At 34.1% G+C, this 72089-nt stretch overlaps 1 protein-coding gene and 2 long non-coding RNA genes across 8 annotated transcripts; 1 reads left to right on the forward strand and 2 right to left on the reverse strand.

The window, feature by feature from the left end:
• Positions 1-14395: 14395 nt before the first annotated feature.
• On the reverse strand, positions 14396-16718 carry LOC139845438 (uncharacterized). 6 transcript variants are annotated; one of them, XR_011758313.1, is made up of 4 exons: positions 16287-16718; positions 16152-16185; positions 15851-16028; positions 14396-15368 (listed from the first exon to the last, which is right to left on the reverse strand). It is a non-coding gene; the product is annotated as an uncharacterized lncRNA (long non-coding RNA). The 6 variants fall into 6 exon arrangements; XR_011758310.1 differs by having other exon boundaries at positions 15851-16404; positions 16500-16718; XR_011758314.1 differs by lacking the exon at positions 16152-16185.
• Positions 16719-16722: 4 nt separating this feature from the next.
• On the reverse strand, positions 16723-18315 carry LOC139845439 (uncharacterized). Its single transcript, XR_011758315.1, has 3 exons — positions 17979-18315; positions 17578-17717; positions 16723-17296 (listed from the first exon to the last, which is right to left on the reverse strand). It is a non-coding gene; the product is annotated as an uncharacterized lncRNA (long non-coding RNA).
• A 372-nt stretch (positions 18316-18687) lies between these two features.
• Positions 18688-36073, forward strand: LOC139842805 (3-ketoacyl-CoA synthase 9-like). Its single transcript, XM_071832910.1, has 8 exons — positions 18688-18798; positions 19261-19354; positions 19468-19688; positions 19757-20020; positions 20355-20417; positions 20472-20487; positions 32089-32146; positions 34594-36073. Exons 1-8 carry the CDS (start codon positions 18688-18690, stop codon positions 36071-36073), a joined length of 2307 nt encoding a protein of 768 aa, XP_071689011.1.
• Positions 36074-72089: the final 36016 nt, after the last annotated feature.

Below are 72089 nucleotides of genomic sequence, written 5' to 3' on the forward strand. Positions count from 1 at the left end.
TGACCCACTTCTCCCCAACAAACGGGAGTTCGAAACCTACGCCCATAAAGCATTTCGTAAGGTGGCATCCCGATACTAGTATGATAACTATTATTGTACGAGAATTCCACCAAAGGCAAATGCTCATCCCAACTACCACCAAAGTCAATGATGCACGCCCGTAACATATCTTCCAAAGTTTGATTCGTACGTTCGGTTTGACCGTCCTTTTGAGGATGATACGCCGTGCTCAACTTCAATTGCGTACCCATATCTTCATGAAACTTTTCCCAAAACCGAGATGTAAAACGGGTATCTCGATCCGAAATAATAGATATAGGAACCCCATATCGCGAGACCACTTCCTTGTTAAACAACTTAGCCAAGGCCTTCGACGATATCGCTTCTTTAATGGGAAGAAACAAAGCGCTTTTTGTCAATCGGTCAACTATAACCCAAATCGAATCGAATTGGGTTCTCACCGTTTTAGGTAACTTTGTAATGAAATCCATGGTAATGTGTTCCCATTTCCACTTCGGGATTTCTAACGGTTGCAACTTACCATACGGCTTTTGGTGTTCGGCTTTTACTTGTAAACACGTGACACATTGCTCAACATACTTCACAACATCACGTTTCATGCCCGGCCACCAATAATCTTTCTTCAAGTCATGATACATTTTTGTCGCGCCCGGATGAATGGAATATTTTGACTTATGTGCTTCATCAAGTAGCACCCGTCGGTAATCACCCATCTTAGGCACCCACACCCTTCCTTGAAAAGACAACAAACCACGCGGGCCCAGAGTAATGAACTCCGATTGGCCCACGATTCGTTCCACATGCTTATTGTGAACGTAAGCCTCTATTTGAATCTCGCCAAGCTTCTCAAGAAAATCGTTGGAAATAATCAAACGTAATGACCCCACTTTTATCGCCGGATGTTGACTCTTTTGACTCAACGCATCCGCGACAACATTCGCCTTACCCGGATGATAAAGTATTTCACAATCGTAGTCTTTCACCACATCCATCCACCTACGTTGGCGATAATTCAAATCTCGTTGATTAAAGAGATGTTTCAAACTCTTATGATCCGAATAAATCGTACACTTGACACCATACAAGTAATGGCGCCAAATTTTCAACGCATGCTCAACCGCCGCCAACTCAAGATCACGAGTCGGATACCTCGTTTCATGTTCCTTTAATTGTCGAGAGGCATAAGCGATGACTTTACCTCTTTGCATTAGAACACACCCGAGACCATTTAAGGAAGCATCACAATAAACCACCATATCTTCTACCCCTTCCGGCAACACTAACACCGGAGCTTGACACAACTTCTCTTTTAACAATTGAAAAGCAATCTCTTGCTCGTTCTCCCAATTAAATCTTGCATTCTTTCTTGTCAATTTCGTCAATGGAGAAGCGATCTTAGAAAAATCTTGGATAAACCGACGATAATAACCGGCCAATCCGAGAAAACTTCGGATTTTCGTAGGTGTAGTCGTCCCCAACTCTTCACCGTCTCGATCTTCCCCGGATCTACTTGGATACCGTTTTCGTTCATAATATGACCAAGGAATTGAACTTCCCTTAGCCAAAATTCACATTTGGAGAACTTTGCATACAACTTCTCCTTTCGTAGCGTCTTTAATACTTCACGCAAATGACGTTCATGTTCGTTCATGCTTTTCGAGTAGACTAGTATGTCGTCAATGAACACTATTACCGACTTGTCCAACATACGTTGGCACACTCGGTTCATAAGATCCATGAATGCCGCCGGTGCATTCGTAAGACCAAAAGGCATAACCACAAACTCAAAATGCCCATAACGCGTTCGAAAAGCCGTTTTCTCAATGTCTTCCTCGCGGACCCGCATTTGGTGATAGCCGGACCGTAGGTCGATTTTTGAGAAATACGTTGCACCTTGAAGTTGATCAAACAAATCGTCAATCCTAGGTAACGGATAACGATTCTTGATCGTCACTTTATTTAACTCGCGGTAATCAATGCACATACGCATACTACCATCTTTCTTCTTCACAAATAACACCGGAGCACCCCATGGCGAAGCACTCGGTCGGATAAAACCCTTCTCAAGCAACTCTTTGGTTTGATTTAACAACTCTTGCATTTCCGTTGGTGCTAAACGGTAAGGAGTTTTAGCAATGGGGGTAGCCCCAGGAACCAACTCAATGCGAAATTCAACTTGTCTTTCCTCCAGAACACCCGGTAATTCATCCGGAAAAACGTCTTTAAATTCACTAACCACCGGAATTTCATGAATGGGTGGTGGCTCATTACGAGTATCAACAACATGAGCAAGGAAAGCCATGCCACCGGTAACAACGAGACGACGTGCCCGTGCAAAAGTGCATATCGGCACCGGTCTCCTTCGCTTATCACCATGAATAACCAACTCTCCCCCACTTGGGGTCTTCACACGAATAAACTTATCATGGCATGCAATATTGGCTCTATAACGATCGAGCCAATCCATACCAACGACAATATCAAAGTCGCCCAAGGTCATTGGAATAAGATCGATTTTAAAGGTTTCGGCACCAAAAACAACATCACAATTTTCACACACATCGACCACTAGCACCGTCTTGCCGTTCGCTATTTCAACTTCTACCGGACGACTTAACTTAGCTAACAGTCTATCAAGTTTAGGCACAAATCTAGGAGACACAAACGACAAATTTGCACCGCTATCAAAAAGAATCCTCGCCGGATTAGAATTAACCATGAAAGTACCTGAGACAACTTCGTTCGATTGTTTGGCTTCATCATTAGTCATCAAGTAGTTGCGACCCCTAGCCGTACCCGCCACCTTCTCTAACCGCTTCACATTATCATTTCGCAAATCGGGACACTCCGGCTTCTTATGCCCCTCTTTGCCGCAATTAAAACAAGTGACTTTGTTTCCGGAAGATGGTTTCGGACACTCACGAGCCATATGACCCGGTTGCCCACAATTGTAGCACGTATAAGAAAACCCACCGGTAGTGCCCTTCTTTGCACTATTGACACTTTCGGCCCCCCTCTTGCTCTTGCTCTTCTTGCTTGAGGCGTTAGAGTAACTAAAACCTTCAAATTTTCTTTTGGAAAACATGAAATCACTCTTTCTTGGAACCTCCGGCTCAAAACCCCGAGCCAACTCGAACAATTCATCAAAAGACTTAGCCATACCCCGACTAATCTTCCCCTTGTACTCATCATTCAAAGTACGGTAGAAATCCTTCATGAGCTTATGATCATCACCAACATATTCCGGGCAAAAACGAGTCTTTGCCAAGAATGTAGACTTAAGAGTAACTAAGTCCATTGAGCCTTGTTGCAAATGGTGCAACTCGTCCCGGATTCTATCGAGATCGGAAGAAGTTCGGTATTCCTTGAAAAACTCCTTCTTAAACTCTTCCCACGTCAAGCCCATACATTGTTCCTCACCATACAAGTTGATTTTATCATCCCACCCTAACTTAGCCTCTTCTAATAGCATGCTAGAGCCATACCTCGCCTTCTTCTCGGGAGGACATTCCGAGGTACGGAAAGCTCCCTCGATGTCGGAGATCCAACATGTACTTTTTAAAGGATCTCGTACCCCATTAAACATCGGGGGTTGAGCGTCCTTGAAATTCTTGTAGTGGAAGTCCCGCCTTCCTTCACCTCCTTCACCACGAGGATAAATGTTTCTAGCATCAAGGGCCCCTTCGATAGTGGCCTTCATTTGTTCATTTATCAAATCGGTCACCTGCCCATCGACCGAATCTTGAAAGACCTTTCGGACGTCCGTAAGAAAATCCGCTTTTAACTTTTTAAAGACGGCCTCAACCTTGGCCGAAAACTTGGCGTCCTCGCTTGTACTTCCGTTATCATGATCGGGACCGTTTCTCGTCTTCATTCTATAAAACGAAATAGGTTAAACCACAAAAACGAAAGGACAAATTACATATGTATATACATATATGCCACACTACTCCATCTCGCTCAACAATCGTCGTACATTGCTTGTTTAACACGATTTGCACCCGTAACAACGGTAGCTACTCATTGTTACGCGAGCACGTCGCATTCACTTGCTAGTACAACGTCCGTCTTGCTTGATGATTGCTAAACACAACACAAAACAATTAGCACAAGGTTAATTCTCATAAACCAAAGCACTAACAATTCCCGATTAGACCCAAAGTCCTACAAGTCCCGCATAAGGCGCTCACACAATAAAGTCTAAGTCTAGGCACCTATCTCAAGTGGCCTAAATCCCTTAGACCATGCTCTGATACCACTTGTAACAACCCGACTTCATAAACCTAAAAACGCGTACCAAAAAAAAAAATTATGGCAGTGCATCTGGACGGCGTCCAGAATCCTGGACGGCGTCCAGCTCAGAAATATGGGACGGCGTCCAAAGTTTGGGACGGTGTCCAGCTCAACACAACTGGGACGGCATCCAATCAATTGGGACGGCGTCCCAATGGCCTTCCAGCTACTGATCACGGGTCCAACTCACACGAGCGGAAAACCCGCTTCCCAGCATTTTCAAACGAAACCCTTTTTACCACAAGTCAATATAAGTGGAACTATGAGATTTTCATCATCAAATCAAGTTTTACATCAACGGGCCCACATCTCCCATTTTACGAGTTTCGTTCAAAAATAAAAGTTTCGACCAAATATAAGTTTAAGTTCCAAACGACACTAGAGCATGGTGTTTGGGGTTAAACTACCCAATCTCGGTCGAACTCCAAAAGCTAACACTCAAAAGCATCCCCTAACAAGACAAGCGGGAGATCACTAATCCAATTGAACGCTCTTACCCTTGTCAACGCCCGTGCCTATAAAAAAAAGGTAAACAACGAGAGGGTAAGCAAAGCTTAGTGAATGCAATAATTATACGAATACATATATAATTATACCTACTTGCATACACTTACACAACCGCAAACATGCTAGCATACATCATTAGCTTATCGTCGCCACAACAAGCTATAATTCACCAATACCCCCAAGCTAGCATAACAACCGCATATAAATATAACTCGAATAATATAATATGCTTACAACACAAATAACCATGGTTAACCAATAGTACAAGGGAACGGCGCTCGCGAAATCGCCATCGGTGTTCATAACATCCGTTAGGGCACTTAACACCTCACACCACTAACCCCTAGGGTGGCACCTTAACACCTCGGCACATCACCCCGAGTGGCATCTTAACACCTCGATGCAACACTCATTATTTTACGGAGTGGTGTCTTAACACCTCGACACTACACTCCTAGGTGGCATCTTAACACCTCGATGCTACACCCGAGTGGCATCTTAACACCTCGATGCTACACTCCACGTGAAACGTGGCGTCTTAGCACCTCGACACTACACATTTCACGCTACAACAAATAGATACATTATATACCTACACATATAATTATTCCACTCACCTCAAAGTCTTCGTGTAAGATAACCGAACTTGCAACGTCAATGTAACGTACCTATTACATTTTAGCACATAATCAATTCACAACTCAAGTCGGTCAAGCAACTCACTTAACAATCTAGAGTCTTTTGACCCTAAGTGCAATCCCGACCCATTTTGCACCTTTAACCCTAATAATGGGTTAACTACACCAAAAACCCTAGTTCTAGCCATTTAAGGTCTTAACACGCATTTAAACACCAAGTTGACTCATTTTCACGCATGCAAGACAACCTAGGTCATCAAAGACCCATTTGACCCATTTTAAGGTCAACATACCCATTTAGGTCACCCACAACCCAAATGACTCCCACTAACACTAACTATAGGTGTACTAGTGATCTATTAGGCCTTTAAGACCCATTTACACATTTCAACATTTCAAAACCCTAAGTTAGTCACCATTTGGGTCTTCATGACCCAAACTTACCCAAAACCCCCAAATCACTCATACATGGGTTTTATGTACAACATTAACCCAAACCCTAACCCTTAAACATATTTACTAGAGAAATCAATTTTAGGGCTTACCACCACAATCAAAACGCAGCTAACGAGGAGATGAACAACTTCAATGCTCGAGCTAGAACCCGAAACAAGCTTCTTCCTCTCCTATTTGAGCTTTCTCACACTTAAGAGCACTCTCTCTCTAGAATTAAAGTAGATGATGTTTGGTGGTTGTGAATGGAGTAATGAGACTCCCAAAACTGATCTAGGGCTTTAAAATTCGTCCAAGAAGTGAAATTACCAAAATACCCATCTAAAATAATTAATAGCAAAAAGACATGCCTGCCAGCCATTCTGGACGGCGTCCAAAATGTTGGACGGCGTCCAGGTCTTCAAACTGGGACGGCGTCCCAAATGTTTGGACGGCGTCCAAACCCATAAAAGAAAACAGGATCTTACAGTTTGAGGCACTTTATGGTAGAAAGTGCAGGTCTCTGATTTGTTGGAATGAAGTTGGGGATAGACAGATTACGGGTCCGGAGATAATACAAGAAACTACCGAGAAAATCATCCAAATTCAACAACGATTGAAAACCTCCCAGAGTCGACAAAAGAGCTACGCGGACAGTAAAAGAAAAGATATAGAGTTTGAAATTGGAGAAATGGTCATGCTTAAGGTTTCACCTTGGAAAGGCGTTGTTCGATTTGGTAAACGGGGGAAACTAAATCCAAGGTACATTGGACCATTCAAGATTATAGATCGTGTCGGACCAGTAGCTTACCAACTGGAGCTACCTCAACAACTCGTGGCTGTACATAACACTTTCCACATCTCGAATTTGAAGAAATGTTTTGCTAAAGAAGATCTCACTATTCCGTTGGACAAAATCCAAATCAATGAAAAATTCAATTCATTGAAGAACCCGTCAAAATAATGGATCGTGAGGTTAAGAGACTTAAGCAAAACAAGATACCGATTGTTAAGGTTCGATGGAATGCTCGTAGAGGACCCGAGTTCACCTGGGAGCATGAAGATCAGATGAAGAAGAAATACCCGCATCTATTTCCAGAAGAAACTGCTCCCCCTGCGAAAGTCATCAAATATCCAAAAGTGGATTTCATGTTATCTTTGTTTCCTGCCATATCTGAGTCTGTATAACCAACAAGCATCGGCTCTCCATTTCCAAATGTGATACCCAATTTTGAAGTACCTCGTAAGTATCTCATAATCCATTTAACTGCTTCCCAATGCTTCTTACCCGGATTTGACATAAACCGACTAACAACACCTACCACATGAGCTATATCAGGCCTAGTACACACCATAGCATACATCAAGCTACCAACCGCTGAAGCATATGGAACTTTATCCATCTCCTCAACATCCTCCTTTGAAGTAGGGCAATCTCTATCTGTTAGCTTAAAGTTGTTAGAAAGAGGGGAACTAACCACTTTAGCATTCTTCATGTTGAATCTACTAAGCACCTTTTCAATGTATTGCTCTTGTGATATATGTAACGTCTTAGCACCTCTATCTCTAGAAATTCGAATGCCAAGAATCTGTTTTGCTGGTCCCAAGTCTTTCATAGCAATAGACTTGCTCAATTCTCGCTTCAACTGCACAATTCTTTTAATATTTTTACCAATAATTAACATATCATCAACGTATAACAACAATATGATGAAATCATCATCACCAAACCTCTGAAAGAAAACACAATGATCTGAAATTGTCTTTCGGTAGCCTTGCTTTCCTATAATCGACTCAAACTTCTTATACCACTGTCTCGGTGCTTGCTTCAACCCATATAGACTTTTCTGAAGTCTATAAACATAATTTTCTTTACCCTTAACCCGAAAACCTTCAGGTTGCATCATGTAGATTTCCTTATCCAAATCACCGTGAAGAAAAGCAGTCTTGACATCCATCTGTTCAACCTCAAGATCAAGACTAGCAGCTAACCCAAGAACCACTCGAATAGATCCCATCTTCACGACCGGAGAGAAAATCTCATCAAAATCAATACCCTTTTTCTGGCTGAATCCTTTAACGACTAACCTAGCTTTGTACCTTGGTTGTGAAGTAAGCTCATCTGTCTTCACTTTGAATACCCATTTGTTTCTTAAAGCTCTCTTGCCTTTAGGTAACTTCACCAGCTCATAAGTATTGTTCTCATGTAAGGAATTCATCTCATCTTGCATGGCTTCACCCCACTCTTTCTTATGCTCATCTTTCATAGCTTCTGCATAACACTCTGGCTCTCCCCCATCAGTGAGTAGTACATATTCATCAGCAGAATATCTAATAGAATGATAACGGTCTCGGGTAGACCGCCTAAGTGGGACAAATGGGGGCACATCTGGTACTGGAATCTCTACCTGCTCCGGAGCATAATCATCATCAGTACCATGTTCATCATTATGAACATCATCTCCAACATGTTGTGAAGTAACTGGATCCAAATCAACAAGATCAGCACTAGGTTGAGGAACTGAATCTGTCTTATCAACATCTTTTAACATCTGATCTTCTGTAAACACAAAATCTCGACTTCGTACGAGTTTCTTCTGAACTGGATCATATAACCTGTACCCAAAATCATCTTCACCATAACCTATGAATACACATGGCTTAGTCTTCATATCAAGCTTTGACCTTTCATCTTTGGGAACATGAACAAATGCTTTACATCCAAAGACTCGTAAATGACAGTAAGAAACATCTTTGTCTCTCCAAACCCTGTTAGGAACATCAAAACGCAAAGGTACATAAGGGATTAGATTAATAATATGAACTGCCGTATTTAAAGTCTCACCTCAAAAGGAATCGGTCACCCCTGCATGTGAAAGCAAACATCTAACTCTCTCAACCAAAGTTCTGTTCATCCTCTCTGCTAAGCCATTCAACTGAGGTGTCTTTGGTGGAGTCTTTTGATGCCAAATACCATTCTCCTTACAATAAGCATCAAAGCTCCCAATGTATTCACCGCCATTATCAGTCCGAATACACTTGAGCTTCTTCCCCGTTTGCCTTTCAACTAGTGCATGAAATTCCTTAAACTTTTTTCAAATACTTGATCCTTTGACTTTAAGGTATAAACCCACACCTTCCTGGAATGATCATTGATGAATGTAACAAAGTAGGAACATCCACCAAGTGTCCTAGTCTTCATAGGCCCACACATATTCGAATGTACTAGATCAAGTACGTTCTCCATTCGAAAAGGAGAATGACTCTTAAACGCAACTCTAGTCTGTTTCCCTGCCAAACAGTAAGAACACTTACTCAAATCAATACCACTAACACCCGACAACACATTCTTCTTGAACAAGATAGACATCCCCTTTTCACTCATGTGGCCAAGTCTTTTATGCCACAACTCAGTAGAATCAACATTGTCCACTGCGTTAACAATGTTCTGGATGATCTTCGGACGCGTGATGTATAATCTTGAGTCTTTCTTGCCTCTTCCCACTATCATAGAACCAAGAGTTAGTTTCCAAATACCATTACCAAAACCGTTATAATAACCATCATCATCAAGAATGCCTGTTGAAATAACATTAAGTCTCATATCCGAAACATGTTTTACATTATGCAAAACTAACTCCATTCCCGTGCCAAATTTCAAACAAACATCTCCAATACTAACGATCTTTGATAACTCGGCATTACCCATCCTAGCAAATCCATAGTCACCTGGAGTGTAAGATGAGAAGTGATCTCTACAAATTGCAACATGACATGTAGCACCACTATCAACAATCCAACTCGTTTCATCATGAGTAAGATTGATCATATCATAATCAATACAAACAAAGAACTCATCTGTGATAGCGTTAACTTCAACCTTATCATCATCACCACCATCACTTTTCTTTTGTTTATTCTTGTCATATGCCTTTTTCTTCTCATTCTTCAACTTTGGACAATACCACTTTGTGTGTCCCTTTTCATGACAATTATAACACTCAATATTAGCAAATTTGTCTTTGCGTGAGCTGCTACGATGATTGCCTCTTTTACCCTGACCTCTACTATGACTTCTCCCCCGCGTTTCTTTAACCAAGATATCTGACTGTGAAGAGGAACCTTGTGACTTTCTTCTCATCTCTTCATTCAAAATACTACCCTTAGCTAATTCCATGGTGATAGTACCAATCGGTGCAGAGTTGGACAAAGATGTCCTAAAAGTCTCCCAAGAGTCCGGTAATGTACCAAGTAACCAGAGACCCTGAATCTCATCCTCAAACTTGATACCCATACCTGCAAGCTGATTTATAATACCCTGATATGCATTTAGGTGATCTGTAATAGGAGTCCCATCATGATACTTCAAAGCCATCATCTGCTTAATTAAGAACAACTTGTTATTCCCAGTCTTTCGTTCATATAACTGCTCAAGCTTTTTTCATAAGGCTTTAGCATCATTCTCCCCGCTAATATGGTTCACAACATTATCATCAACCCACTGCCGAATATACCCACATACCTGTCTATGCAAAATTTTCCATTGAGCTTCAGACTTACCATCAGGCATACCCTCAGTAAAAACAGGTAAATAATAATCTTTCACATAAAGAAGATCCTCCATTTTACCTTTCCAAACATGATAATTTGAACCATTTAAACTAATCATTTTACTTGTATTAGCTTCCATCTTTCACACAAGTCGAATCAAATAACCTAGCTCTTGATACCAATTTGATGGGAAAATGGTCACAACGGGCAATCTACAAAACGGAAACAAACATCCGTTTAACAAACATTTCCCGACCCGTATGAAACTGTGAGGATGCTAACAAATAAGCTATATCAAATCCAACCCAAATCTGTCCCAATTCAGTAGCAAATCAACTAATAACGAATAATCAAGCACACACAATACACACGAGACTTTTTACGTGGAAAACCTCTCAAAATCGAGAGTAAAAACCACGGGACTCGTAAGCCACTTAAATTCCACTATCATCAACAAGTGAGCAATACAATAATCCTTCTCTAGATAAACTAGAGGTATACAACATCATCATACTCTTGAACTACAACAATCAACAAGTATATGAAACAATTAAAGACAAAAGAGGAATGATTTCACCCAAAAAAATTGCAGTCTGATCCAGAAGCTATAACTCGAGCTACAGACCTCTTTAGACGAATTCAACGGTTGAAAACCTTGGCACTGATGGCACTGATGTCAGGAAGACACAGCCCAAATTTGATGAAGATCCAACGGTTAGATCTCCGGGGATCGTCTCTGTTCTGACCTGCTATTTTCAAAAACGGGAATGGAATATCTCACTCTTTTTCTTGATCTCTCTGATCTCTCATATGACCAAAATAGCTGCACACTTGAAGTTTAAAATGCCCTAGAATGATTGACTAAGTCAACTAGCATCTTGGGCCTATTTTGTTGGGCTTTGGGCTTGGACTAACACTTGCTCATAAATGGAAACCAATTAAAACCCAACACTTTAAACTTATTATTCATCTGATGAATATTCATCGAGATGTTATCATTTTCTTTTTCTTTTCTAGACCACAATGTAAAAATCCATCATAATAAACATTAATCATCTCAATTTTGTCAAATAAATGACTCAGCACGTTAACATTCATATGTTAGCATTCATTATATGAATGATAACATTCATTAGATGAATGTAGAATTGGTGATTTCAGCAACTAACAGTTATTCATGGCATGCTTTCTCAGCTCAGATAACATGTGCATATGATGAAAATGGGAACTGGATCCTCAGGTAAGGCACAAGATTTTTTTGAAACTCGGTAACATCCACTTTTAAGGCTCCATCAAACCTCGGAGAGGTGGTCAACAAAGATGCTTTATATTTGGATACTATAACAGTTGAATGTGCGGGTTCAGTGGTTGTGACAGATGATTGGCTTGTTCCTTTAGTATCTCGATTGCAATGCTAATTTTGGGCATGTTTCCTGAATATATTTTGTAATTCATGAGTCGCCTAGTGGGTGATGTTTCTGGCTAGAAATGTTTGTTTTTTTTTTGTTACCTTTCTTGGCTTGTGTTGCAAGTGGTGATGAAGGTGTTAGTTGTAATGACACTGCTTATTCTGTCACTGCTTTGTGAGTAATGTTTAGTGGTCCTGATGGTTGATATGTTTTTTGTTTCTTTCAAAATGTAATGAATTTAGTATCTTACATAATCTGAATTAGTATTAAAAAGCCGTAGTTTCATGTAATATGTTCTCCAGGTGATTCTAGTGTCAAATGGGGATTGACGACTTTCAAAACACCAAAGGAGAAGCGGTGCAAAGTTTCAGAGTTCGTCTCCTTGATAGCTGGAAATTCTCCAAAAGTATGAAAAGCTGGAGGACTTTGTACCATCCATTCCGGTATGGTTGGATTCTGTTCAACAGCCCAAGGACTTGGAGCGCATCTTTTGTTGTTTCCACTCTACCGCTGGTAAAGCTAGCAGTCTAATAAAATTTCTGCATGTTAAGACAGCACACTAGTACATTTTCATTGACCACTGAGACCAACCCCCAAGCCCGGTCTTTGAATTAATAAAGATGGCATAGTAGAAAACTTCAGACTGACTATCATCGCGCTTGAAGTCCACCCAAGAGAGTTCCCCGGCTTCTCGTGATGAGCGCAGCGCAGCAAACGGTCGAAAAAAATTAACTCACGGCGAGCGGAAAGATACGAGCTGTCGTTTTGTTTAAGGCCTACAACCGTCGGTCTAGAAAGCTAGTAACTCGGATCTAGGACTAGGAAGGGAAGCTCTTCTTGTCCTACCGGTCGGGTTGTGATTATTGTGTTGTAGCTTTTTTCTAACTTGAAAACTATGTTTATTGTGTGATCTTTGTAATAATTTTTATAGATTTTCACAATTATTCTGGCACATAAGTTGCACCTTTAGTGTAAACTGTTTATTAAGCTATGAAGGTCAGTACGTATATTCGATATGTTTTGTTGAATTGGTACATAGATCATGTATTCGATATGTTTTGTTGCATCATAAGCTTTTGTATTCTAAGTGTGCTTGCCCAGATTTATGTAGCCAGCTGCAGCAAAAGTAAAAAAAAAAAAAACTACAGGTCTCTGTCAAGAAACTTTATTTAACCAGATTCAATAAACACTGAATATATTAGATGTAGAAAACCCTGTGCAATAGAATGCATTACTAAACACTATTTAGATTGTCTAATATTTCCAGATATCCTTTAACATTTTAACATTCATAACATATTAGAAAATAAATGCAACAAAAATCACGAAAAATCAATGTTAATATTCATAAGATGTATAGTAACAATCTCTATAATATGTTAACATTCAACAAAAGTATGATAACATTTAGCACGTTAATAATCTCTTAGCATGTTAGCATTCATTAGATGCATGATAACATTCAACACGTTAACATTCATCAGATGTATTATAATATTTATCAAATGTATGATAACATTTAGCACATTAATATTCATTATGTTTATAATAATAATATCTTAGCACGTTAACATTCATCAGATGTATGATAACATTCAACACATTAACATTAATAATAAATAATATCTCAGTACGTTAACATTCAGAACATTCAGCACATTAACATTCATTAGATGTATGATAACATTTAGCACATTAGCATTCATTATGTGTAATAATAATCTCTCAACGCGTTAACATTCATCAGATGTATGATAACATTCAACACGTTAACATTCATCAGATGATGTATGATAAAATTCAGCAGATGTATGATAACTTCAACAGATTAACATTCATTAGATGTATGATAACATTCAGCACGTTAACATTCATAAGATGTATGATAACATTCATCAAATGTATGATAACATTTAGCACGTTAACATTCATTATGTGTATAATAATAATAATATCTCAGCACGTTAACATTCATCAGATGTATGATAACATTCAGCACATTATCATTAATAATAAATAATCTCTCGGTACATTAACATTCATAACATTCAGCACATTAACATTCATCGTATGTATGAAATCATTTAGCACGTTAAATTCATTATGTGTATAATAATATCCTCTCAATACGTTAACATTCATCAGATGATGTACGATAACATTCAGCAGATGTACGATAACATTTAGCACGTTAACATTCATTATGTGTATAATAATAATCTTTCAGAACATTAACATTCAGCAGATGTATGATAACATTCAGCACGTTAACATTCATCAGATGTATGATAACTTTTAACACATTAACATTCATTATGTGTGTAATAATAATCTCTCGGCACATTAACATTCATCAGATGCATGATAATATTCATCAAGTGTATGATAACATTCATCATATGTATGATAACATTTAGCACGTTAACATTCATTATTTCATTTTATGTGTATAATAATAATATCTCAAAATGTTAACATTTATCATATGTATGGTAACATTAAGCACATTAACATTAATAATAATAATCTCTCAGTACGTTAACATTCATCTAATGGAATATATCATTTAAGTTATAATAATGACAATATCATGAATCATGGGTACAAGAAATTGGCACAAAACAATACATAGAACAGTATCAGTATCATTAGCTTTTGTTACTACCATCAAGTTATAGCTTTTGTAGTAACAAACCCTGCGTCAACTTCCATACATGAAGAATTACTTGTTTGCCCCTGACGAACAAATTGTCCTTTCATCCTAGGTCATTGCTCAGCTAGTTTTTCTTTGCTTTCATATCGTACCCGTAGATCAGAAGTTACTAAGACACTCGCCACAATTTTGTTTTCTTTAAAAGCACAGTTGATCACAAGTTACACATCATACGCACAAGTATTCTATAACACGAAAAACGTACCTTTTTATCAAAGCATATGTCTTTCCTCTTCATTCAAAATTTATTTTGGTAGCCTCTCTTTGTATAGATCGATGACTAGTTCCAGCACCTACACTATGGAGACGGGTTAATATCCCACTGTTACCGAAACTACTATTTCCATTGTGATCTTCAGGGGCTTCGGTTGTATTATGTAGCTCTAAAGATTCGTTTTGTGCGTCTGAAATGTAAATGTAAAACGGGTTTACATGAAACATAGTAAGTTCTTGATGACTTGAGGAACACGAGCTCTGCATCTACGGCTGTACAAAAGAATAGATGAGGTAATACAGAACCATACGTGGCACACATGTTCTCGATTCTTGTGCCTTGTACTTGAATTAGCACTGGAAACATTTTTTTTTCTTTGGTGGATGAAATTGTCTTTGATTTTGACTTCTAGCTTGCTCGTGTTGATTTACCCATGTTATGTTGAGCTTTCTGGTGCACTATGTGTATCATAAATATACTCGATACGATTCTCGGATAATGGTTTTTCCCAATTTGTTTCACAATCTTCTTGTTGATTGCAAATGGTAGCATATCCTGAAGTTAGTGGTGGTGGTTTCCTAGTAATGTACCTGCATACACCACACCAGAGCAAACTCAATCAATTTGTTTTTTATAAAAAAAAAGTCTGACCCGACCCGTTTTGATCCGGAAACCATTTTGACCAACAAAATAGTGGATTACTGATGCACTCAATATTATCCAGTTTTATTTGTTAGAAAGATAACAAGTTGACACCAACATTAGGCAATCTGAACCTGCAGGAAGCCTATGAACCTCTATCCAAACCTTTTTCTTTAGATTATATATATATAATATATAATACATAGTAAAGCATATTTGCAAAAGCGGTATATAAAAGACGTATTTACAAGAATGACACTTACTTAGGATTCTTTCTGATGATATGGTCCAAATACATACATATATACATATCACATAATTCAAGACACAAAACTCAAAAGCCGCCATAATAGGATTAAGTTTTGGTGCTTGCAAATATGACCCAGCAACCATACAAGGCTTAAGATTCAAATTCAAGATCTACTCTTACCTCCTCGTAAACCACCATAAATAAATATTAGATTGCTCGATGCAACAGCGGCAAGTCTACGTCTGGCCATTTCAACTGCAGCATTTCCACCAGCAGCATCAATGCTATATCGAAGCCGTACTTGGATTTGTGACAAGCGATTTTGTATTGCACCAGACACCTTCGGCACTCTCCAGAACTATATACAAAAGCAATAAACAAATGAGGACATATTGTTTGGCAACAGGTGTTCTAATCCTGCAAATTAAAGTCATGTAACTGGTTGCTCATAAAAGATATCAAACGTTGATTGAAAGAGGACCTGATGAGGGACTGGGGTCCTATTACTTCAGAAACTATCAGAAGAGGATATTACATATCGATTACAATGGAATTTAAAAGTACTTGAAAGCATACGTCTATAACATAAGATGAATGTAAAATCAAAACAACTTACCAACTGCAGTTAGAAGACTGATCTAAACCGAGTATATGATTCCATATACTAAAGAAATACTTATAGATGTCGAGGCGTATACATATACTCGCCAATGATGCAAGCTCTCAGACATGCACTATATTCAGTAATGGAAGTTGAAACAATACTCAAACAAACGCACAAACCGAATTGTATGCATGTTGCCACAATGTTAAAATGTTTATTGCTCACCTGCGTAACAATGGGTCACAAAAAGCAGTTCATATATGAGTATTCTTCCACTAGAAGGTTCTACCAAATGGAACAGGGTTGTTATCAGTGTCGTCTTGCCACTTCCTGTCCTTCCAACAATCCCCACTAGAGTCCGTTCATTGAATGTACAAGTGAAGTCTACTTTCATTGAATGTATTTACATGTGGAATGAAAATGTTAAGAGGTCGAGCTAAGAAGGTTAAATTATTTATTCCCAAGTAGTCTTAAAGATGGCAATTACAATCCATTTCTTTATCAATAGGTGGATTTTTGGGTCGTCTTTCATCTAAAACTAGTCAGACCGAAAACAGCTCAGGTGAAAATAGTTAAACTGTGCCAAACGGGTCAAAAGAGAGAAAGTACAAGTGTACTGGAATGCATACAACCTCCTAAGAAAACTTCAAAGAGATATTAAAATTGGAATAATGTTGTTTCATATCGATTATTAATGCATTAATAATTATTAAAAAAGTTTAAATACATCAAGGTGTGTTATATTCATAACCAATTTATACAGTATCAATTTAGCAAGTTCAAAATCAACTATGAGTACTCTTACTACAAAACATTAAAAATAAGTTCTTTTATATAAAAAACTATGTCAACAAAGAATTAGCGTACATACCACAAAAAACTAGGTTTCTTACTTACACCATTTGTTTAAGATTGATACCATAACGTCCATCTCGCTTGTCATGACTTTTTTACCATTTAACCATCTTTCTAAATTCACCACCTTTAACTTTTCAGTTTGACTATTAATCTTCAAACATGCCCTGCAACAAACAACATAAATAAGTGTCACTTTTACTGATACGTGTTTTATGATAGTATTCATCTAAATGAATCAATTTTTAACTCTTGATATTGAAATGAATGTTTTCTCTTAGTATCCGACCAATGAATGTTATCTGTTACTAGTATTCATTTAATGAATGTGAATATAAACTACGTACTTTTAGTGGGCATTTAGATACAATAAGCTATAACTATATGTTTGAACCAACCAACAATTTCTAAGTAACACTTCTCTAAACTCTTGAAGATGTATACCTACCTAATTTGTTCATGAATCAGTAAACACATAACTTAAGAACCCACTTCTAAGCACCATTTATTCTTGATTCAGTGTACCTACCACATTTGTCCATGAACCAGCAGTTTCTAAGCACCACTTCTCTAAGCTCTTGAACAAACCTGCAGTTTCTAAGAACAATTAACTGCAACAAAACGCTAACAATAGAATCAGGGTAACTCGAATTCATCTAAATTAAGAACACAAATATTTGTTCATGAATCAGTAAACATATTTCAAACTGAAGTTTGTTCATGAATCAATTCAAACATCACTTAGAAATAACAGCAAACACATAAGGAAAATTACAAAGGACATACGTAAATTCAGAATTCATTAAATCTACATAAACACATATACACAATAATAACTGATAAGCTTACAATTCATCAAGGTTGTTTAACAAACATCGACTCCATAACCTTCTGCTTAAGCTCCAACACTGCGAAGGGTTCTGAATTATAATTTTAAAGATGAATCCAATAAATAGATAAAAAAGAAAAATTAGGGCACCAAGTAAACTAATAATTCATTATTAATCATAACCGAATTTGTGGAGAATAATATACACGACGATAAACAAAATGATGATTACTCGGAATTCAGTGAGAATCAAAGAAAACATGGAAGATAATCAATGAAGTCAATAAGAATAAAATTTGTACGACCAGCGTAGACGAACAAACAAAATGAAAAAGTGCGAGTGTAATGGATCGACAGTGCGTGATAACAATTAAAGTGAATTGAATTTAATTAAATTAGTAAATCAAATTGACAATAATACCCTTTCTCATTGTAAATAAGGTGAATTGCAGGGCACAAAAAGAAGGGCGGAGAGGAGGAAGATGACGATGATCGACGGTGGGATGCTCACTTATCGGCTTATCCCTAACACACATGCTTAACGCTTGATCTTTACCCTATATATATATATAGCTTTAACACATAATATTATACAACACTTCATCTTTACCCTTCATTTTTTGCAAAGAGGCTATGGAGGTATGGAGTAAAATATATCGGTGGTGGGGGCTTGGCAATTTTGGTAACTTTAGTTCAAATGAAATTCTTAGGGGTAATTCTTCCGCGACGATGTCAAGCTTTGGAAGCAAGGTGTGGCAAGCGATCGAGTGGATTTGCGTTTATTACATTTGGAGGAACCGAAACAACATGGTGTTCAAAGGAAAGTCGTGGTCATCGCCGGTTATTGTTGCCGAGATTCAAAGCAAAACATTTGAATGGATATCCCTTAGATCAAAGGGGAAGAAATTCGAGTGGCTATCTTGGTTAACAAATCCGGGCACGTACCTTCTTTCATAGTATTTAGGTCCATGTTTTAAGGTTTTGGTTGCCACCTTTGCAACCTTCTTTTTTCAAGTTTGGATGTGTATTGTGTATGTAGTATGTATGATCGTGTATAAAGGATGATTCTCATCCTCTGATTTGTACTCTTGATGTAATTTGGTGGTGGAATATAATCTTTCTTGCTTTTCAAAAAAAAAATATTATACAACACTTATTAGTCGTATACCAAAATATGTTTTAAATAATGTTAACGTTATTATGTTTGTTATAAAGTCACGCACATTTGATTTAAGCATAGGATATTAAATTTGAATATGATATAAAAATATTGCTTTATAAATAATTTGTATTGTATATAAGTTGAGTGACGTGGGTCCTCTGTCTGACATTATATCTCGCAGAGACATTTTTCTGGCTGGTTATTCGGAGGACACTAGTGCTGTAGATATTCATGGTTCTAGAGGATGGAGTTGGCCTGTGGAATGAGTTCAAAAATGACCTCTGTTAAAACACATCCCATGTGCAATTTCTAGTACGCCTGATGTTATTCTATGGTGTAATTCTGAGGGAAACTTGGCCACTTGGGTTCGTTCACAGTAAAGACTACTTGGGATACCCATCGCCCAAAGTCTACTCGTGTTGCTTGGTACAATATTGTTTGGTTCACGCAAGCGATTCCTCGTCATGCCTTTACGGTTTGGTGGTTGATGAGGGAGAAGCTTAAAACCCAAGACAAGTTAATGCCATGGGACATTCAAAGCTCAGCGCCTGCTCCTACATGTTTTTTTGTAAGTCGCAAATGGATTCTCACAAGCATTTGTTTTTTGAATGCGTATTTTCGAATCTAGTTTGTCAGAAATCGAAAAATCTTATCCAATTTCATATTGGGTCGAATGCGTGGATGGATATTGTTAGTATTTTAGCGCCTATTGCTCATAGAAGAGTGGCCCGAGTGGTAGTGGCTAAATTGGTTGTTGCTGCGACATTGTATTTTATTTGGCAAAAGAGGAACCAAAGATTGTTCAAAGGCAAAGCACGCTCGGTTGATCATATTTCTCAAATCATTTTCTATAATGTTCGTCTAAAGCTTTTGTCGTTAAAGTTTAAAGATTCGACTCATGTGCGCAGGATGAAGATGATTTGGGATATCCATTAATCGGTTGTTTTGTTATTTGTAGCTGTTGTGGTCGTTATGATTTATGGGTTTTTTTTGCTTGTGCGTGCACTGTCATGTAGCGTAGCGTTGGTCCCTTTGTATAATTTTTTTTTTTATATAAAATTTTACCCGGTGAACAACTTTTACTCAAAATGTATATATAAGTTTAACACATGGCCTATGTCATATGATAAGAAACAATTATTGTAGCAAAATTTATCATATATAACATTATTTGTAATTTGGTTCACTGTATGTTTTTTTTTTTTTTTTTTTTTTTTTTGGGAATTGGTCTTAGATGTTCGAGGTTGGTCATTTTGGTGAGTTAGGTCTGTTTTCTTTGATTTGTTTGGTTCGTCAGGTGAGATGCGGTTATAGATTGTTTATCTCAATTGTATCTGTGTTGTTTTTTTAGGTTCGAGCCTCGTCTCGTACCCCCTTTTTTGTATCTCCAATTTGTTGTCGTTTTTTTTTTAAATGTCTTCGTTTCTATAAGATTTATTGTATTTTTAGCGCAAAAATATTATTTTGTAATTAGCATACAAAAATGAAAAATAAAAATATTAAATGCATATTATAATAACTTTGAGTAAATTCATAACACAAGTTAGTCATACCCTGATAACAATAATACTCCTTCCGTCCCAAAATAATTGTCTTGTTGGACTTTTCAATGTCAATTTATTAAATTTTGACTTTAAATATTTGTTGGTGTATGCCATAGAATATTTGATGAAATTTATATCAATAGATTCATTTTCGAATGTATTTTCATTTGGTATAACTTTGATTCGATATAATATAACATAAAGAAAGATATTTAAAGTCAAAGTTGAAGAAAAAAGACTCAAAAAGTCAAAACAAGACAATTATTTTGGGACGGATGGAGTAATAGAATAATAGAGTAACGTGAGTACCACTTGGTAAGTTGGTATGTGAATAAACAATCTCATAATTTTTTATCAAAAAAAATACTAGATTACATATTTACATTTGCTTAAATAAAAATATAGCGTGAAACAATGAGACAAATTCTTTCTCGAAGTTTATGTCACTCTAACATCATCTTTAATTTTTAAGTGCATTTTATTACTAGGATGGTTATCCTTTATTCCACAAATCAGATTCAACAATTTCACGTTGAGTAGTTTTAAGTATGCTTGCTAAATATTTATTTCGGCCAACTAATCTATAGGCTAAGTTTCAACATATCCATGTAGAGTATTAATTTAATGTTCGATTTTGTTAAACATAAGATCTTGTTAACACACATAAAAATGTTGTATGTAATAATTAATTTAGTAAATCTAGAGTAATAGTTATTTGATAATATAATATAATATAATTTTTCAGCGTGCTAAGGATATTTCGTTATAAAAACTCTATTTTTATTAAGTGATTTTGAGTTGTTCCAATTTTTTTCACCTGTTATAGATACCAAATTAATTTTGAGTGGTTACAAATACGCTTGCTAAATTTTTATTTCGACCAAATTAATTTTGAGTAGTTCTAACATGCAATTTTACATATACTAAATGACATGGAAGATTTGATCGTTTTAACTTTTTAACAAATTATTATTATTATTAGCATATACTAAATGGCACGGAACAATTGGTCGTTTAAGCTTTTAACAGATGTCGTTGTAAACTAAAGGGTACGGTGTCGTGTTTCTTTTACTTTTTTGTTAAATCTAATATTACGGAGTAATAAGAAAGTAAAGCTAAGAAAGTAAAGCGTAAGAACAATTAACCTTAATAGTAGCCTAATTAACCTTAATAGTAGCCTCAATTGATGACTCCTATGTGTATATTATTTATGTAAGTAATCAATATTAAGTTAAACATTTTGCTCTAGGAGTGAGTACCATTGCACCAAAATCAAAGAAAGAGTAAATTTAAAAAAAAAAAAAAATATATTCTAATTTTTAGCATGTTAGAAGAGACGTTTTATTTTAATTTTTAAATATTTATATTTTATAAAATGGTGTTATCTTTTATATAATTGTTACTAATGTACATAAATGAGTTGTATATAAAGACAATTATTGATTTATGTCTTACAATTATTCTTTTGTACAAACATTTATTTAATTGTTTTTTTATTTTGTTAATCACAATACGGGTATAATATTTTAACGGAGAACATATAGTTTTGTACAACAATAATCATTCCGTCCGCAGCAACTCACGAGTAACACTCAACACTGGTATAAACTATTTCCAACCCGCATTACCAGCTACAAAATGAGCCCTGCACATCTCGAGCATGTATATAATGCAGCTTTATAGGAATATGCTTAATGACGTGTTTGGTGCATTTACATTATGGTTCACGGGCGTTTTCGTTAAGTTATGTTTTTAAAAAATTTTTCATCACTTTTCAATCAGTTAAAATTAATTATATTTTTACACATCACCTAACATTTTCTTTCAGCACGTTTCCCATGACTTCGCTTAATCCTACCATCCTTGTCACGCCACCGTTATCACCCTAAAAAATCACTTTATCGCTTCATCACCACTAGTACAAATAGTCTAAAATAGTCTAAGTTTCAACTTATCTTTTTTATTTAACGGCGATACCGACATCGAATACTCTCATTTATCACGCACACACGCGTTAGGAAAAAACCGAATTCGCGACAATGTTGACAGTACCATCAAAGGTTGGGAAACCTGTCACACCCCCAGTTAGGGCCTGGGTGAAATGTGACTTAATATCAAATCAACCAACATATTATAATATACGAGAACAATACTAAATGATAAAACAAACTTTATTGAGCACGCAGCGGAAAATGAAACGTAGTTACAATGATAGGAATAACAATAATGGAAATGTTCACATGCAGAAGTAATAAATGCGATATCTCTTGATCCTATGTCCAAGTAGCATCACATAAGCAGTAAGTATAAGAGCTTGAATCAAACAGCACCTGAGACAAAACATGCTAAAGTGTCAACCAAAAGGTTGAGTGAAGTTCATAGGTTTAACAAATAAGTTTGACCGTTTGTTTTAGACCACAAGATTTAATTTGTAAGGTTGATCTCCCGCAGGATCAAAAAGTTATGCCAGTGCGTGATATTTAGACTAAACGTTCAAGTTTGCCCCATGACAAGTTAGTTCTACTTGTCGGTTTAATTTCATTATCAAGCAATACAAAGATAACATCAAATGTATCGGGGACGTTACTCCCGATAGGCCTACCCCCAATAACTAAGCATGCCGCAGCACCTAAAAATATCACTGTAGGGACTTAGTCGGACATAGCCGGGTATAGCATAGTTTTAGTTGGTACTTGTGTCTAAATTGTAAATAGTAAAAGCAGCATGTGTCTCACCCCAATAAGTATAAAAAGTAAATTGAGCTCAAGTAAAGTGGGGCTATAAAAATCACCTTAGTAATTCGATGAAGTAAGGTAGTCCTTAAAGAGAATGTATGGATGATCGAAGCACAAGATAAGTCAACCTAAGAATAAGTTGAGAATAGTTTAGATGTTTTGCCCGTATGAAGATAAGTTTAAGTATTTTCGTGTGTAGTAAGTTTAAAGATTGTTTATTGTTTTGGAAAGGCTTTTGCATATTAGACAAGCTTCCAATCTACCCACTTTCAATTTAAAATGGACTTTTCAGGTCATTAGGTTTCTGAGCACTAGGATCCGTTAAATTGGTCAATCCAGACCCTCCACCTAAGACTTTCGAGCTTCCATCCACATCGAGAAAGTTTAAGATCTATACAAGTCTAATATACCGATCCAATATGTTTTTAGGTGTGTATAGGAATACAACACTTTAGTTATTTTACTTATAAGTGTTTCAATATATATAAATATTATATATATGTAAGGATACATATATATATTTATTTTAAATTTTGTTTTAGATCAATAATAGCATCAATTAATTATCTAATAATATTAACAAGTGTAATATTGATTTAATATCAGTAGGTAATATGTATAAAACATAATAAAATTTTTATACACATTAATATTAAGTTTTGTGTATTAAATAACACTTTTTATTATTGTTTTAATAGCTAAAATGTAAATAAATAGGTAAACAAATTAAACATCACATTTTATATTTTTCTTATGTTCTACTGATCAAAATAAGCTTAAGAAAAATTTATAGATTTTTGTTATGGTGTTTAAGTATTTATTTTCCATTTTCCTTTCGGTTTGTAATAATACAAAGTTTATAAAGAATTAATTATTAAATGAACCAAATTAATTCAACCAATATTTTTCTATGCTTATAATGTTACAACAAAGTCAGAAAAATTATTTATACATTTATATAAATAGTTTAACTATTTAATCATACTATTGTGTAGTTTTTAGTTTTAATAAAAAAAATTAAATAGAAATACATAACCATTAATTCTACAAATATTTTTATAACTTTATTAATAGTTATTAAGTAGTTTTTAATAGTTATCATGGTTAAAAAACCTGCTGTAACATGTAATTTCATTTTATTATAAAAAACAGTTTAATCGGGTACTGTAGCGTTTTCAGAAGAAAATTCAAATTAAATATTAAACATGCGAATTTAATTATAAAAAAAATTTATAATTACCCTTACATATGATATAGCAAGCGACTAAAATAAAATTTTACAAAAAAATTCGTTTACTATTTAATAAAAATCATTTATGTATTTCGGTTTATAAAAAAAAATCAGTTTTTGATTTTTAATAAATACTATTCCAACTTTATAATTCATGAAACTAATTTTTATAGACATTAGGATACTTAACACTAATTATCATGTATTTACATTTTTTATTAAAATTAATTTCGTATTTAATTAGTTTTTAACATAAAAACTAGCATAAAACTATATAAAAACTTAATAAAAACTATATAAATTAATTAGGGGACTTACAAAAAAATAGTTGCTGAGACTTGGGAGAGTTTCTTTCAAGTTGAGAGTGTGTTTTGAGGTGTGAGTTGAAATGAAACAAATGGGTGCTATTTATAGTGAAAATAAAGTTGATAAAATGAGTTTTATAATTTTTTTTTTTTAGTCAACAATAGGTGGTACTAGTTTATACCTTATTTTTAGTCAACATAAGGATGTAATGGTTTAAGATTCTTTAGTCTCATTATTATTACTATTATTATTTTTACATTTACTACATTGATAAGTATTATTTTCTTTTTACTAATTCATGACTTGTATATATTTAGTTCCCAATTGTTTTATTATTTATATAAATGTCACTTTTTATTTATTACTTACAGGTTATTAGTTATAATATTACATAAATGCATAAATTTTAATTAGTAGCGAGTGTCGACTAACAGTTTATTATTTTCATCTTTTATTAACTTGTCAATTATTGCACAAAGTTAATTAATATGTTTTCTAACTCTTAACACTTAACAATTGTTGATTAAAGTTTGATCATTAAGTTTTAATTATATTGTTTGGGCATTTAATATTGAAAAAATATAGAATGGAAAAATGAGGGTCGTTATAGTACCTCCCCGTTATTGAAAACTTCGTCCCGAAGTTTTTAGGTAGTTTTCTCGTTTGCATCAGCAGTTGAGAAGAGATGGGGATATTTCCGTTTCATATGGTCTTTGCGTTCCCAGGTATATTCGGGGCCTCTACGCGAATTCCACCGGACTTTAACGATAGGTATATTGCTTTTACGCGTTTGTTTGACCTCTCCTTCCATGATTTCTATAGGTTCTTCAACGAAGTGCATTTGCTCATCAATGCGGACATCATCCAGAGGAATAACGAGTGTGTCATCGGCAAGACACCGTTTAAGATTTGAGACATGAAACACATCATGTACTTGACTAAGTTCGGTTGGCAGTTCTAATCGGTATGCCACGGGACCGACTCTTTCAGTGATTGTGAATGGTCCAACATATCGTGGACTGAGTTTACTTCGCTTACCGAAGCGGACAACACCTTTCCAAGGGGATACTTTCAACATGACTTTATCTCCAACTTGGTATTCGATGTCTTTTCGTTTCTTATTGGCATAGCTTTTCTGTCGGCTACGGGCAGTTTCTAAACGTTGCTTGATTTGAACGATCTTTTCGGTAGTTTCGTGAATAATTTCAGGACCAGTTAAATGTCTGTCCTCAAGTTCATCCCAACACAAAGGGGATCTACACTTCCGTCCATATAAAGCTTCAAAAGGTGCAGCCTTAATGCTGGAGTGATAACTGTTATTATAAGAAAATTCAACCAAAGGTAGATGTCTATCCCATCCTTTGCCGAAATCGATTGCACAAGCACGTAGCATATCCTCCATAGTTTGAATGGTTCGTTCACTTTGACCATCGGTTTGCGGATGATAAGCTGTACTCATGTCGAGTTGAGTTCCAAGAGCAGATTGTAAAGTTTTCCAAAATCTAGAAACAAATCGACTATCGCGATCAGAAATGATCGAGATAGGAACACCATGACGTGAGACGATTTCTTTAATATAAAGCTGTGCTAATCTCTCCATCTTGTCGGTTTCCTTGATCGGTATGAAATGTGCAGATTTAGTAAGACGATCAACTACGACCCAAATAGTATCGTTACCGTTCGAAGTCTTAGGTAACTTAGTAACGAAGTCCATAGTGATACCTTCCCACTTCCACTGCGGAATGTCGGGTTGTGTCAACAGACCAGAAGGCTTTTGATGTTCGGCCTTGACTTTCAAACAAGTGAGACACTTACTAACATAAGTAGCAATATCGGCTTTCATGTTAGGCCACCAGTAGAATTCCTTCACATCGTGATACATCTTACTGGAACCGGGATGGATAGAATATCTAGTCTTATGTGCTTCATCCAAGACTAGTTCGCGAAGATTACCAAAACGAGGAACCCAGATTCTATTGCCAAAGTACCGTGTACCATTAGCTTTCACTTGAAGTTGGTTCTCAAAACCAATAGGTCCTTCACCTTCGATAAGTGTCGGTCTAATAGCTTCCAATTGAGCTTAACAGATTCGTGAAATAAGATTCGATTTGATTTTTAGGTTTAAAGCACGAACACGTTTAATATCGTCTTTTCGACTAAGGGCATCGGCAACTACATTCGCCTTGCCAGGATGATATTTCAGCTCACAATAATAATCGTTCAATGTCTCGAGCCATCGACTTTGCCTCATATTCAGCTGTTTTTGATCAAAGATGTGTCGAAGACTTTTATGGTCAGTGTACACCGTAAAGTGATTACCATAGAGATAATGTCTCCATATCTTTAATGCAAATACCACGGCACCTAACTCTAGGTCATGTGTGGTATAGTTTACTTCATGTTTCTTCAACTGTCTAGATGCATAGGCGATAACCTTCTCTCGTTGCATTAAAACACAACCAAAGCCATGCTTTGAGGCATCGCAGTAAACAACAAAGTCGTCGGTACCTTCAGGTAAAGAAAGAATCGGGGCTGTGGTCAACTTCTCCTTCAGAATCTTGAAAGCAGATTCCTGTTCTTCGGACCACTCAAATTTCTTCCCTTTTTGAGTCAGCTTTGTAAGAGGTTTGGCAATGAGAGAAAAATCTTTTATAAACCTTCGATAGTAACCGGCAAGTCCCAAAAATTGACGAATATGCTTTGCAGTCTTTGGTATCTCCCAGTTCTGAATAGCAGTAATCTTAGCTGGATCGACATGTATTCCGTTTCTATCAACAACATGTCCTAGAAATTGTACGGTTTTGAGCCAAAACTCGCACTTAGAAAATTTAGCATAAAGTTGTTCCTTTCGTAAGAGTTCAAGAATCATGCGCAAATGTTGCTCATGCTCTTTCTCATTCTTCGAATAGATCAAGATGTCGTCAATGAATACGATGACAAATTTGTCAAGATACGGTTTACAAACACGATTCATGAGGTCCATGAACACGGCAGGAGCATTAGTTAAACCAAAAGGCATGACACAGAATTCATAGTGCCCATAACGAGTGCGAAAAGCAGTCTTAGGAATATCGGATTCCTTGACCTTGAGTTGGTGATAACCGGATCTTAAATCAATCTTTGAATAAACACTTGACCCTTGAAGTTGGTCAAATAGATCATCAATACGTGGCAACGGATAACGGTTCTTGATAGTAAGCTTGTTAAGTTCGCGGTAATCAATGCACATCCTTAATGTACCATCCTTCTTTTTAACAAACAGAATAGGAGCTCCCCAAGGGGACGAGCTTGGACGAATGAAACCTTTATCCAATAGTTCTTGGAGTTGGTTAGATAATTCCTTCATTTCGGAAGGTGCTAAACGGTATGGTGCTTTAGCAACAGGAGCAGCACCAGGAGTTAAATCAATTTGGAATTCAACTTGTCGAGGAGGTGGAATACCCGGAAGATCTTCGGGAAACACCTCGGGAAAGTCTTTAACTACTGGTACATCTTCAATTCGCTTCTCTTTCGATTCAATCAGATTAACGTGGGCTAGAATAGCTGGATAACCTTTCATAAGGTATTTGCGGGTTTTAATACAGGAGATAATATTGAGATTGGAACCACTCTTTTCACCTTGGATAATAAGAGTCTCTCCATTTCCTAATGGAACATGAACGGTTTTATCGTAACACATGATCGCAGCTCTTAATGGACGTAACCAATCCATTCCAACTACGACATCGAAACTTCCTAGCTCGACCGGCAAAAGGTCTATCTTAAATTCTTTGCTGGCTAAGATTAGGTTGCAGTTTTTATAAATTTTATCAACTTTCATGATCTTTCCATTGGCTACTTCTACTAATCGTTTAGTTTCTAAGGGTTGAGGCTTTTCAGTAAATAGGGTACAAAATTCATTAGATACGTAACTTCGGTCGGCACCAGTATCGAATAAAATAGTTGCGTAGCAATTATTGACGAGATACGTACCCGTGATGACCTCATCTTCATCTCGGGCTTCAGCAGCAGTAATAACAAATGCACGACCCTTTGCAGCAGTAGTATTGGCTCCAGTAGCAGGATTATCTCTCTTCTTAGGGCAATTTGGACTAATGTGTCCCTTTTCCCCACAAGTATAACAAGTAGGAGGAGCTTTGGCAGGAACAATAGATTTATTCTTTGGAGGAGTCCTACACGTCTTAGCTACGTGTCCCACTTTCTTACACAACGAACAAGTGGCAGTGCACTGCCCCGGGTGATGCCTTTCACAACGAACACAAAAAGGATAAGTGCCCTTATAATTCGTCCTTGTACTATCCATAAGCTTTTTACTAACATTCTGAGTTGAACCTTGAGACGGCTCAAACTTCCTCTTACCATCATTACCCTTAGTTTCAACTTGCTTATTGGCCGACGCCCTTCTTCTCTTGGCCAACATGAGATTTTGTGCCATGAGAATCACAGCATCCAAAGTAACCTTCTCAGCAGCAATAACATTCCCTTGAACATCCTCGGGAAGACCTTCAATATACCGCTCAATTCTTCTAGCTTCAGTAGGAAACATTTCAGGACATAGAGTAGAAAGCTCCAGATAACGATTGGTATAATTCTCAATGTCAGTACCCTTGACCCTGAGTTCCCAGAACTCAGCTTCAAGCTTCTGAACTTGACTCCTTGGGCAGAATTTGTTGACCATCATACTTTTGAGTTCGTCCCATGGAATTGCATTAGCATTATCAATTCCTACGGACTTGGCATAAGCAGTCCACCAAGTTAAAGCATTACCACCCAACGAGCTAGTGGCATACTTTACTCGATCATCATCACCACAGTTGCAAATACGGAAAATAGATTCCATCTTTTCGAACCAACGAACTAGTTCGACAGCTTCTTCGTTTCCCTTAAAAGCGGGAGGGTGACAGTTTGTAAAGTCCTTGTAGGAACAAGGTTTTGGTTGAGTATTAGCATGATTAGCTTGGGCGTTGCCTTGGGCAGCAGCGAGTAACTGTTGGAATTGCTCAGTAGTTAACACAACGTTGTTAACGGTAGGTGCAGCTGAACGAACCATGATGTCACTACATAAAAGTGAACATATGTTTGATAAGTTTAACAAGTTATAAGTTTGAGTAATCACAAGTATGAATAAACTAAAGTATTGATATCGCATGATATTAATAAAACACTTTATATTATTAGAACGAGGCATTAAATAAGCCTTTATTACACGATTCGGAAATAGAAATTGTTTAAGGCACAGCCTTTACATAGATGGAAAATAGGAAAAATAACTAGGAAATATTAAGATTGAAGTAGTCTTCATATTTCGTCTCCAACCTTCTTCATAAACTCCTCAACTTTCTCATTTTTCGTCTTTTGTTTCTCATAGAGATACTCGAAGTTGTCATAAAGGTTGGTAACACGACTGTTTACGGCATTAGTGTTGTACTCTCTTATGGCAAGTTGTTCGTCGACTCGACCTTTCTCCATTTTCATTCGGACATCAACATCCTCCTTGAGGTAAGCAAGTGATTGCTTTCCCCAGCGAGTGTTGCGTTCTTCCTCGCACTTTAGCATCAGCAACTCCTTTCTTAGCTCGACGTTTTCTTTCATAAGTTTCTTCATTCGACGATCCACTCTTTCCATGTGGCGAAGTAGACCTCCAATGTTTCTCTCGGTATCGTTTCGTAATCTCATGATTTCATACTTAGGACCATCATAAAAAGGAGATCGGGCTCTCTTCCTTGATGGACCAACTTCTTCATGCCGTTTTCCCTTATCTTGGGTTCTCGGAGTTGGGTAGTATTGAGGAGACCCATGTGAATCTAAAATAGTATTCGGGCTATAATTCAGCGGTGGTGAAGCAGGACTATAAAGAGGACTTCGAACTGGTCTCGAAGTTGAAGAGTGTCCAACACCTACTTCGGTGGTAGGGTTGTGAGTTGCTTTGTTGGGCTTGTTAACGCTTGAGCTTGACATCCTATCATTAGGAAAGAGACCTTGATTAGAATCTTTGAGTCAAGTTTATTAAAGCATAATTGTTAAGATTATACGACAATCCTAAGTGCTTTAAGTCTAAGGCAGGAAAGGTTATAGTTTCCTAGATTGCTAAGGCACCCTAGCTAACAAGTAAGGCACACATAAAAATGCAATCCTGATTCTCTATAACAGCCTGGTTTGCTCTGATACCAATCTGTCACACCCCCAGTTAGGGCCTGGGTGAAATGTGACTTAATATCAAATCAATCAACATATTATAATATACGAGAACAATACTAAATGATAAAACAAACTTTATTGAGCACGCAGCGGAAAATGAAACGTAGTTACAATGATAGGAATAACAATAATGGAAATGTTCACATGCAGAAGTAATAAATACGATATCTCTTGATCCTATGTCCAAGTAGCATCACATAAGCAGTAAGTATAAGAGCTTGAATCAAACAGCACCTGAGATAAAACATGCTAAAGTGTCAACCAAAAGGTTGAGTGAAGTTCATAGGTTTAACAAATAAGTTTGACCGTTTGTTTTAGACCACAAGATTTAATTTGTAAGGTTGATCTCCCGCAGGATCAAAAAGTTATGCCAGTGCGTGATATTTAGACTAAACGTTCAAGTTTGCCCCATGACAAGTTAGTTCTACTTGTCGGTTTAATTTCATTATCAAGCAATACAAAGATAACATCAAATGTATCAGGGACGTTACTCCCGATAGGCCTACCCCCAATAACTAAGCATGCCGCAGCACCTAAAAATATCACTGTAGGGACTTAGTCGGACATAGCCGGGTATAGCATAGTTTTAGTTGGTACTTGTGTCTAAATTGTAAATAGTAAAAGCAGCATGTGTCTCACCCCAATAAGTATAAAAAGTAAATTGAGCTCAAGTAAAGTGGGGCTATAAAAATCACCTTAGTAATTCGATGAAGTAAGGTAGTCCTTAAAGAGAATGTATGGATGATCGAAGCACAAGATAAGTCAACCTAAGAATAAGTTGAGAATAGTTTAGATGTTTTGCCCGTATGAAGATAAGTTTAAGTATTTTCGTGTGTAGTAAGTTTAAAGATTGTTTATCGTTTTGGAAAGGCTTTTGCATATTAGACAAGCTTCCAATCTACCCACTTTCAATTTAAAATGGACTTTTCAGGTCATTAGGTTTCTGAGCACTAGGATCCGTTAAATTGGTCAATCCAGACCCTCCACCTAAGACTTTCGAGCTTCCATCCACATCGAGAAAGTTTAAGATCTATACAAGTCTAATATACCGATCCAATATGTTTTTAGGTGTGTATAGGAATACAACACTTTAGTTATTTTACTTATAAGTGTTTCAATATATATAAATATTATATATATGTAAGGATACATATATATATTTATTTTAAATTTTGTTTTAGATCAATAATAGCATCAATTAATTATCTAATAATATTAACAAGTGTAATATTGATTTAATATCAGTAGGTAATATGTATAAAACATAATAAAATTTTTATACACATTAATATTAAGTTTTGTGTATTAAATAACACTTTTTATTATTGTTTTAATAGCTAAAATGTAAATAAATAGGTAAACAAATTAAACATCACATTTTATATTTTTCTTATGTTCTACTGATCAAAATAAGCTTAAGAAAAATTTATAGATTTTTGTTATGGTGTTTAAGTATTTATTTTCCATTTTCCTTTCGGTTTGTAATAATACAAATTTTATAAAGAATTAATTATTAAATGAACCAAATTAATTCAACCAATATTTTTCTATGCTTATAATGTTACAACAAAGTCAGAAAAATTATTTATACATTTATATAAATAGTTTAACTATTTAATCATACTATTGTGTAGTTTTTAGTTTTAATAAAAAAAATTAAATAGAAATACATAACCATTAATTCTACAAATATTTTTATAACTTTATTAATAGTTATTAAGTAGTTTTTAATAGTTATCATGGTTAAAAAACCTGCTGTAACATGTAATTTCATTTTATTATAAAAAACAGTTTAATCGGGTACTGTAGCGTTTTCAGAAGAAAATTCAAATTAAATATTAAACATGCGAATTTAATTATAAAAAAAATTTATAATTACCCTTACATATGATATAGCAAGCGACTAAAATAAAATTTTACAAAAAAATTCGTTTACTATTTAATAAAAATCATTTATGTATTTCGGTTTATAAAAAAAATCAGTTTTTGATTTTTAATAAATACTATTCCGACTTTATAATTCATGAAACTAATTTTTATAGACATTAGGATACTTAACACTAATTATCATGTATTTACATTTTTTATTAAAATTAATTTCGTATTTAATTAGTTTTTAACATAAAAACTAGCATAAAACTATATAAAAACTTAATAAAAACTATATAAATTAATTAGGGGACTTACAAAAAAATAGTTGCTGAGACTTGGGAGAGTTTCTTTCAAGTTGAGAGTGTGTTTTGAGGTGTGAGTTGAAATGAAACAAATGGGTGCTATTTATAGTGAAAATAAAGTTGATAAAATGAGTTTTATAATTTTTTTTTTTTAGTCAACAATAGGTGGTACTAGTTTATACCTTATTTTTAGTCAACATAAGGATGTAATGGTTTAAGATTCTTTAGTCTCATTATTATTACTATTATTATTTTTACATTTACTACATTGATAAGTATTATTTTCTTTTTACTAATTCATGACTTGTATATATTTAGTTCCCAATTGTTTTATTATTTATATAAATGTCACTTTTTATTTATTACTTACAGGTTATTAGTTATAATATTACATAAATGCATAAATTTTAATTAGTAGCGAGTGTCGACTAACAGTTTATTATTTTCATCTTTTATTAACTTGTCAATTATTGCACAAAGTTAATTAATATGTTTTCTAACTCTTAACACTTAACAATTGTTGATTAAAGTTTGATCATTAAGTTTTAATTATATTGTTTGGGCATTTAATATTGAAAAAATATAGAATGGAAAAATGAGGGTCGTTATAAAACCCGAGAGACCTTTCCATATCGCATTGATATTGAAAGTACTAAACGTTGAAAACTCCCTGCTTGGAGTGAGAATCGAACATGAGTTGACAGTACACCAAGTTGAATCTCACACACATACCACTCAAGTCAAACTTCGATGGTTAAGTTTCAACTTATTCATATATTGATATTAAATTATTTTTAGGTTTTCTAAATGTAATCTTTGAGATTGTTAAATTTTTTTGCATTATATTTACTCTATAATTATTAATTTTAAAGTGACATTTAATTAATTATATAATATCATTATGCGTGTTAATAACAATTTTAAAGATTAAAAATTCTTTTATTTTCTGCATGTGTATGTTAAAAAAAATAAATATAATTTAATTGCAAGATATATTTTCCTTTAGATTTAGTTTCACATGTTAAAAGTTGCAAAACTACCAAAACATGTTCAGAAAGTATTAAAAAAAACCCCCTCAAAAATCATATTATTTGGTGAAGTAGACACCCATATGCCCATTCATTCATTCATTATCACATCTACCTCTGCTACCTTATAATAAAATCTCACATCCCTTTTAATTAAAAACGACCTATTGTGTCATCACATTCAATCCACCCTCCAAACCACAACATATCTCAGCTCATGTCCGTCGTATGGCCACCGTCGCCAACCACCCATCCACCACCACCACCACCCTCCCAAATTATCAAACGAATGTCAAAATAAAGTACGTTAAATTAGGCTACCATTACTTAATCACAAATCTTCTAACTTTATCTCTTGTACCTCTCATTGCCATTACATCCGTCCACGTCACCCAACTCAATTTTCACGATCTTATAAGCCTCTACACTCACTTACAATACCATGTTATTGCCATCACGTTGGTAGCTTGTATGGCCGTGATCGGGTTTACATCTTATCATATGACCCGACCACGGCCCATTTACTTAGTTGACTATTCTTGTTACCGCCCCACGGACAATCTCAAAGTCACATACAAAGTATTCATGGACCATTCGAGACTCCACGGGGCGTTTAACGAATCTTCACTAGATTTTCAAAGAAAAATTCTTGAACGGTCTGGGCTGGGAGAAGAAACTTATCTCCCAGCCGCATTACACGCCATCCCAGCTGTCCCTTCTATAAGGACAGCTAGGCAAGAAGCGGAAGAAGTTATGTTTGGAGCTCTTGATAATTTATTCAAATCTACGAAAATAAATTCAAAAGATATCGGGATTTTGGTTGTTAATTGTAGCCTTTTCAATCCAACACCGTCACTATCTTCCATGATTGTTAACAGATACTCCCTTAGAGGAAACATTAAGACGTTTAATCTAAGCGGAATGGGTTGTAGCGCAGGCATGATCGCGATCGATCTAGCTAAAGACATGTTACAAGTTCACCGTAACACGTACGCAGTGGTTGTGAGTACAGAAAATATTACTCAAAATTGGTATTTTGGTAATAAAAAATCAATGCTGATACCAAATTGTTTATTTAGAGTAGGTTGTGCCGCAGTACTTTTATCAAATAAGTCCGCAGGCAAAAATAAGTCAAAATATAAACTCCTTCATGTCGTCCGAACACATTATGGTTCGGACGACAATGCATTTAAATGCGTGTACCAAGAGCAAGACGAAAGTAGAAACACTGGCGTTTCACTTTCGAAAGATTTAATGATGGCTGTAGGAGGTGCTTTAAAATCAAACATCACTACATTAGGTCCACTCGTGCTTCCAATAAGCGAACAAATTTTGTTTTTTGTTAACCTAATTGCACGAAAGGTAATTAAACCTGGAATGAAGCCGTATTTACCGGATTTTAAAATGGCGGTTGATCATTTTTGTATACACGCCGGCGGTCGAGCAGTGATCGATGAGATTGAGAAGAATTTACGGTTGACGGAACAACATGTTGAACCGTCACGGATGACGTTGAACCGGTTCGGAAACACATCGTCTAGTTCGATTTGGTACGAGTTGGCTTACACTGAGGCTAAAGGGAGGATGAAAAAAGGGAACCGGGTTTGGCAAATTGCATTTGGAAGTGGATTGAAATGTAATAGTGCGATTTGGGAAGCGGTTCGAACCGTTGAACCAACGGAACATAATCCTTGGGGAGATTGCATTCATAGGTACCCGGTTAAAATATTGTCTTAAAGTTTTATTGGTTTCACTTGTTTGGTGTTTTATTATTATTATATAAAGAAAATGATAAAACTAAATATACGAGTATAAAAGAAAATAAATATTCTAACCGTAAAGGGTCTATTTCGTAAGTTATTTTCTGTTCATTGCTAGGATTGGCCAAGCAGACCTTATGGAAATCCTTATTGTAGTTTAATATTTACTTTTACTTATGGATAGAAAATTAAAATTTCAATAATCTTGGAATTATACATATTTTGTTAAGAAAAAAAAAATCAGATAAATCGCTGTCAGATCTTTGATTTTCAACACTTGTAATACAAGTAGTATGGAGGAAATATATATAAATTATTACTCATAAAAATAAAAATGGTTACGAGAAATATATACAGTACTTCTCAGTTTAAATATTTGTCCACCCTGAATAATATAAATTCTTATTTAAACCCCGAAGACTCGAAGAGTAGTCTAATGGTGAGAATTTAAAAAATTTATTGTAGGAAACTCAAGTTGTGACTAGTGACTGTAGCGTGATGAAATAAAACTTTGAATTTTTTATTTTTATTTTTTTATTTTTATTTTTTATTTTTTTTTTGTTATGAATGAATGAAATAAATATTTATATTACAAACCTTAAATTTATAAAAATTAGATAAATTAAAATTCTTAATAATAGAAAAAATACATAAATAAAAAGTCTAATAAAAAAAATCTAGATGACATTGTTCAAAAGTTTGAAGGAAGGTGTCAGATATGCTCATGCTCGGTGAGATCTTCTCTTAGTCGATCGTACACTTGTTTGTCTCGTACTTCTCGGGTAATTATCTTCCGATCTCTTCATCTATCTCGAACATGTCTGATCCAGTTCGATGGTTCAACAATTTTCTTCTTCAAGTGAACTGATAGTGTCTTCTTGTATCTTATTGCGGTGTTTAACACAAGCGTTCATTACCCTTCTCATATTGTTCGCACTCATTCTTCGAGAAGGTGCCTTCCAAATAGCAAACCGATCTTGAAGTACCCCACATGTTCGCTCAACATCATTTCAGGCACTTGCTTGAAATCTCGTAAATTTGGGTAGTAAATCGTCAGTAAGACACAACTACCATTTGATAAGTGTGGCCCATTCCGGAATATCGTCGCTAAGTAGTAAAGTATGGTATAATGATGCCAATTTACCTTAAATAGTGCGGGTGTAGCAGTGTCTCTTTTTAGTGTATCAAACAGAGGGGACTTATTTAAAATTTTTATATCATTATTTGTCACACCCCCAAATAGGGCCTGGGGTATTTGTGACTAATTATATCAATTCACAGTTGTATAAACGAGAACGACTCTATATGAGACCTTTTATTGAGTTTTGCAGCGAAAGATAAATAGGTTACATTGTATATAATGAACAACGCATTAAATGTCTTTAATTGATATGATATGTAATGAAGACTCCAAGCATAGCAAGCAATCATTATCAATTTAGCAAGTGTAAGTCTTTCAAATTATCCATGAATGACTTGTTGAAATGTTGCTTTCAATTAGCAAATACACAGCGAAAGCATTATGTAGAACATGAGAATAAACATGCTTTAAAGTGTCAACACGAGGTTGAGTGAGTTCATAGGTTTGTCATAAACAATGATTTCAGTAATAGATATAGACCACAAGATTTAGTTTATAAAGTTGATCTCGCAGAGACCAAAAAGTTATGCCAGTTCGTGATATTTAGACTAAACGTTTCAAAGTTGCCCCGTGACAAGTTGTACTGTCCTTGTCGGTTTAGGGACTTGCAGGACATAGCCAGATATAGCACAGTTTAATAGTTGGTACTTGTGTTTAACGTGTAAAACAGTTATAAAAGTTGCGCATGTATTCTCAGCCCAAAAATATATATAAAAAGGGAGCTATGAAAACTCACGATACGATACGATAGTTCGTAGTAAATATGCATATGATGGCACTGAACAAGTATAGAGTTGACCTCGGATTCACGAACCTATATCAAGTATATATATATTAACACATATACTCGTAATCGAATAAGTATATATATATATATATATATATATATATATATATATATATATATATATATATATATATAACACATATACTCGTAATCGAATAAGTATATATATATATATATATTTCAGTTGTTATATATTTCTATATATATACTTTTATATATATTCTATATATAAGTATTTATTTGATAAAATGATATTAATAATGATAACGAATAATGGGTTGTATTATTTTGTAATAATAATAATAATGTTAGTAGTAAAAATAATAATGATAATAATAATAATGTAATGAAATAACAACAATAATAATAGTAAAAATGAAAGTTCTTATAATACTAATAATAAAAATAATTAAATTGTTATGTGTTAACAATAGTAATGATATTAATAATTTTTGTAATATCCATAATAATAATTATAGTAGTAGTAATAATATTAAAACTTAGAAATGATAATTTTTATTTAAAAATGATAGTTTTGATAATAATGATTTACTAATAATAATAATAATAATAATAACTTTATTAATAATGGTAATACTAATAACAAAAATGATAATGATAATTCTTAATATTAATGATAATAATGATAGTATTGATTATAAATAGATCAATAATACTAATATTTATAAAATGATACCAATACTAATATTAATGAAAATAATAATAACTTTTATTATTTTCATAATAATAATAATAATAATAATAATAATAATAATAATAATAATAATAATAATAATAATGATACATATTTTAATAATAGTAATACTAATAATTATAATACTTGTAATAATAATGATAGTAACATTCATAATATTAATTTTAGTGATAACCATAATTAATCATAATCATAATAATAATAATAACATAATTAATAATAATGAAAATAATAATAAAAAGTTTGATAATAAAACTACCTCCAAAGCTTTTCCCAAAAAAATGACCAAGACCGGGCTCGAACCCGCGACCTCTCGTTACATATCAACACCCTAAACCATGGAACCACTTCTGTTTTTCTGAATATATTCCAAATCAATATCTATATATCTAATATTCTGTATCCATCTTCTTCTTCATCCCAAACTTAAATCGACAGAATCCAAACCCCCAATTAAATTAGAGAATTAATCAATTGGTTTTAGGATTAAGTAACCAAAACAGAAAAGATTCATTTGGCTTTTTGAACTTATCAGAAGATGAAAAAAAAGAAAATATAGACCTGTAACTGTTCGCGAAAATAAAAACAAACTCAATATTTGATTTTGATATTAAGATCGTTTTAGATAATACTTACAACACAAATTAGGTTTCAAATCTATCCTAGAATCTTTCTAAATCCTTAATTGCACCAGAAACATTACAACGATTATGAATTTCACAAAGAACAAAAGCTTTGACTTTTTAAAATATACCTTTGACTCCAAAATTCGAACTTGATATCGCGAATTGAGGTTTGAAAATTTGCAGAGAGTTTGAGTAATAGATTACTAACAAGATTGTATTTAAGGATTTTGAAATGGATTTCGTTTTTGAAGCTTTTGAAAAATGGAACAAGAACAGAACATCGACTTCTTTATTTTCTGTTTTTAATTTCTCAATTACAGTAGATAAATTTATATAATGTGTGAGTGATTGATCAACTAACATAAATTTGTTTTGTATAATAATTGAAGTCGACATGGATTCAGTAAAAAAATAAAACTCACTCACGATCTTAGAAAAATTTAAAAGCAGGTATATAAAAAATTGGAAATGCAGTTCACGATATATATAAAAAAATATAAACAGATCAGTACATTTTATTTAACTTTTTAATTTATTTTTAATTGATATTAATTATTAATAAATATATTAATAATAATAATTTGATAATATTATTAATAATAATAAAAGTAATAATACTGATAATAGTAATAGAAATAATAATAATAAATAATTATAATAATAATAATTTGTTGTATAATAATAATGATAATGGTCATAATAATAATAACAAAAATAATGCTAATTATCAATAATAATGATATTTATAATAATCATTAATAATTTTAGTAAAAGTGATAATACTAATAATATTATTGTTAACATTAATATTAATGATAATAATAATTATTAATAATATTAATATTAATGATAATAATAATTATTAATAGTAATAATATTAATAATATTGAGAGTAATAATACTTGTAAATGATGATAAATAATAATAATAATATTAATATAACAAATAATATTAATACATAATTATTTACAAATAATGGTTCGTGAATCGTCAGAATTAGTCGAAGTTAAATGAATTCATGAAAAGATTTCGTTTAAATTTTGCCGGAAATTTTCGGGTTGTCATAGTACCTACCCGTTAAAAGAAATTTCGTCCCGAAATTTAGTTGTTGCCATCAATCGGTGTTGTTGGTACATAGACGAGGATATTTACGTTTTATTTGGTCTTCACGTTCCCAGGTATGCTCGGGGCCTTGCGTGAATTCCAACGGATAGAATATTGTTCTGTTTTAAAAGTTAAATCATACGAACCATAAATTCTACAGGTTCTTCGATGAAGTGCATTTTATTATTAATGCAAAGATCATTCAAAATGATGATGTTATACAAGTCATTTCAGTAAATTGGATACATGAAATGTGTTATGAATAGTATTAAGCTCATTTAAAACCTTGAGCGTTTATGTTGCAATATCAGGGCACACAAAACATAGAGGAGTTCATGAAAATCATAGTCATGAAATTTGATAGAGATCGTCATCGTTTACAACAAGAATATTGTAATGATGAATATGAGTTGAAAAATAGAGTTTTATCACCTTTGAATAATATGGATAAGACGATTTGATTATAGGAAGAGTATAAACGAAGCTATCGTAAAAGAGTAAATGAGAAAATTAAATGTTCGCCTTAACTTTTGACGTAGTCACGATTGATTTCTGGAATTCAAGGAATTAAAGGAAATCTTCGTAATCTATAAGATTTGATTCTCCGGAAATTAAGGAGTTTTGGGATTTCTTTGATTAAATGTGAAGGGACCCGTTCATATTCATTATAAACGTTTCACAATAGTTGATTACGTCGCGAGGTATTTGACCTCTATATGATACATTTTACAAACATTGCATTCGTTTTTAAAAGACAAACTTTCTTTTCACCGAAAGTTGACAATATGCATACCATTTCATAATACATTCAACTATAATTGACTTAACAATAATCTTGATGAACTCAATGACTAGAATTCAACGTCTTTTAAAATATGCCATGAATGACTCCAAATAATATCCTTAAAATGAGCTAATACACAGCGGAAGATTTCTTTAATACCTGAGAATAAAGATGCTTTAAAGTGTCAACCAAAAGGTTGGTGAGTTCATTAGTTTATTGTAATCAATCATTTTCATAATTTTAATAGATCACAAGATTTCAAATATTTAATTGTACTCATAACCCGAGTACAAAATAACACGCGTAACCCGCGAATTAAAAATCCATCTCATATCAGGCATTTCGCATAAACTGCATAGAGATAAAATCATTCATACGGTGAACACCTGGTAACCGACATTAACATAACGCGTCTAGAATATCCCCATCATTCCGGGACTCTCATCGGACATGATAAAATTGAAGTACTAAAGCATCCGTAACCCGGATGGGGTTTGTTAGACCCAATAGATCTATATTTAGGATTCGCGTCAATTAGGGTTTCTGTTCCCTAATTCTTAGATTACCAGACTAAAAGGGTGATATTCGATTCGATAATCCAACCATAGAATGTAGTTTCGATTACTTGTGTCTATTTCGTAAAACATTTATAAAAGCAGCGCATGTATTCTCAGTCCCAAAAATATATATTGCAAAAGCATTTAAAAAGGGAGCAAATGAAACTCACAAAACTGTATTTCGTAGTAATAATGCATATGACGGCACTGAACAAGTGCAAGGTTGACCTCGAATTCACGAACCTATATTAAGTATATATATCTATGTGTTGGTCAAAACCTGTCTAACAATTTAGGTCAAGTCATAGTGTACCAAAATCCTAATGCTCGAGACTAATATGCAAAGGTCAATAAAAGTCAATTTGACTCAAAATGATTTCCAAAATTTATATATGATTATTATATAGTTTAAATATCGTAGTTTTATATTTTTAAATATTTTTAAAAGATTTAATAGAGTAAATAATATAATTCATTTATTAATAAATAAAAATATACTTTTATATATCTTAAGTAGTAAAATTTATAAAGTTCATTTAATATTATAAAAATATTATGATAGATTCTATTAAGGTATTTATATTATATTTATTTGATAAAATAACCTTGATAATAATAATAAGTAAAAGTTGTATTATTTTGTAATAATGATTATTATTATTCTATTAATAAAAATATCAATATTTATATTTATTAAAAAAAAGATATTATGATAAAATGATAATTCTAATTATGATAACTTTAATATTTACGATACTTTTTAATATTAACGTTAAAAATAATAATTTTATTTAAAATAGTAATAATAATGATATTTTATAATAATAATGACATTTCTATTAAAATGATAAATTTTGTTAAAATGATAGTTTTAATACTAACGATACTTTTAATAATAATAATAATGATAAAAAATAAATAATAAGAACGATAATTTTATCTAAATCAATATCTTACAATATTTTAATTTCATCATGATACTCATACACATTATTTCTTAATCGATTCATTTAATAGCTTTTAATCGTCTTTTATATCGCGTTCGTGTTAATGATAATAATAGTAATTATAATAATTAGGTGTTACTAATATTAGTTTCTAGTTATAATAATACTAATAGTAATAAATATTACGATAATATTAATGATAATACTAATTATAACTTTAACGATAATAACGATAGTAATAATAATAAAATAACAATTTTTAATGATAATACATTTTATGGATAATGATAATGATAATAATCGTAATAATAATAATAATAATAATAATAATAATAATAATAATAATAATAATAATAATAATAATAATAATAATAATAATATTATTATTATTATTATTATTATTATTATTATTAATTAGATAAAAACTAGAACGACGATAATAACGACGATAATAACGACGATAATACTAATCATTTTTAATAATAATACAAAAATTCAATTGACTATAACTTCTAATCCGTTCATCGAAACCATTCGACATCTAAATGAAAAGTTCTTAAATTTTCGCTAGCTTTTCAATGACATGCATATCTTATACCTTATCTCAACCGCATATGTAACTAATTCAGGATTCAACATAACCTATCTAACGACAATATCAAAAATACAAGCATGCATAATCCTATATACTCGAGCACTAGTCAGGGATACACTAATAATATATAAAAGTTAATTTATGAGTGCTCACGTATCAATATTGAGATTTAATATTGCAGGAAAGGTACGTAGACGCAACGGAGATGATAAATACTAGTTTGACCTTACGAGCATACCCATGAACCATACCCATCACTTTCATAGCTATAACCCATAATTTCCTTAGCCCTATCCTACTCGAAAATCAGTTTTTAAAACCCATTTTAAACCACTCGAGCAGCACTCCGTCGTAGTATTTATATGTATAATACTAATAATAACACTCCTTCTTATAAGTTTAATAACAATATTAATCTTAATAATAATAATAATAATAATAATAATTATAATTAATATATATATATAGAGAGGGAGTACGATAGATGGATAGATTGAATTTGTGAATCAGTACGCGAAAATGATCAAGCTTTAAAGGAAGTATTCCTCACCTAACCGATGATTGATCATAATTTAAATAATATAATAATATAATATATATAAAACGTGTTAAAATAGTGAAGAATAGTGAAGCCGCCTCAATTATGTAAACATTACACGTTTCGCGTAAAGTTTACAAATTCTGCGTAATATTTTGAAACATTACACGTTTCGCGTAGATGGGTACGCGATCCTCATATGGTGTCTTCACGAAAGTTGTAGATTTTTGAGTTACGGTCGTTTGGACACAAGAATAACCCTTTTTTGAGTCAGTATGATTTAGTTATGATTTTTCTCGTGCAAGTGCGCAGGTTTAGTGATTTCCATCATTTTAACTTATAATCTTGAGATGAAATGTTGTAGTCTTTTAGTGCTCATTAGAAATCTTTATTTTATCTTTATTTTTATTTTCATATCATTGAAAATCCATAAAAACATTTTATAATCAAATTCTATTATATCGAAAATTATTTTCGTACGTTTGAAACTAAATCAAATAATACTATAAGGCTTAGTTTTCCAAAACTACTTATATTCAAAATCATTTTATTCAAAGGTTTAAATAATAGAAATTGTTATATCATAAAACATTTTCATTTCATAAAGTAAAATCATATAATATATAAGTCATAATGGTTTCCAGTTTTTACTTACAGTTTATTCGTGAATCGTATGGTTAAGTCCAATGGACAATTAAACGTATGAAATCGTTTTAAATCAACATATCCATTTGCTTATTTTGTCGACATCCATTTACATTTCATGTTCTTACTATTAATTTTATGAAAGTTAAATAATTAACTTATCAAGAGTCACGAGAAAGTTATTGTAAAGCATGCATGGAAAATTAAGCAGGAATCTCTACTAACTTTTGTCCAGTTACCGTTAATTGACACTTTTGTTCTTACTTGTAAATCACTTTACCAATCATTCCGAATACCGTTAAAAAGGAAAGGTTTCCTAAATCAAAGTGGACCTTTCAACAGAGACTCGTAATCATAAAATGTATCTGATAAATCAATCATTTGATATTATCTTTTAATTCCGCTGATAAATATCATGAAATAATTACGTTCATGTAAAGCATTATTCATCTAATACTTTGTTAATGTTCTCAAGTCATATAATAGATTTCGTAACTTATTTTCATATTAATCAAACCGTTTAATGTTTCATTAATATTTCTCAATCTAATAATCACACATATGTATATATTCATACATATCTATTTACACATAATTGTTCGTGAATTGTCGAGAGCAGTCGAAAGGTAAATGAATACATGAACATAGTTCAAAGTTTTTGAGATTTCAACATTACAGCCTTTGCTTATCATGTCGGAAATATTAAACCATATGAAGATAAAGTTTAAATTTGGTCAGAAATTTTCGGGTTGTCACAAAATGCGGTGAATTGCCTCGATTGCTGTGTTTGGAATTTTGCTATAAATTAGCTTCTTCCGTTTCATTATCTTCACTACTTCTATACTTTCTTCCTAAATTCATACTTCCAAAAGATTTGTTTATATGCTCAATCTCGTATTGATACTTGTTATTATATTGACCATATATGCAGTCATTCTTCTTTTTCATTTACCACCAGAGGAATCTGTTTACTTCTACTATGCCCTTGGGGTTATAATGTTTTTAATTCTCTCGTGTCTTTACGTTGCAATACGTATTGATATACACGGTTTATAATTTATGTGTTGTTATCAGGCTTTATATTTTCCCTTATATGTCGGAGCTCTTTGCTTTTTTATTCTCTTCTCGACTCTAAGTAAAGCGAGTAATGGTCCAGAATTTGTAGGTATGAAGTTTCGAATGATCATAATATATAAAGTAGAAAGGAAAGGTAATAGCACGATTTGATTTGTCAAATTACCAGAATATCCGAAAAAGACCGAATCATCAAGAAAAATATTTTCTTGATATGTTTAGAGGTTAAATAGAATGTAAGAGTCTTGTAACATGGCGAATGATGATTATAAAGTCTATGAATCATCATCTTTCATTAAAAATTTAGCATGACTTACTGTAATATAATCACGTTGGCCTGACGTCATTATATTATACTAACTCATGCTTCAATTCTCAACACTTCTTCAAAACATTTATAATTTAAACTTGAATTTTACAGAATATAGAAACTAAAACAGTTTCCTTTATGATGTGATAAAGATATCGCAAAGAGATAATTAATTGCGAACAAGAATCGTTATGAAGATATCGTCAGAAATATAGAGGATATTTATAACGAAAGATACGATGATATCTTAGAATTTTCTAAGATCAAATGATAATGAGGAAAATTCTCCTGTAAGGATTTAGAATACTTAAAGAGATCTTTTGTGGTTTTCATCAGAAATCGAATCATCTAGATTCTTGGATTATAGTTTTAGTCCTTATGATTTGTCCACAGCTTCCTTCATGGTTTGCTCAATCCATTTTCCAGTACCAAATTTCTCATCGAGTGTTTCTAACACTCCATTCTTTTATCATCAACTTTTGGCCATTTAGACCATATATAATTTTGCTGTTTCCTCTGCATTTAATGCTACCATATCTGAATCATCGGTTATCAATCCGAGATGGTTTCAAGAAATTTTATTTTTAGATGATTAAACGCTGATTGTAATCGTCAATGGATCTAATGGTTGACGAATAGGCGTTGTTGATTTCAAAAGTAATGAATGATAATTTCGGTGGTTTGATGTGAAAATTCATCGCAGAATACGAATGAATATAATTCATGAATGTAGTGATACTTAGGAAGATAATACTTGCTAAAGTTTTACTTGGATTCTGATATGTCAAAATTAGAATATATAATTGAATTTGTATGCAAATGGTTGTTCCTTAGTGAACGGATACATATATATTGTGAATGTAAGTAGTATAGTTACTGACTATTGAATCAGAATTTGTACGATGTAACATATTAATGTGAGATATAAATATTTCTCGGGTTTTACCTACCCGTTAAAATATTTTCACAATTAACAGTTTGTACAAAAGAGAATATATACGTTCATATATGTATTCTTCAGATATAATATATATTTAATGAGTTAATATAATATTAAACTCATTTGATTTGCGGTTGAAACGAGAATAAATAATCTCCAAAACTTTAGAGATTACATAATCATCGCGGAATATTTCGCTAATGAAGTTATGAATAAATACTTCATCGTTCATTGTTATTGATATACCTCGGTATATGATGTTGGTGCTCGTGGAATTCTTGTGAAATTCATAAGGCACTAATGATATTTTCTAGAAAGTTTCAAGTACATCAAAAATGAAAGTATACAATCAATCATGTATTTGAGTAATACACCTGGTTTATTATGAAATGGAGTTTATTGTGCTGAAGCAGTGATTAATGATTGTTAAGTTATTAACAAAAGATGTACATCATAGCATATTAGTGATATAAATTAACCAAGTAGTACATACTAGTTAAGACTCACACGTAATAGCTTAGTACGAAAAGATTTATTACTGTTCCAAACCATATATATATAAAGTATGCATATATAATTCTCCAGGAAGAATGAGTCAATACATCTTAACTCATTATTACTAATATTCCTTGGTATCTAGGGGCGTATGATGTTGATGTTTGCGGTACCGAGTGTGATGTTGAGGCGTGGGATGCAGATGTTGTTGTTGGTGGTGCTGGTGCTGCTGGTGGTGATACTGATGGTACTGGTGGTGCTGGTTATGCTGCCGGTGCTGCTGATGCTTGTAGATATTGCACCATATTCTCCAGAGCCACTATTCGAACGCGAAGCTCGTTGACTTCTTCTATTATTCCGGGGTGATTGGCGGTTCGGACAAGGGGATGAATAAGATCTGAAATTCTAGATATTATATATTCGTGACGGGATATCCTGGAAATGAGGGTGAAAATAGTGTTCTGGACGGGTTCGCCGGTAAGCGCTTCAGGTTCTTCGCCAATAGGACAATGTGGTGGGTGAAAAGGATCACTGATGTACGTAGAGGTGTATACGAAATAGTTATATTTTTACTACGAAATACTATTAAATACGATACAATTTTACACAAGTTATTTATTTATTTATAGAGTGGATATACCTAAACCTTGCTACAACACTTATAGGCAGTGTACCTAATCGTACAGTAGTGTAGTTTTTAGTAAGTCCGGTTCGTTCCACAGGGATCTAGCCAAGTTTAACGCTATATTTTTTAAAACTATATTTGTAAATATATAAATATATATATAAGTAGTATTATTATTATAAAAGGGGGTTTTTACCGTTTAATGACCGATTTGTTGATTTTAAAACTTTAGTCGCAGTTAAAACCTAATGTAAAATATTAAAAATAAAAATAACTTAATTTAAAGCGTAAAGTAAATGACAATAATTAAAGTGCGATAAATTAAAATGCGATAAATAAAATGACAATAAATAAAATTACGATAATTAAAAAGTACGATAAATTAAAAGTGCAATTAAATAAAATGACAGTAAATAAAAGTGCGATGAAATATGAAATAAAGGAATTATGCTTATTTAAACTTCCGTAATCATGATGTTTGATGTGTTGATTTTAGTTTATTACCATGGGTTAATTGTCCTTTGTCCTGGATTATTCAATATGTCCATCTGGTTTTTGTCCATAACAGTCCATCAGTCATAAATATAAAGTACGAGTGTCCTCGTCAAATTATCCTTATATCCGAAGTCAAATATTCCAACTAATTGGGGACTTAAACTATAATTACACCAATTTTCCTTGTATATAATTCACCCCTGTTTTAATAAGTCTATTAACTATTAATCCATTCCCGTGTCCGATTAAATGAACGATTATTAGTACTTATAAATATCCCGCCCATCGTGTCCGATCGAGTGTTTGTGGTTATTTATAGGTACGTCCAATTGTAAATCTTTATATTAAATTAACGAACTATCATTCAATTAAACAAATATAAAGCTCATTAATAGCCCATAGTCTAATTTCCACAAGTGTCATTCTTTTGTCCAAACCCCAATTATGGTACAAAGCCCAATTACCCCATTTTAATATTTAGCCCAACTTCACGATTACTTCGGTTTAAATAAGCATAATAATAACTTAGCTACGAGACATTAATTTAAAAAGGTTGAACATAACTTACAATGATTAATAATAGCGTAGCGTTACACGGATAGAATTTCGACTTACACACTTACAACATTTGCTAACATACCCTTATTATTATTAAATTAAAATTAAAATCAAAATTAAAATTATAATATATATATATATATATATATATATATATATATATATATATATATATATATATATATATATATGTGAGAGATAGAGAGTAGATGATTATTGTGTACCCAAAACGTCCGAAAAATGCTGAATTTATAGATGTGGCCTGACTTTAGCCACCATGCGATCGCATGGGATATAGGCTTTGTGGCCATGCGATCGCATGGCCTTCTGTGACAGCTCATAATGTACCAAAAACGTGGGCGGCTTTGATTATATAATATATATAATATAATATATATATATATATTATATTATATTCTTGTGCTCTGTTGACTTGTAATTTTCAGTCCGTTGCGTAGTGCGTTGAGAGTTGACTCTGGTCCCGGTTCCGGATTTTCGAACGTCCTTGTGTACTATTTAATATCTTGTACTTTGCGTTTCGCGGCTCGTAATTTGTAATTTTTAGACGTTTCTCATCAATAATTTGAACCTCGTGATTTATACTTTGTACTTTTTAGCTTTTTGGTTGTTTGCGTCTTCAAATCGTCGAATCTGTCTTTTGTCTTCACCTTTTATTATTTAAACGAATATCACTTGTAAATAGAACAATTGAAACTAAAAGCTTTTCTTTCTTGAGGTATAATGCTATGAAATATATGTTCGTTTTTAGCATTATTAAATATTCCCACACTTGAGCATTGCTTGTCCTCAAGCAATATAGTCTTGAAATAAAAATACTAGAATCACTTCTTTATTCTTCACACTTTATACATCAGTGATTTTTATACGGCGGTATGAACAATGGTAGTAACGATGTGGTTTACAGTCCCACATGACTATGAAATTTAGATCCTTTAAGGAAATTTGATCTTTATGAAAATATTTGATCTTTCAAAAATAAAATCTAGCTTTTACCCTAGATAAGTTTTCCGGAATAACCCTTCACCGGTGTTTGAAAATTGTTTTTGTGGGTTTGGTGGGTTTCAGATTTGAAAATTTTAGCTCAAAACTTATGGTTTTGTGTCACCCACTTGCCAACCTTGTATTGGGAAAGCAACACGTCCAGTTTACTTGCTCCGTATATTACCTTTCGGTAAACTACCGTCTGGTTATAAAGGAAAGCGTTGAACAAGCAACTGTTAAGGCAATGTCCCATGACATGCTTTTGATTATGGTCTATAACGTGTCGGATGCAATTACTATCCTTTGTAGGAGCAATAGTAAAGATCACCCTATAATTTTTCGGTCTGGCACAAGGTCCTATCTTCGACCATGCTATGCAACCACCGTTCTTACGGTTGACACCCGATTTGGTTCAGGTGACCTAATGAATTCCAGGTGAATTCTTAGGATTTTACGACGCATTAAAAATGGGTTTTCAGAAAACAAATCGGTTTGTAATTTGATCAAAATATTTTATCGTTCAAGCTCGAGTTTAGATATCATCGAATTCCATGAGTTTGTAATTCTCAATCTTTAAGGTCAATCTCAAGGATTGAGTAATATCAGTCTTAAAAGCTGATTTTTGATCTTTAAGGAGATTATCCTTTCTGGGGATCTGATTCATTAGTCTTATAAGCTAATTTGCACGGTGCCCCCATTGTACGAGACAGATCCTCTCATGGTTAGGATAAGTCTGACCACTTGGCGACCCTATTTGATGCTGAGGTCCGTGGATTTCCAGCTGATTTTAGAGAAAACTTTTCAAGGTTTTTCGTAGACTCTACAACTGGTCTGGACGACAACTTCCTGACCTAAATCAAGAAGCGCGTGTCTTTTTCGAAAGACTTTACTTCCATCTTTCTTTCAAATATATTATAAAAAATTGGGTAAAACTGATAAAATTGTTCAAAACAAAAGTATCTTCAATTATTTGTACAAAATTATGTGATATATGTTCTAAATAATTTGGTAAATTTTTCCCATACTTGGCTTTTATTTTCCTTTCTTTGCCTTTTTATTTTCCTCTATTCCATTTTAAATGAATTCTAACATTTTAGGTTGTTTCTCAATTTATGTCCTTTCTGAGGTAACAATAATTTCGGTGTTAACACCTAGTTTTATCGTTCATAAATATGTATAAACATGATTCTGAATTCATTTATTTGAAAATTTTGAAAATTTTTACTAGAATTGGGTAGTCAGTATATAAGACTAGGGCTGTTCTTTATTATCAGAGAGCACTAGATTCTAATACAACTACTGCGTTACTAGTATTTTTAATGGTAACCAAGTGTTTAAATTAAAATTTTTTAAAAATCCGAAAGAATTTAACCCTTTCCCACACTTAAGATCTTGCAATGCCCTCATTTGCAAGAAATCAGTACAATTTAAATTATTGAGGGTGATTAGCCTAGAAAAATGATTAAATTTTACCAAACTTTCCAAACATATTGGCGTTTGTTTGTTGAATGATAAATGGTGCACATCATTTGTTCATTCCGTCTTGTTGTTACATTTCATTTGTTTTTCATTTTGTCGTCAAAATTAATAGCTTTTGCTGAACTTAATGCCAGTATTTGAAAATGCGCTATTTTACCCTGTTGTGTATATAAAATAAAATACATACAATACAAATAATAACATGCATGGTAATCTGAAATGGGACTTAACATCCCACTTTCAAATCAAATATGAAATATTAGTACAACATAATAAAAATGTTAAACATTACATTAAAGTATCACAATATTATATGTTTTAAACATAAGTAAATAAAAATAATAAAAGATAAAAATCACCAACGGGAACTGTATCAATCTGGATAGGAGTTCCAGTTCATGTCGTCGGGCGGATTCCACGGTTGGTTATAGGTGTACTGATAGGCCTGGTTAGGGTTGTAGAGAGTAAATGGTGGTCGCATATCGGGCTGGTGTGGAGGATAGTAAGCAGGTCGGGTTGGTACATAGTTATTTGGTACCTGAGGTGATAGCTGGCTCATGATCTGATGCTGATGATAGTGCCATCTATCATGCTGTCGCTGCCTGGAATGCTCGTACACATTCTCGGCTTGTCACTGCTCGTACCGACTATATCTATCCTGGTTTGTCATTTCTACCTCATCTATACGCTGGTAGACGTCAGTCATAACCTCCCTAATGACATCCCTAATGTCATCCGCTTCCTCCATTTCCTCATCTGAACCTCTCTCTACCTGTGGATGACGACCATCATATGGTACTGCCTGATTGTGTCTGCTCTTTATTACCTTAGCACCCTGATAGACCTTCAATCCTAAAGTATCAACCTGTTCCCTACACACCATCAGTGGACCCCCTTGATCCCTATCTACACCCAAATACTCTCCAATGAGAGTAACAAAAATACCTCCTCCTACTACTCCCCCGTCCTGTATTCTTGCTACCATTTTGGACAGATAAAAACCAACACAGTAGGGGATATTAACAAAGCTTCTAGTGTTTCGAATACACTTAAGGTAAAATAAATCATGTAAGGTCATCTTCTCCTTGTTTTTACCTCTTTGTGTAATCGAATTAGCTAAAAATCTATGTATAATACGAAGCTCTGCTTTGTTAATATCTAAATAGGAGTGTCTTCCTCCCAACGTAAAAACATTATAGTTTGACATACGCCTCCAGACGGCGTCCGCGTCAAAATTGCTATCTACCCGCTCCCCATGATAAATCAAATTTGTACAATCGGGTAGTAGTAATTCACCAGGAGTGTAAATCTGTAAAGCCCTGGCCATGTCCAGCATGGACATCCTGTACATCCTACGGCTAAGTAAAAATCTAAGAAAACTTCTATCATCTAACCTAACTACATCCTCATTTAACGCTATAGTACTCATAAGCTCAACACACCATTCCTTATATACATGCCTACGAATGGTGAATAAACGTTCCCAATCGGGAAAAGAAGAGCTGCCATACCTTTGGATCAGATGCTGTCTAACTGTGTTAACTAGTTGGACTCTTTCCAAAGGCTCCCAATCAATTACCCTCGATACTTCTACATTTTTCGTTACCAGTTTAAATTTGTTACTTTGGTACGTCGGGTAATCTCTCCAGCTTCGATCAAATCTCAAATTAGGATGCAATTGTTCTTCATGAATCGTTGGATGTTCTATTATCGGATGAATTGGAAATTGTACGTAGGCATTAACATATTCTTGCTGCGGATCATAGTATGGTACGTGTTGATCAGGTTGTTGTTGTTGTTCCTGTTGTTGCTCCGGTTCATATTGCATTTCTGGTTCAGGTTCTGGAGCAGGTTGCCTAAATGATGATGATGCACCATCAGTATCGGTAAATCTCTGCAAAATACATTAAACACAAAATTTGTGCATCCAAATATGCATTAGTGTTAGCAAAATAACAACTTGAAACAATTACAATAACATGTTTAATCAAAATTAAACTTATACTCATTTTCACAATTTTAACAATTCTACACTTTTTCAAATAAGCATTTATGAAAATGTTTACAAAGTTCATAAGCATTCAACTCAAATAACATGTTAAAATAACCATTACTAGCAATTAAACAAGTTTCAAATGGCATTTACATCAATTTAATCAAGTTCATGAATTTTAGACCTAAAAAGTCCACTTTAATTCTCAAAAATCATGTTTAGGATCAAAGTTTGGATTATTTAGCTACCTAAACATGTTACACTACTTAATTTAGCAATAATTCATGACAAAAATCGGCCATAACCTATTTATATCAAAAAGCCCCAAATTGCTCAAGAACATAAACCCTAGATTTCTAAAAATTTTGAAGTTTTTGGATTCAAATCATGTTAAATAGCATCAATCTAGGTTATACATGCACAATATACTAACAATTTAACTCTAATTACACTAGAAATTAACAAAATCAAATTAGGTAAATCATAGCTCAAGAACACTAAAAATCAAATTTAAATAGTTTAGGGGATGTAATTGTTATCTTTCTTGAGAAACTTCTTAACAAATTCATGATTAGAGTGGATTATAGCAAGAAATTTGGTTGATTTTGGTGAAAAATTGGTGAAATTTGAGAGAGTTTGGAGAGTATTTTCGTATTGTGTGTATGTATTGTGATGAAGACAGAACAGGTCGATGGAATTTTGTACCTGGCCAGTTTTTCAACTCCATGCGATCGCATGGATTCTAAGAGGAAACCCCATGCGATCGCATGGGGTACCTGGTTTTTATTTATTTATTTATTTATTTTTTTATATAAAACCTTTAACTTATTAAACAAATAATTAATTAAATTTTAAAAATTTTGTTTTCCTTGTTATTTAGGACGAGGTCGTTTCTGATCGTTGTCCTAGTCCGTCCCTCGACAAAATTTTAAAATTTGTCATTTTTAAGCGTTGTTCTAAAAGCAAATATTTTTGGGTTTTTTTAATGTTTTTGGCATACTTTAATTTAATACGATTAAAAATAATGATAATAAAATTTGTCGTCCCGCCTTCGGGTAAAGCAATTTCGGTTCAACGACCTAGTTTTCAACTCGCGACGAATTTTAAATATCAAATTTTTAACTTAATGAAATAAAGTAAATTTTTGTTTTTAAATTCACACCAAACTTAAATTTAAAATTAATAAAATTTCATATTAATATTTAATATTTTTGTACATTAATTTTACAAACTTATATTAAAAATATTAATTTTTAAAATATTTAAAAACTTAAATATAATGATTTAAAAAGTTTACAATATTAATTTAATATTTATATATTAATTTTAAAAACAAGATAAAAATTAAAATTAAAAATCTTTTTGGTCTTTTTATCCCACTTCAATCAATCAAATATTATCAAAAATATACGCCCCTCTTTTCAGTAAAGTAATTTCGGTTCCATAACCTAGTTTTACTCCTGATGAATTTTTGAAATATTTTGGGTTGATTGATTAAAGATATTTATACCTTAAGAATAAATGGTTAATTTTGCAGTGATGTAATAATTTTTTGTATGATATCAATAATTTCGGTTACGCATACCTAATTTTATTGAATACCAATTTAATACTTTATAGCAAATGATTCAGCGTTTATTATCAAAAGGTTAAAAGCAATAAAATAAAAACAAAAATAAAAACTGTACATACTTACCTGTGAGAAAGAATTCTCAGAGACCTGCTTTAGCCGACTCATAGGAGAGTCGTGTGATTTGGTTCTCCATAGCTACGTAAGCGTAACCTCGATTCTTCACTATCTTTTCTTCTAAACATATGAACGGTCCTTCTATGCATAGAGTAACAAATTCGGTATTTGAATATGTTTGATTGTTCGAACATTTACCTTCGTGTGACCATTTTTCGCATTTATAACATCTTTCAAGGTGTCGTGCTCTTCTTTTTGTTGAGGATTTTGATTTGCCTTTACCAAAATGTATCTTATGATGATTTTTCCTGAGTTCTTTCCTCACTCCGTCCATTTTGCCTCTTATGAATGATACTAGTTCACTCGGAAGTGTGTCATTATTACATTTAGTAATCATAGCATATAGCATTAGACCATGGTTTAGTTCAAAGGAATTCTTCATCTCGTAAAACCTAAAATAAAAATAAAAATTCAGAATGGAGGGAGAAGACTAGTTCTTTAGGGTCTGCTAGGGAAAGACCATTCGGATTCCATTCTCGGAAACTACACGAAAACAGAATATCTAACTCTAACAGAAATAACTATTATCCCAAAAAGATTCGAACCTTCCCACACTTAGTTAGCTTTGGTGTCGAAATTGTGATTAACTTCATCTTCAACTTTCATTAGATTATCTACGTAATGTTTTACTCTGTGACCATTAACCTTAAATTCAATCCCATTTGAATTTATTAATTCTACTGTTCCGTATGGGAAAACTCTTTTGACTATGAATGGTCCAGACCATCTTGATTTCAATTTTCCAGGAAATAGCTTGAATCGTGAATTGAAAAGAAGGACTCTGTCTCCTTCCTTAAATTCTTTTGAACTTCTGATTCTTTTATCATGCCATTTCTTCATTCTTTCTTTATAGATTAACGAATTTTCATATGCTTCATGTCTTAATTCTTCTAATTCGTTTAGCTGACTTAACCGTAGACGTCCAGCTTCATGTAAATCAAGATTACATGTCTTCAAAGCTTGATATTGCTCAATTACATCATATATATATCTCGCAATATCGTGTAAAATACTCTCGAATCAAGGATAGTTAAGGCGGTTTCTACAAGTAATACATAAAGGTATGAAAAGTGTATCGTAAAGTGGTTTATAAAGAGTTTTGGTGAATTATGACCATTCTATAAGTTGTGATTTCATCATAGTTGATCCCGATACAAGTTATGATCAAATTAGCGCTCTAAAACGATAAAACAAGGCTTCAGGTATGTTGGACGCTGTCCAAAATGATTGGGAAGCCGTCCAAATGAAGGGAGATTTGGAAAAAATGAGACAGAACAATTCAACACAACTGGAAGCCGTCAACTGGACGCCGTCCAGAAATCTGGACGCCTTCCAGAAGTAGGTTTCAGCATACTTTTTGCTTTTGACCAACTTTCACCACTTTAAAAGTGTATTATTGAGAGAGATACGGATAGTTACGAAACAGAGGAGTTCCAAGACGATTTTAGGAGCAAAATTAGAGAATTCCAAGCTCTTGGAAGAGGCTTAACATCCAAGAATCAAGATTCAACACATTCTCCATTCAAGATTCATTCTCTATTAGGTTGATTTCTTGTTCTTCACAATGAATTCTACTTATCAATTGATTGTTATTTTGTTTGGTAATATGATTTTTGGCTAAACTCTATAATGTTTGTCTAGATTAATAACTGAGGTATTGGATGTAATCTTATGGATTGAATGTATTATGTGTGATTAGATTAGAGCTTGAATCAAAGAACCATGCTTATTGATGTCAAATCATTTGTATCTAGTTAATTGATATGTTGTTGATAAAGAGAACTCTTATTAATGTATCATATTAATACTTGTCTTAGATTGATTGTTTACTAAACCGGACCAAGGGGGTAAATTAGATCAAAATGATTAGACGATATAGGAATGAATTGTGTAGAGCGAACGCAAAAGACAATTGTTATTCAAGTCTTTGATCTAGCTAATCAACTAGTCACAAACGAAAAGGTCTAGGTTATAGGGAACCCTCCACTTAGTAATTCTAGTTTGAGTACATGCTAAAGAGAACTCTTGGAAAGTCGATTTGGGTGATTAGCACATATATCATAGTTATTTGGTTACAAACACGAGAACTATAGAGAAAAGGGAACCCTTGATCTTGTAATCGAGTTTGCGTGTTTACTAAAGAGAACTCTTGGTAAATCTATTAGGTAACTCACACACATAGTCATTCAATCGGGTATTAACAATATAACTTACATCCAATACCGAGGGTAAAATATCTAGATAAACATTTCGTATCTTTGATCTTAATCAAACTATCTTATTTGATTCCGTTGCATTTGTTTTCATTATATAAACTTAAAAGACCAAAAATATTGTTTTTACTTTTAATCTTCTCTGATTTGGCTAAGTCGTTAAATAGCCACAAAAACATAATATATTGTACCTTTAAGTTTCATTTACTTAGTTAATCATAATATAGTTCCTAATTCTAGTTTGACTAATCCAACTGTCCTTGGAACGATACACAGAACTAAACCATTATTTATACTACTACACGATCGGGTACACTGCCCGTTAGTGTGTAACAATCTTTAATTGATATTTTTCCATATTATTTCATACATTAATTCATATACCACGTTTTGCACTTCAAGTTTTTGGCGCCGCTACCGGGGACAGTTTTGTGTCAAAATAGAATTGTTAACTAATTTGTGATTAAGTAGTTTCTTAATTATTAATAGTCTTTGATTTTTAAACTTATAGAATCGGTGCATTTAATAGTTTTGTTAGTTGTGTGATTGACAGGTTTTAGGTTGCATATGCCACATACCCGAAGTTCAGATTCTCCATTACTTACACCGCTTACAGAACCTGATAGAAAGCTTGGTAGGATCCCAAAAGTAGTACTTGAACTTTTTGAATCTTCATCAAAGCAGGAAACTTTTGATTCAGAATCAAGTACAACCAAGTCGAGATATTCTGAATTTGGTGAGCCCGTTCCTCCTCCAAAATTTGAAATGGAAGGAGAAGCAAGACCGGTGGTACCAAGACAGTTAATGGCGGTCAAGATGAAGGCAACCCGAACCGGACAAGGTAGTGCTATTACTCCGCCCACTGGTGAGGTAAATTTTGAAATAAAAGGACCTATTCTCCAAATGATTAATAACAGGTGTCAATTTGGTGGTGGTCCGAATGAAGATGCAAACGAACATATTCGTCTTTTTCAAGAGATATGTCTTCTTTTCAGACTTAAACCAGACACTGACCAGGCCATATTTTTAAGACTTTTCCCATGGATACTCCACGGGGAAGCACGAAGTTGGTTAGATTCATTGGCCGAGGCTACGATAGAAACTTGGGATGGTATGTTGGAAAAATTTCTTAAGAAATATTTTCCGACTTCTAAGTCCGCCAGACTCCAACACGAAATTACCCAATTCTGTCAAAAGCCGATGGAAACCTTGTACGAAGCATGGAATTGATTTTCCAAAATGCTAAGAGGTTGTCCAAACCATGGTTTGGATACCTTCCAAAAAGTCCAAATCTTTTACAAGGGTTGTGATGTTGCAACCCGAATTTCCATTGATCAAGCGTCCGGAGGTTCACTCATGGATAAAACCGAGCAAGAGGCTTATGAGATAATCGAGAAGCTAGATGATTATTCTCATGAGTGGCATTAAGAACGACCAATTACTCGTAATGCTCAAGTCCAAAGCGCTGGTGCTTATGATGACCTTAGTTCCCTAAGTGAGAAAATAGACGGTGTTGCTCGAAACATGGACAAAATCACCAAGGAAATTCATAGTATGAAAGTAGGTTGTGAATACTGTGGTGGTCTCCATTTAGGAAAAGATTGTGATGCCGGTTTAACAATGGCTCAGAAAGAAGAAGTGGCTTTCATAAGCCAAAGAAATAATAATCAATTTCAAGGAAGAGCCCAATTTAACCGGAACTTCAACAACCCCTACAACCCTCAAGGTCAAAATTCTAATTACCAACAAGGGTCAAGTAGTGGGTTCCAACAACAAACTCCGGGTTTTTATCAAAAACCCCAACAGGAAGATAAAAAGTCAAATTTGGAGAGTATGTTGGAAAAGTTGATTGCATCATAAACTCAGCTTTTTACAAACATAAACCAAACAAACGAGAAAAACGAACACCAGTTTAGAAACTAACAAGCCTTAATTCAGAATTTGGAGAAGCAAATGAGTGGTTTAGCTAGTTTACTTAGTGAGAGAAAACCAGGAAGTTTACCGGGCGATACTAATAAGAACCCCCGAAATGAGCACGCCAATGTTATCACCACACAGAGTGGTTTAGCATACGAAGCTCCAAGAATGCCCGAAAATTCTGATTTCAGTGTTCTGTTGAACCGAAATGATGAACCGGTTAAGGAGCTGGAACAAGTGGTTGACAAGGAAGAATGGGAGAAACCCGTAGTGAAGCCATATCAACCACCGCTCCCATACCCAAGGAAGCAACAACAAGAAAGGCTAGAAGACGAAAGATCAAAATTTCTAGATATATTTAGATAAATTAACATAAATATGCCTTTCATTGATGTAATCTCAGGTATGCCCAAGTATGGTAAGTTCTTAAAAGACTTACTTACTAATCGAAATAAAATGGAGGAAATTTCATCCGTCACCATGAATGCTAATTTTTCCGCAATCTTAATGAACAAAATACCAAAGAAGTTAGCAGATCCTGGGAGTTTTACCATACCATGTCTCGTAGAAGATTTGGAATGCATTAAAGCATTAGCGGATTTAGGGGCTAGCATAAATTTAATGCCTTATTCATTATATGTTAAGCTAAACCCCGGGGTACTAAAACCAACCCGAATGGCAATTCAACTAGCGGACCGCTCTGTTAAATTCCCTCGTGGAATTTTAGAGAATATGTTAGTAAAAGTGGGTACCCTAGTATTTTCGGCCGATTTTGTAATTTTGGACATGTAAGAGGACACACGTGTGCCTCTTATATTGGGTCAACCTTTCCTCAATACCGCTAGAGCTATGATAGATGTTCATGGGCAGAAATTGACCCTTAGTATTGAGGATGTTAAGGTTACCTTTTCCGTTGACCATGCCTTGCAATACCTTGAGTCTACTGATGACCAATGTTATTATTTGCAAACCGTAGACGCATATTCGGAATTGTTGCAGGAATTTCCAGAATTGCAAGGTTCGGGAGAATGCATTTTGGCGGAAGGTGATGAAGAAAACATGGTGGAAGAAGTGGAGATGTTCACCACCTTGATGGCTAACGGTTATGAGCCAAATGATGAAGAATACAGAAAGTTGGATTTAAAAAATGAGTACTGATGTAAAACATCGATTGAAGAACCTCCCGTTTTGGAACTCAAGCCGCTTCCAAGCCACTTGGAATATGCTTACCTTCAAGAGGATTATACTCTTCCGGTTATCATTTCATCTGAACTCTCTGTAAGTGAGAAGTCTAAACTTGTTTCCATGTTAAAAGCCCATAAACCGGCTCTAGCATGGAAAATTCATGACATCAAGGGTTTAAGTCCCTCTTATTGTACACATAAGATATTAATGGAAGATAACTATAAGCCATGTGTATAAAGACAAAGGCGACTGGACCCTAATATGCAAGAGGTCGTTAAAAAGGAAATTGTCAAACTCCTAGATGCGGGTCTTATTTACCCAATTTCGGATAGTCCTTGGGTGAGTCCGGTCTAATGTGTACCCAAAAAGGGTGGCATGACCGTTATCACCAATGAAAATGATCAATTAATTTCCACTAGGACTATCACGGGTTGGAGGGTATGCATTGATTATAGAAAATTAAATGATGCTACCCGAAAAGACCACTTTCCCCTTCCTTAGATTGATAAAATGTTGGAAAGGTTAGCAGGAAAGAACTTTTATTATTTTCTTGACGGTTTCTCGGGATATTTCCAAATCCCTATAGCACCCGAGGACCAAGAGAAAACCACCTTTACATGCCCTTATGGTACTTTCTCCTATCGACGTATGCCCTTTGGCTTATGCAATGCTCCTGCTACCTTTCAAAGGTGTATGGTAGCTATTTTTCATGATATGATTGAAGACTTTATGGAAGTATTCATGGATGACTTTTCAGTCTTCGGTGATTCTTTTGATTCATGTCTTCATAATCTTGAGCGTATGTTGATTAGGTGTGAAGAATCTAATCTTGTACTTAACTGGGAAAAATGCCATTTTATGGTAAGAGAGGGCATTGTTTTAGGTCATAAAATTTCCTCTGCGGGACTGGAGGTGGACAGAGCTAAAGTGGAAGTCATAGTCAAATTACCACCACCGTCAAATGCGAAAGGTGTAAGAAGTTTTCTGGGGCACGCCGGTTTCTACCGTCGGTTTATTAAAGATTTTTCTAAAATTGCGACCCCGATGAACAAACTTCTTGAGAAAGATGCTCCATTTGTCTTCACGGACGAGTGTCTTAACGCCTTTAACCTCCTTAAAGAAAAACTCACGCAATCACCCATTCTCATATCGCCGAATTGGTCAATTCCATTCGAACTTATGTGTGATGCTAGTGACTTTGCTATTGGTGCCGTCTTGGGGCAAAGAATTGAAAAATATTTCCAGCCCATTTATTATGCTAGTAAGACATTACAAGGAGCCCAACTTAATTACACTACCACCGAGAAGGAACTCCTGGCAATTGTCTTTTCGTTTGATAAATTAGGATCCTATTTGGTACTAGCAAAGACGGTTGTCTATACAGACCATTCAGCATTAAAGTACTTGATTGCTAAGCAAGATGCTAAACCCCGGTTAATACGTTGGGTCTTGCTTTTGCAAGAATTCGACATTGATATTAAAGACAAAAAGGGGGCCGAAAACCTAGCTGCCGATCACCTTTCTCGACTTGAGAACCCGAATCTTGAGGTTCTCCATGAGACTGTTATCCAAGATAACTTTTCGAATGAAAATCTCATGAAAATTGAGAAAATTGATGATCCTTGGTTTGTTGACATAGCCAACTATCTTGTTGGAGGGTACTTAGAAACCGGTTGGTCACATCAGAAAAGAAAAAAATTCTTTAGTGACCTGAAATACTACTTCTGGGAAGACCCTTATCTTTTTAGGCGTTGCGCGGATGGTATGATTCGTAGGTGCGTTTCGGGAAAGGAATGCACTCAAATTCTTCTTGATTGTCACCGTGGTCCAACGGGTGGGCACTTTGGTCCCCAAATTACGGGTAGGAAGGTTTACGAGGCCGGTTTTTATTGGCCTACAATATTCAAATATGCCTACGCCGTTTGTAAGGCTTGTGACGCGTGCCAACGGGCCGGTCAAATCACTAAACGGGATGAAATACCTCAACAAAGCATCTAAGTATGCAAGGTGTTCGATGTTTGGGGAATTGACTTTATGGGGCCCTTTCCAAAATCTCATTCTTATCTCTACATACTCGTAGCCATTGATTATGTTTCCAAATGGGCGGAGGCAAAATCTCTCCCCACAAATGATGGCCGAGTTGTAGTAACCTTTTTAATGGAACTTTTCTCAAGGTTTGGCACGCCTAAAGCCCTTATCAGTGACCGAGGTACCCACTTTTGCAACAAGCAATTAGAAAAGGTGTTGAAAAGATATGGAGTAATCCATAAAATTCAACATCTTATCACCCTCAAACAAGTGGGCAGGTAGAGAATACCAATCGATCTCTAAAACGCATACTTGAAAAGATCGTTGGTGCGAATCCAAAGGAGTGGTAAGTTAAGTTAAACGATGCATTGTGGGCCTTTCGCACGGCCTACAAAACACCTATTGGAACCACTCCTTTCTGAATGGTATACGGAAAAGCATGCCATCTCCCGTTGGAGATTGAACACAAAGCGCATTGGGCGCTAAGGGCATGTAATTTGGATTACCAAGAGGCGGGTCGGTTACGTTTGACCCAGTTGAATGAATTAGACGAGTTGAGGCTTGAAGCCTATGACAACTCTCGAATTTATAAGGAAAAGACCAAACAATAGCACGACAAGAGATTGAAAAATCCAAAAGAATTCATGGAAGGAGATCGTGTCCTTGTTTACAATGCCCGTTTCAAGTTATCACCAGGAAAGCTTAAGTCCCGATGGTCGGGACCATTTGTTATTAGAAAAGTGTACCCTTATGGTACAATTGAAGTGGTGAACTGGAAGGGCGACATTTTAAAGTGAATGGCCACCGGGTCAAACACTTTGTCAATGGTCCCCTGGAAATCGAAGACGAGGTTAGCCTCAACTTCGAGAACAAAGCTTAAATCAAAATGGGGACGAGTTGGGTGAACGACTCGTTAAAGAAAGCACACGCGTGTAAATAGTGTGAATCGCGTGTTTTATGATTGGTTTGATTGTTTTTAATGTACAAAATGATCTATGATAATGATATGAGCTTTTGTGTGTTGAAAATGGGAATTTTTATGAGTTTTATGAAGATTTTGAGCCTCCAGACCATTGGGACGCTGTCCAAAATCCCCTGGACGCCGTCCAAATTCAAAGGATTTTCGAAAAAAGAAGTCAGTAGGTTTTAGTGTAAATGGACGCCGTCCAGATTTTCTGGACGCCGTCCAGCTTTTCTTTACTGGACGCCGTCCAGATTTCTGGACGCCGTCCAGCTCTTTAATACTGGACGCCGTCCAGAATTTTGGACGCCGTCCAGACACCTGACTCAGAAAAAAACGCGTTTTAAAGGTTATCCAACCCATTTTTCAACCACACACACTTTTAACTCCGTTTTTCTCTCCCAAAAACGAACCAACACCTAAAAACCCTAATTTCTTACTTCAAATTTGTGCATTCTTCCTTCAATTCCAAGCTTGAATCATGTTTTCTAGGGTATTGCTAATCTCTTTTCATACTTTTCTTTCTCAATTACTTGATTTGTATGTCTATATGCATAATTTAGTGAAAGATAAGTGTGGGGTGTTTGATTTGCATGATTCTTGTTTAGATTAACATACCTTAGTTGTTTAATTACCCATTATGTCTTGATTTTGCAATAATTATATGTTTGATGGGTATGTTCATGATTCTAGGGTTTGTAGTGATTAAATCCGAAATTAGGGTAATTAATTCAAGATTATTGAGTTTGTTTGTGATGTTTATGAAGCTTGTGAAAGGTTTAATTGTTGTTGATGATGTAGATGTTAATTTGGCCGGGTCATAAATTGAATGTTCTTGAATTTTTAGCATGCTTTGAATTGTGATGTTCTTATGAAAGATGTATGCTAGTTTCTCACATGTTAAGCCTATTGAAGTGGATTGATGGTATGGAATGCTATGATGTAGTGGCGTTATAATGGTCATTTTGAACTAAATTGTGATAACTAGTGCTATGATTGTAATGAATATCATTAGAATGTAAGTATAAATGTCCTGACCTATGAACGCAACATGCTTGAGTCCTAAGTTGATGCCTAATTGTGAATTTTGTGAACCACATTTTTGTGAGAGTGTATTTGCTAGTTTATGTTGACTTTGGTTGATTGTGATCAATTATTCTGAACATACGCTTTTACTTATATGAATCACAATACTTATGAACTTTGAATGGCATGACTAATTCCCCTTGCTACTCGGTTATGTTTTTAGCTAACATTAACACAACGGTTTCTATGTTCTTTGGTTTGGTGTTATTATATTTTGCAGGGACAATCGAGCAGGGGTGGACAACCAAAAAGAGGAAGAACATCAAGAAATGTTCCACCACCACCACCGGTTCAACAACATTCATCATCATCATCTGGCGAAGAAGAAGACGCTCAAAATAATCCAATAGTTTGGTTAGAACATCTTCGGGACAATGATGATTACGAGAAAACTTTTGCTCGAATTACCCGTCGACCAATTAATGCTACATGGTATTTGGACTGGGCTCCTTTGATTGAGGCGGGTATGCATGCCCATGTCACTCGTTTGTTAGCTATACCATATAGTAACAGATTGACCTACGCATGGGAACAAATTTTCAGTCTACACGATCAAGTGTTTCCCGTGCTATGTAAAGAATTCTATTCAACTTTCTGATTCAATAATGTTCGCGATCCACTCTCGGAAGCTTTCTTTAGATTCCGGCTAGGGGGTGATGAAAGAAGTTTGAGTAGTTTTGGGTTATGCAGAGTTTTGGGTATTTTTCACGAGCTTACTGACGCACAATTAAGGCAATATTTGGTAAGCTCAGAGTATCATGGGGGAGTAAGTTTTAATGAACAATCCTTTTGGAGAAGGATTAGAGGGCCAAATTCATCTACCCCGTTCAAATTAAGCAGACACAGGTATAATGAAATAGCAACCCCTGACGATAAACTACTCCATCGACTTATCGCATGTACCTTTAATGCGAGAGTCGAAGGACATGAAGAGGTTAAATCTCTGGATCTATGGACAATGGATCAAATAAAAAGGGGTTGTCACACCGATATACTGGGGTTAATTGGGAACTATTTGCTGGGTATAGCTACGGATGCGCGAAGAGACAAATCGCTTCTAGGGGGCCACTACATTACGCGAATTGCTCGTCACTTTAATATTGATCTTAATCGCCTCATAGAATGTGACCATGCAATGAAACCCCTGAAAAAGGTTTCTTATGTTAACACCGAGATTTTGATGTACAATGGAAATAGGCGTTTGGTACCTTTTGTGGCAGGTGGCGCGAGTGGTAGTGGCGCGAATGTACAACAGGAACCACAAGAGGAAGAGGAATCAGAAATGGAAGCCCAGACAAATGTTCAAGGTCAAGGTCCTTGGTATCCGTCTCAATCTGGTTGGGATGATTTGGTCAATAATATGAACAACATGAGGGTGAGTCAGCAAGGAATGGAGCAACGCCAGATTGCTCAAGTACATAACTAGGGATGGAACAGTTATGGTATTGATTGGAATAACCATAACACCGAGTTATATTATTCCAACCCCGATCAGTACTATGGAACAACACGTCTGATACCCCAATACTACACTGATCCTGAAAACCCACCTCCGCCTTACCCAATTTATAATGCTAACAATACGATGCAGGATGCCAGGAACCGATTTGAGCAGGAATACCCGCGAGGACGCCGAAGCAGAGATGGCTCAGAAAACTACTTTTGGACTTACGATAACTGAAGGCCTGCGAGCCAATGATCATCTTGTTATATTTTCAAACAATCTATTTATTTGTTATGGTGTGTATTAAAACAATATTGGTTTGTATTTTTAAACTAATTGTGTGGTTTGATAATGGATGTGATTGTAAAAATACCGTTATTTTTATTATTATTTGTGTGGTTTGTTAATTTGTGCAGCGTGGTTGAACTCCAAAGACTGGCATTAAGTTCAGCAACATTTGATATTATGATGTATGTATGTTGATAATCGAGGAATGGATGATGCTCTTATGCTGGCAGTAAGTTCAGCGGCATTCGTCTACATGTTCCACGATTTACAGGTTAAAAATTTGAAAATTTCTACAATCACCCTATCACTTTGCCCTCTAAAGTTAATCATTTTTCTGATTTCATGCAATGAGGGCCTTGCATGATCTTAAGTGTGGGGTGGGAGATAGAAATTTATCAGGAATTCGTTTTACAAAAAAATTAAGGCGTTTATGATCAAAATTTTAAAATTTTCAGGTAGCCTTAGAAACGAAAATTGTCCAAAACCATTTTACATACATTGTGTTCTAAAACTAGAAAAGAAATGTTGAGTTATGTTTTAAATTATTAATAGTCTTTGAAGTTGTACTATCATTCAATTATTTGAATGAAAATCCTACTAGTTTAGTAAAGCTAACTTGTAGGTCACTTGTACGAAAACGAGTGTAAACCGTGAGAGAGCGGTGATTGCATAGCGTGGTTGGAAACCGGACCTCGCGCCAGATCGAAAACTAAAACAGGACGATCCTCATTGTTTCTCCTAACAAGGACAATGTTGCGTCCGAACACTTTATTATTACCCATAGGATGTATCCATTCCATCCTCAAGGAAGTAAAGTCTTCCGAACGACACACTTGCTGATTTGTTTCAGAAGATGTAGTCCAGACCAGTTGTAGGGTGACGAAAAATCTTGAAAAGTCATTGCTAAAATCGACTGAAAATCTACCAGGCCTCAACGTCAAATAGGGAAACTGGTAGTCAAAGCTTATCTCAATGAGGGAGATTTGCTAGCCAAATGGGAAGCGCACCATGATACACAAAATGTCAGTGAATTGATCAGATTCCCAGTGGATAACCTCCAGAAAGGTAAGATATCAGCTTTTAAGCCCGATGAACCTCAATCTTTATGGTTGACTTAACGGATTAGATGATCACCTCATGCTTATCGATGATATCTGGACGTAATGTGTATCCTCCTAAACGCATTATTTTCTTACCAACATCTAACGATGTTAGGTACTGTGGGAGGGATTGGCTTGACCAATAGCGGAAAACCTGCACTCATTTTCCAAAAATTCAGAAAATCCGACAAAAATCAGAAAACGTGCCTAGTGTAAAAACTAGCATTATATTTTCAAAAACATAAAACGTTTTTCATAAGGTCCTGATTTCCGTAGGATCAAATTTTTTCGGATACTTGGTTCTAAAACTCCCAAAAATGTGTGCGTGTATTCTCATTGTGTATATAGCGTGAGTGTGATTACAATAAATGTGTATGTTATTCTTAAAGCGTGTGTTTCATATAGCGTGAGTTTGCGTTTCAAATAAACGTGTATGTTTCATGTGTTTTGCGTTACTTGTGTGATGTGTGTACTCTATATTGTGTAAGTGTATTTGATAGTTTTCTACTTTTTAAGAATGAATTGCTTGAGGACAAGCAAGGTTTAAGTGTGGGGTGTTTTGATATTGCTCAATTACATCATATATATATATCTCGCAATATCGTGTAAAATACTCTCGAATCAAGGATAGTTAAGGCGGTTTCTACAAGTAATACATAAAGGTATGAAAAGTGTATCAGAAAGTGGTTTATAAAGAGTTTTGGTGAATTATGACCATTCTATAAGTTGTGATTTCATCATAGTTGATCCTGATACAAGTTATGGTCAAATTAGCGCTCTAAAACGATAAAACAAGGCTTCAGGTATGTTGGACGCCGTCCAAAATGATTGGGAAGCCGTCCAAATGAAGGAAGATTTGGAAAAACGAGACAGAACAATTCAGCACAACTGGACGCCGTCCAGATTTCTGGACGCCGTCCAGCCCTTCATAACTGGACGCCGTCCAGAAATCTGGACGCCGTCCAGGCCTTTACAACTGGACGCCGTCCAGAAATCTGGACGCCGTTCAGAAGTAGGTTTCAGCCTACTTTTTGCTTTTTACCAACTTTCACCACTTTAAAAGTGTATTATTGAGAGAGATACGGATAGTTACGAAACAGAGGAGTTCCAAGACGATTTTAGGAGCAAAATTGGAGAATTCCAAGCTCTTGGAAGAGGCTTAACATCCAAGAATCAAGATTCAACACCTTCTCCATTCAAGATTCATTCTCTATTAGGTTGATTTCTTGTTCTTCACAATGAATTCTACTTATCAATTGATTGTTATTTTGTTTGTTAATATGATTTTTGGCTAAACTCTATAATGTTTGTCTAGATTAATAACTGAGGTATTGGATGTAATCTTATGGATTGAATGTATTATGTGTGATTAGATTAGAGCTTGAATCAAAGAACCATGCTTATTGATGTCAAATCATTTGTATCTAGTTAATTGATATGTTGTTGATAAAGAGAACTCTTGTTAATGTATCATATTGATTTACAATCAACTTGTCTTAGATTGATTGTTTACTAAACCGAACCAAGGGGGTAAATTAGATCAAAATGATTAGACGATATAGGAATGAATTGTGTAGAGCGAACGCAAAAGACAATTGTTATTCAAGTCTTTGATCTAGCTAATCAACTAGTCACAAACGAAAAGGTCTAGGTGATAGGGAACCCTCCACTTAGTAATTCTAGTTTGAGTACTTGCTAAAGAGAACTCTTGGCAAGTCAATTTGGGTGATTAGCACATATATCATAGTTATTTGGTTACAAACACGAGAACTATAGAGAAAAGGGAACCCTTGATCTTGAAATCGAGTTTGCGTGTTTACTAAAAGAACTCTTGGTAAATCTATTAGGTAACTCACACACATAGTCATTCAATCGGGTCTTAACAATATAACTTACATCCAATACCGAGGGTAAAATATCTAGATAAACATTTCGTATCTTTGATCTTAATCAAACTATCTTATTTGCTTCCGTTGCATTTGTTTTCATTATATAAACTTAAAAGACCAAAAATATTGTTTTTACTTTTAATCTTCTCTGATTTGGCTAAGTCGTTAAATAGCCACAAAAACATAATATATTGTGTGATGACCCGAAAATTTCCGATCAAATTTAAACTTTAATCTTTATATGTTTCCGACACGATAAGCAAAATCTGTAATGTTGAGTCTCGAAAGTTTTGAAATCTATATTCATGTAATCAATTACCCTTTGACTATGCTTAACGATTCACGAACATTTATGTGTATATTGATATGTATATATAATATATACTTATTAGTTGAAAACGTTAACAAAGTATTAGACATATAATACTTTACATGAACGTATTTTGTTTCAATATAAGTTAATATAGTTATTGATGAAATTAAAAGATAATGTCATATGATTGAATTATCAGATACATTGAATTATGATTACGAGTCTCTGTTATGAGGTCCACGTTGATTTGAGAAATCGTTTGTTTTTAACGGTATTCGGAATAAATGATAAAGTGATTTTCAAATAAAAACAAAGTATCACTTATCTAGTGTCAGAAAAATGTTAGTGGAGAATTGAATTTCATATTACTTGATTGATCTATTTACAAACGTGCGAAAATGTTTTCCAATGTAATATAACTTGGTTATTAAAATGTCTTTGTTAAATAACGTAAGTTGAATATTAATTGTTAAGATATATTTAAATAACTTGCAACGTGTATTTAAAACGTGTTTATGTATATTAAATACATATCTGATTACAAATTATTTATGTAAACGATAGCAACACTTGTTATTTGATTTGATCGATATTAACATATATTATTTAGAAAGTTTAAGAAAATTAAACTAAACGTTGGCGCATAAATGAATTATATCAAATTAAGTTTAAAGTATAAACGTTACGTGTTATAAGATTTTCTAAACGAATTTAAAATAAACTTTTGAACTATTATTAGTTTTGAAAAACTAAATATTATATTATTACATTAATATTTCCATTATATACGGTATGTACAAGTTTATATTTTAAATGAAAATATATTTTTATTTTACAAAGTGATGAATAATAATATCAAATTAGTCATAAAACGTTTTGATTTAATATTATTAAATATGCTTTGATAAATAACGAGACTATGATTTATAGAAGTAAATGACCAAAATACTCAAAAGATTAAGTTACACTTTGAGTGGGTTAGTTTTCCATTAATTTAAGTCTAATTATTAATAAAGGTACAATTCGCGAAATGTAAGGTATCAGTTTTCTAAGCATATGAAAATGCGTTCGAGAAACCGGAACCGGGACGTAAGACGGGTGACAACGTACAAATTATTAGAAACTAATACAATTTATTATTATTAACACTAATAGTATTATTATTATCATTTTTATGAATTTTGAATCATTAGTACTTATATAATAATTATTATTATTAATATATTATCAATTATTAATATTAATTTAATTATAAAAAAAAAAGAATCAAGAACTAGTACCATTCAGTTTCACATCCACATCCCTACTATATATGATTTTTGTATCTGTCGGAGTTTGTTATGAGTCTGCTTCAATCACAATTCAAAACAGAAATCCTTTGCTATATATTGTCTATTGCATTCAGTGATTGAATAAAACTGAAAAACCCAGAAAATAAGCTCCACACTCTGTACATTTATCTTTTTCATCATATTTTGATTTTGAATGAATTTTCAAAATGTAATAATACAGTCTTGTTAGGAATCATCTATCTAAACTATCTGTAAGTTTTCAATCCTCAATTCTTTCTATTAATCTCTAATTTTGGAGTCAAAGTTTTGGTTTTAAAAGTCAACTAAGTGTTCTTGAATCAAATTCGAGTTTGTTTTGATATCTCCAGTTAATTTGATGATCCATAAAGATTATAGGAATGATTTGCAACACAATTCATGTTGTAATCATAACCTATAACACTCTTAATCTAAAAATCAATTTTTGAGTTCTTGAGTTCTTCACAGTAATAGACACTAACGTAAATTCGAAACAAATTTCAAAAACTAAAAATGCAGAGTTGTTAGGAATCATTTACTTAAACTTCCTGCAAAATCTCAAGTTCCAATTCTTAATAACGAATTCGAATTTGCGAGTCAAAGTTAAATTGTCAAAAGTCAACTGTTTTGTTCTTGGAGAAATTAGAGCTTGTTTTGATGTTTTAAGTTAAATTGATGATTTTGATAGATTTTAGGAATGATTTGAAACATGTTTCATGTTGTAAAGATTGTCCAAAACGAACTCAAAATTGAAAACAAAATTTTTTTTTTCTAGCTACTAGCAAGCAGTAGGATTTTTTGTGTTTTTTTTTCTCATTTTTTTTATATCATGAACACATTTTTTTTTTTTGTTTCATGTTGTTTACAAGTCATAAATGAAAACCCGTTCGATTGTTGTTGAGTTTTTGCCCCCGTTTGATTTTAAACTTGGTGAAGAAGATGATGAACTAAGATGAAAGAAATACTAGATATATATGTTTGGGTTGCCTTATAAGTCAGAAAAACATGGATGGCAGAATGGTTAAGGGTGTTTGCGGGTGGGCGAGAGGTCTCGAGTTTGAGCCCTGTTTGGGGCAGTTTTTTTTAGAAAAGCTCTTTGAAG

The sequence above is a fragment of the Rutidosis leptorrhynchoides genome, chromosome 4 (genome assembly GCF_046630445.1).
Source record: "Rutidosis leptorrhynchoides isolate AG116_Rl617_1_P2 chromosome 4, CSIRO_AGI_Rlap_v1, whole genome shotgun sequence".
NCBI lineage: Eukaryota > Viridiplantae > Streptophyta > Magnoliopsida > Asterales > Asteraceae > Rutidosis > Rutidosis leptorrhynchoides.

What these genes read in the sequence shown, in the direction of transcription:
- LOC139842805 (XM_071832910.1), top strand. Translation starts at nt 18,688, where the DNA reads ATGTCAAGCTTTGGAAGCAAGGTGTGGCAAGCGATCGAGTGGATTTGC. An exon ending in CTGCTCCTACATGTTTTTTT is followed by an intron (nt 19,689 to 19,756) that starts GTAAGTCGCAAA and finishes CTAGTTTGTCAG; the next exon opens with AAATCGAAAAATCTTATCCA. An exon ending in ACTTTCGAGCTTCCATCCAC is followed by an intron (nt 32,147 to 34,593) that starts ATCGAGAAAGTT and finishes CCACCCATCCAC; the next exon opens with CACCACCACCACCCTCCCAA.